The sequence below is a fragment of the Pyrus communis genome, chromosome 7 (genome assembly GCF_041283825.1).
Source record: "Pyrus communis isolate YQ-2024b chromosome 7, ASM4128382v1, whole genome shotgun sequence".
NCBI classification, from domain to species: domain Eukaryota; kingdom Viridiplantae; phylum Streptophyta; class Magnoliopsida; order Rosales; family Rosaceae; genus Pyrus; species Pyrus communis.
The window spans coordinates 9,721,112-9,793,200 of NC_142571.1; the positions used below are offsets into that span (position 1 = coordinate 9,721,112).

Genomic DNA, 72,089 nt, shown 5'->3' on the forward strand with positions numbered 1-72,089 from the left:
TCCAAACAAAGTTTTATCGAGGTAACTATCATTAACGATGGACATAACTTCATTAGTGCACAATCATCCAGAAAAGAGCGTTGTGAATATTTACGTTCATGAGCTTCTCCTCCAAGTTACACGTATTCTATACAAAGGAGTGTAATAATAATGGAAGACACTTATTTTTTCCTCCTAATCTCTGGATTGTATGTTTCTGTTCACTATTACTTTATCTTTTATTTCCCAACCCACGTGGGCCCACCAGAAGGTAGCACCAGTCGAATGAAAAATAACCCGCAGGTGATCGTACCACTATATTAATCCGCACTCAGATTTCAGATCAGACGCCACCAAACCAACAAGTCTCACCCTCTCTCTCGACTCTCTCGCTTCTCTCTCCTGTCGACCATTTCTCCGAATTCACCAAACTGCCCTTCTTCTTCGTAATCTTCTCTCTCTGAGCAAACCCTAGCTTCCGTCTTCGCGATGCTCAATTTTACGCCGACCACCGCCAGCCAGATTCGCTTCCTACTCCAGAGCCTCAACGATGCCACCTCCGACTCCGTTCTCCGAGAGCTCTCTCAGGTACTCCCCCTCTGTTTTCCCATTTGGGTTTGATTCGCCTTGTTTGCGTGCTAAATTCGAAGCCGATTTTTCTGTAATTTTTTGGGGGTTTTGGTGAATTAAGACGAACTTCAATTGCATTTCTAGGAGTAGAAAAGTAGGAAAACATGATTGAAATTTGTCTCTTTTTGTTTAATTTTGGATCACTTAGTGAAGTGTTTGATATTATTGAAGGCCCGTAGGTTTGGTCTCTGTATTATGGTTGAATGCAGTGTGGAAACTGAAGCAACCCATGTGTTGTTTTTTCTCCGTCTTGTAAATTTGCGCAAAATTTGGTTTACAAATTGATGGGGCAGCTGGTGTTTCTCAGTGCCACTTAGCTGTCCCCTCGGTTTGTGCTAGAAAATTTATACTACTCATTGCAACTCCGGCTGTAAATTTTGTGTAGAAGTGTGTTTATTGAGTGGGTATTCGGTACCATGACGAATTGAATTAGAAGTGGTTTCCGGACCATGACGAATTAGAAGTGGGGAAGGTTAACAAAAGGGGAACATGCGAAAGTTGATATCTTTTTTTGTTTTCTATTTGTAAAATAATTGCGGATTGGATTTACATGACAAATTATTGTACCCATTCATTTCTCGACCATGTATTGGGTTGTGGACGGCAATTTTAAGGCAATATCTTCAGCTAACAGCTTTAATATATGAAACTTGAACATTGTTTTTTCTTGGTAGAAGATATTTATTTTTGTGGTTAAGCGAATGGTTGAAAGCACACAGTAGATTAGTAATTACTAGTTACGCTTGAGATCTCTTTGCTTTATTTTTGAAGTAGCCTGCAGGATCTGTTGCTCGTACACTTGGCCACTATAAAGTTAGTGTATTTTTAGAGTAAATTGTAACAGTGGTCCCTTAACTTTAATCAAATTGGAGCAATGGTCCCTCAACTCATTAGAATGTGTAGCTATGGTCATTTTTGTCAAAATGAGTTATGATGGAAGGACCATTGCTACAAGTGGAGTCCCTCAACTTGTCAAAACGTGTAGCTATGGTCATTTTCGTCTACTTCTTCAGAATTTTGTCAAAATGAGTTATGTTGGAAGGACCATTGTTACAATTGGGTTAAAGTTGAGGGACCATTGCTCCAATTGGGTTAAAGTTGAGGGACCATTTCTCCACTTAAATTAAAGTTGGGGGACCAATGGTAATGGGTTTTTAGTTAAGGGACCATAGCTGCACGTTTTGATGAGTTGAGGGACTAATGGTAATGGATTTTTACTTGAGGGACCATTGCTCCAATTGAGTTAAAGTTAAGGGATCATTGCTACAATTTAATCTTATTTTTAAGCTGGGTGCGAAGGTTAAAAATTTGAGTAAACGCTGAAATCCTGAGTTATTCACTAGATCTATTTCTAGGTTTCAATATTTCTAATGTTGCTGATAAACAAGTAGGCTGGAATGACAGTTTCTTACAGTTTATCAATCATGAGTCCTCACTGGATCTCCTGCTGATATAGTCTGTGATTTCGTGGCAGTTTACTGAATATGGACTTGAGGGAAGCATTTTGCTGCTACAGACCTGTCTGGATCATCTCACTAATTACAGAACAGACTTAAAGAACGCAGCATTGGAACGAGTTCTTGCCTCAATTTTCAAATATCTCCTTGACAGACCTAATTTCAGTACAGTGTTTTGTGAGTGCCTAAGAAATACAGAGATTAATGAAGGAATTCTTGAGAATTTCTCTAATGCATTACACCTATCTGTATCGGAGAAAATTAGCATTGCTCTTGCGCTGTCAGATTCTGAAAACCTAGACACCAGGATATGTGGTAAGTCTTGGATGAACGATGTACTGTATGATTTATAATATATTTTTTCTGTACAAATTTCTGTTCCACTGCCAGTATCTTTTCATTTGCTGCCTATTTCAACACAGAGCTGATTACTTTTTGATTTCAGGCAAGAACTTCTGTATGGATCAGATCCAGAAATTGTGTGAAAGTCCTATTGCTATGAATTCGTCTGAGCAAATTCAGAACATTGTTATATTCCTCCAGCGGTCTGAGGGCCTTTCCAAGCATGTGGATTCCTTTATGCAGATGTTATCTTTACTGCAACTGAAAGATGACAGTTTTTCTGTTTTAACTCCATTGCTTTCAGATGAGCTCCGTGATGCCAATTTTTTGAGGTGCAGTGATTTTTCTGATTGTCTTTCTGTTACTTTTTTTTTTTCTATCCGTTTGTCATGCCAGATGCATCCTGTACTCAGTAGCATTAATACTCTCTGCAGCAATGTGGGTTTGTTGCATGAAAGCGGAGAAAATGATTTTGATGCTATTTTAGCTGAAATGGCGAAGGAAATCAGCATGGGAGATGTAATGAAGGAATTAGGTTATGGATGCACAGTTGATTCATCTCAGTGCAAAGAGATTTTATCTCTTTTCTTACCACTCACTGAGATTACTATTTCAAAAATACTTGGCATGATTGCCTCTACTCATGTTGGTCTCGAGGACAATCAGAATGCATTTTCAACATTCCGGTTGGCGGTTGGTAACAGCACTTTATCTGATCTGCCTATGTTGAACACCTGGAATATTGATGTCCTTGTAGATACAATCAAGCAACTTGTAAGTTTACTTCTTCTATTCTTACAGTTAGTGTGTTTTTTCTTTTCCTTTTCATTTTTGGGTTTGAGTCTTGTGACCTAGTTACCTAGTGAAGGAAGCTGCAACCCTTTTCTATTCTAATATAGTATAGTATGCTTATTACAGGCTCCCGGTACTAACTGGATACAAGTTATTGAAAATTTGGATCATGAGGGATTCTTCATTCCTAATCAGGAGGCATTCTCTTTTTTCATGTCTGTATATCAGCATGTCTGTCAGGTATGGGTGCGTTCTTGAATATTTTAAGATCAGTAATTTGCAAATTGTGATGTTTCTGTCTATTAATCTGTGGTCACCGGACTTGAGCTGTGCAGGAGCTGTTCCCCCTCCATGTTATCTGCGGGTCTGTTTGGAAGAACACCGAGGGTCAGCTATCCTTCCTTAAACATGCTGTGTCAGCACCACCTGAAGTGTTTACCTTTGCCCACTCTGTTAGGCAGCTGGTATGAACCAATAGTTATCCAGCATATACATTTTCTCTGTTCCCTTATGTTATATTTGTTTGACCTTTATGAATTATCTATCATACTTTCAGGCCTATATTGATGCAGTGCATGGCCATAAGCTTCAACTTGGACATGCAAATCATGCATGGTTGAGTCTTGACCTTTTGGATGTACTGTGTCTACTAGCTGAGAGGGGTCATGCTCTTGCTGTCCGATCAATGCTTGAGTATCCTCTTAAACACTGTCCTGAAGTCCTGCTTCTTGGGATGGCGCATACAAATGTACCACTCTGAATTTTTTTCGTGCTTTGTTGTTCTAAACCACTGGTTTCTCCTAGAGCTTTTGTCTTATTAATTTACATTTGAAATTGCAGACTGCTTATAACCTGCTGCAATATGAAGTGTCTTATACTGTTTTCCCCATGATGGTAAAAAATGCCATGGGCATTGGCATGATTAACCACCTCTGGCATATTAACACCTCATTGGTGTTGAGGGGATTTGTGGATGCTCACAATTGTGATCCAGATAGCATAGCTAGAATTTTGGATATCTGTCAAGAGCTAAAGGTAAGCTGCTTGTGGACTCCTCACCAGTTGTCTGTTGCACTTGTGTTCGCGTTATTGAGAAGTAATATAGTTATGTAGTGTCTATTGGGGTCCGTTTTGCCTAATTTTAGTGGAATTGCTATTTATTCTGGTATGTCTTATTTGCTTTGTAGATTCTGTCATCTGTCCTGGAGATGATCCCTTCCTCTTTAAGTATCAGATTGGCAGCCCTTGCTTCTAAAAAAGAGCTTGTAGACCTTGAGAAGTGGTTGAGTAATAATTTGAATTTGTATAAGGATACTTTCTTTGAGGTAATGTGGCCTTACTATAAGTTTAGAAACAAGAATATCAGAATCATGAATATAACCGCCTTATAATCATAATGCAAATTTTCAGGAGTGCATAAAGTTCTTGAAGGAGATTCAATTTGGTGGTTCACAGGATTTTTCCACCAGACCTTTCCAGCATTCTGGTGCCGTGTCTAATATTTATGTGGACACTGCTACTATCTTCACGCAGGTTTTACAACTTGGCATGTGATTTTCTAGGATGTTAAGCTTCATCATCTATCATGCAGAATTTCATTCTCTGTATTTTATTTTAGGTTCTTAAAGCTCATGTTGGTTTGGTTGCCTCTAGCCAACTTACTGAGGAGATGGAAAGGTTGTCTGTAACAATTATGGATTCGATTCCAAGGCTCCCGAATGGTGGCACGACAGAGTCTTCAACTGATGGATATGCAGATGATATTGAAGCTGAAGCAAACTCTTACTTCCATCAAATGTTTTCTGGTCAATTGACAATTGATTCAATGGTCCAAATGCTTGCCCGATTCAAGGAATCTTCTGTAAAAAGGTATGTCTGTTAAAGCTTTTTCATCTAGTAACTTTAATAATATTTCTTACACGTTCTCTCATCTTTTTAAACGTTTACCATTATGGTATCGGTCAAAGTCAGGATGTACTTTGAAAAGAATCTGAATATGTATCTTAGTTTCTACTTTTTTTACTGTGTTTCAAGACTCTCAACCGCTTCCAACTCAAACCTTTTGCTCACATTTGAGAGGCCAAATTGCTTTCTAATAATTTCATTTTATTACATGCTATATGGATGTACTATTATGTAAGTGAACTCAAACTTTTGACATGATGTAAAAGGTTATAAAAGGATTGCTTTTAGAAGGGGTAGGTTTTATTTTGGCACTTGATATTCTCCTGTCTGTTAAGGGAAGGGGCATAGACTCCATATTGGAATTTGCTGAGGCTACTTTACACTACTTTTTGAATTGAGAGTTAATTAACATGCCTGTGCTGAGTTAATTGACAGGGAACAGTCAATTTTTGAGTGTATGATTGCAAATCTGTTTGAAGAGTATAGATTCTTCCCCAAGTATCCTGAAAGACAGCTCAAACTTGCTGCAGTTCTGTTTGGTGAGTTTCGTTCTAAGTTTTGCTGTTAACGATACGCAGGTCCAAAACATATATCTAGCTTTGCCTTAGAACTATTGTTTGTCTTTTGTAAAGAATAATCTAAAACAGAGTTCAGTATAATAATTCTGGTTGAGATGAAGGATTATTTTTTAGGTAGGTAGAGGAGCCACATATATCTTCTTTATGTATATTCTTTTGGTACGTGTAGCAAGGAGGATGTATGAGAAGCAGTAAGAATAATCTATATATTTTATTTTTGTATGTTATATTTTTATATTTTGTGGTCTTGATGGGCATTATATTGCATGTCTAGTGAATGCACTTTCATCCAAACAAACAAATACACAGAGAATGCACTTGTTAATAAATTAGCTAGATGTGCTTTTGGTTATTTTATGCATTCTTTTGTGTATATGTGGAGGAACTCGTAAGATTTGAGTTTGTTTATAATCTAATGTTCTTTTTCGCTGTGGATTCCCTTAGGTTTTTATAAATTTGTTCTGAATATGCTTCTTCTGTAAACCTTTTCTTTTATTTTTATTTAATTATGTGTTTTAATATGCTATTATTTGTACTAGGGATGCCTCTTTCTTTTTTTTTAAAATTTTTTTATTGTTTACTTTACATCAACTGTCAATGTTTGTAAGCAATGTTGTTTCATAATCATGTTTCAGGCTCTGTCATCAAGCACCAGCTCGTAACTCATCTGACTCTTGGGATTGCTCTGCGTGGTGTTTTAGATGCATTGCGCAAACCTGCGGATTCAAAAGTTTGTACTTTTTCTCATTGAATTCTCTCATAAGGTTTTCCTATTATGATATTGCTGATGGTCTCTCTACTTGCAGATGTTTGTGTTCGGAACAAAGGCCTTGGAGCAGTTTGTGGATCGTCTGATTGAGTGGCCGCAGTATTGCAATCATATTCTTCAAATATCCCATCTGCGGAGTACTCATTCAGAGCTTGTGGCTTTCATTGAACAGGCTCTTGCCAGAATTTCTTCAAGCCATTCAGACTCGGATGGAAGTAACCATGCTTCTGCTGCTCATCACCATGGTCCCAGTCAAGCTACCCCAGGAAATGTGGAGGTAGGTGGTGTAGTCAGATTGGTAGAGCTACTCTATTGTTGTCTATGTTTTCTTATATGCTGAAACATTATTGCAGTTAAATGGTTCTACCATCTTACATAATGGGCAACAACATTCTTCTCCACTCCAGCTTCAACAGAGACATGAAAGTTCTCTTGATGACCGTCATAAAGCCTCGAATTCATCAAACGACATAAAGCCACCTTTATCTTCTGCTGTGCAACCTCCGGTTGGTCCTGTAGGCGATACTCCTCGTATTCAGAAGGCATGCTTGTTTTATTTTTTAAAAGGGGGGTTGGGACTAGATGCTATCAGCTCATTGTATCATGGAATTTTGATTTCCTACATTTTTTACTGAAAACTTGCAGTCACAAAGTGCACTCAGTGCTCCGGCAATGTTGTCTTCTCCTTCCCCTGGTTTCGTTCGTCCTACGCGAGGAGTTACTTCTACCAGTAATTTTCAACTTTATCTCCAAGCCATTGCTTTTTCATTAAATGTTTATTATCTTGATGTATGTTAACTTACATTAACTATGCAATATCAATGCAGGGTTTGGCTCTGCTTTGAATATTGAAACATTAGTTGCTGCTGCCGAGAAAAGAGATACTCTTATTGAGGTATTGTGTTCCATCTATTGGCACCTCCCTGGCATGGATATGCACATTGCAGTCAGATTTTGAAAACTTATGTGGAACGCAGCCTCACTTGGTCAAATTGGTTTTTTAGCTTCTATACCAGTATCTGTCTCACAAAGCTTATTCCCGTACTTGGTTACCATATTTGGATTAGTGGACTTTTAACACGAGTATTCATATCAGCTCTTATGGACTGATTGGCCTATGTGGGACCAGAGTGGGATGATTTTTTTTTTCCCTACTGCAAATATCCAATCTTAATATTGCAAATGGTTTTCTTTTCTCTTGTTCTCCTGTGAATTTTCTTAATATTAGCTCTCATGGGATGATTGGCCTATGTGTGCTTGATGTGAGTGGTATCTCTATTTGGCAATGGATCTGATTTGTGGGTCCAGTGTATCCTTTAACAACGTCGTTTCAGTAATCACTGAATAAGTCTGTATGTGATTTCTGGTCCAAAAAATTTGACTTCCTCTTTATTAACAAGGTGCTTCGCTTCTTCACCCACTTTTCCCATGCATAAGTATATGTGCTTTGATCATCTTGACTTCGATGGAGGAACATCAAAGATGGCTACTCTCTATAATCATTTATATCTTTTGTTTATGACTTGGGGGCTGTAGCACATAGAGAGAGGATTTCTTTGTTTTTCGTTTCTCATATTTATTCTGTGTGCTTTTGAGAAGTTCTTAATTGTCTGAACTTGATGTTATGTTAGAGTTTTGCAGTTTGTGGGTGAAGTATTTGAGCTCTCCATGTTATAAGATTCTGAGTTTAATGCTTACAGGTGTTTTTTCTTTCATACAGGCTCCAGCATCAGAGATTCAGGACAAGATATCATTTATAATTAATAATATTTCAGTTGCCAATGTTGAAGCTAAGTCAAAGGAGTTTGCTGAAATAATCAAAGAGCAGTACTATCCTTGGTTTGCACAGTATATGGTTATGAAAAGGTAAGACACTTTCTTGTATCTGAGATATATAAAGATAATTTTAGATTTTATTTTCTTTGTTTATTTTTTTATATATTTTTTGTATTTAGATTAGCTCACTTTCCTTTGATGATTGTCCTAACTTGTGCATCAACATAACCTCTTGGCAGGGCAAGCATTGAGCCGAATTTTCATGATTTGTACCTGAAATTTCTGGACAAAGTTAATTCCAAGGGTTTGAATAAGGAGATTGTTCAAGCCACTTATGAGAACTGCAAGGTTTTTTGTCTTTTCTTATTATGTCTTTTCCTTTTGTGGTTGGGTTCAAGGTTTCTTGTTTTACGTGTGAGGTATTTGCACATTAGAGTATGATTATATGGCAGTATTATTTAATGCCTGCACATCCTCTCAGGTTCTTCTTGGATCTGAGCTTATAAAGTCAAGCGCAGAAGAGCGTTCGTTGCTAAAAAATTTAGGTAGCTGGCTTGGGAAGCTTACAATTGGAAGGAATCAAGTCTTAAGGGCTCGGGAAATAGATCCCAAATCTTTGATTATAGAGGTAATAGTTTGATCAATGTTGTCTTTCTTGCCCTGTGGCATAGACTTGTGCTACTTATTAAATGGTTATCATTTGGTTTATGCTAATGTACCCTCCTTTCTCTCCCTCACTCTGCAGGCATATGAGAAAGGGTTGATGATTGCAGTTATACCCTTTACTTCAAAGGTATTGTTGTGGTTGTTTTGCTTTCTTTTTCTCTGGCCTAGGATGTATGAAGATCTTATGCTTTTGCTGCAGATTCTGGAGCCATGCCAAAGTAGCTTGGCATATCAGCCACCAAATCCTTGGACAATGGGTATTCTTGGATTACTTGCTGAGATATATTCAATGCCAAACTTGAAAATGAACCTGAAGTTTGACATCGAGGTATCGCATGTTTTATTTTTTTTGGTTTGCTACTAAGGAGCTTGACTTCTATAGTATTGTAACTATTGTTATAATATTTATTTGTATTTATACCTTACTATTTTGGAATTGCAGGTTCTATTTAAGAACCTTGGTGTGGATTTGAAGGAGATTACCCCAAGTTCTCTACTCAAGGACCGGAACAGAGAAGTTGAAGGGAATCCTGATTTCTCTAACAAAGATATTGGAGCATCCCAACCACAGATGGTTGCCGAAGTGAAACTAAATCAAGTTGAACTACCAGTTGATGTTGGTCCATCTAATTCTGCAAGCCATACACATATATCTCAGGTTTGTTTCCAATTGTTGAGGAATTCAGATCATTTGGGTGATCAGTTGTGACACATTTTCAGATCTTTTGGGTGATCAGATGTATGACACATCTTTTCTTATTAGCTTGACATTTTGTTGTATTTTCTATTTAGTATGCGACCCCTGTTCATGTTTCACCGGGAACCTTAATCGAGGATGAAAAGGTGTTTCCTGATCAGATTCCTGCTCAAGGACTGTTACCAGCTACTCCATCCCAGTCACCATTCTCTGTTAGTCAGATGCACTTTAATGTTTTGTTTTTGTATGAGATGTTTTTGTGTATGTGATCTATTAGGAATTAATTGCCTTCTATTTAGTTTTCATTCCCTGATCCTCTTCTTGGCTGGATCTCTGGTCTTTTGCAGCTTCCCACACCAATATCTAATATTGCAACTCACGTGGTTATCAACCCGAAACTCAGTGCTTTGGGATTGCACTTGCATTTTCAGAGGTTCTTTGATAGTCCTTCCTTACATATTTGTGTTAGCCAGTTCTTTGGTAGAATTGCTCATTTTTCTTTCCTCATATTGCAGGGTGGTTCCAATTGCAATGGACAGAGCTATCAAAGAGATAGTAACTGGTATCGTTCAGCGCAGTGTTTCTATAGCTACTCAGACAACTAAAGAGCTTGTCTTAAAGGTAAGTTAACTCATATTTTGAGGTATTAATTCTCGTTACTAGTGGCCATTTTTTTATCTTTAATGCTGTGTTCTCTGTTAAATATTGTCATCTTCATGTAATATTTCTTGTCCCTGATTGCTGTTTGATTGCACCAACTTTTTGCCCCTATTTTGTATGCTACAGCTTCTATGACATCCCTTCCTCGTCTAGTCAATCTTGTTATGCGTGCTTACTCGTATTTGATATCTGTGTTGTGGTAGCACTTTTATCTTTGTATATGCCAAATTTTGAGTACCAAGTGTATGTTTCTGTTCTGTAAAGAATAGCGGACCTAGTTCAGTGATTTTCTTCTATCTTTATATGTACAATGTCAGGAAACATTTCTGCACTTTGGGTTTAGCATTGGGACTAATACTGCATTTCCATCTGCAATTGGCTTGTTGGTGGAGTTCAAGATAATGTTTGTGATTACTATTTCATTTCTAATTAGCATTGCAATATTTTGTACATTGCTGTGCTTCTCTTGTTTTAGTCTGTATTAATGGGGTTGAGGTCAGTACAATCAAGAGTTGACATTGAAGTTCATTTGCCACTCCAATATGTCTCATACACCCATCAGGTTGAATAGAACATTTATAGGTGTTTTTATTTCTTTCTAACTAATGACCTAGGGCTGTGATTCTTCTGTATCACATTAATATTTGTCACTAGATTTTTTTTCTTTATTGTTAAGATTAGTGTAGAACCGAGCGCAATGGTGTTCTAGGATTCATATAGCCGATCCCACTTAGTGGGAAAAGGCTTTGTTGTTGTTTTATTGTTAAGATTAGTGTCACATTTCCCACATTAAAATTTCAACAAAGTAACCATTTGGGAAAAGCTTACCTCACCTCTGTTTTCATATCATGTGAGGCACCGAGTTGCAAGAATATTTATGCTGTAAAAATTCTTTATACATTGGATGTCAAAAGTAAGAATCGTAATGTAGATCTGATTCATCTCTCTTACTGTGCTCTATTTTCATTCCTTACATTGTTGCTATGGGTTGTGTTGGGGATTACATTTCAGTAGTAAGATTCATGGTAAGGCTTGGTTTGGGTGCATGGCTAAAAGTTTTACAGAAAAAAAACTATTTCATCCAACATCTCCTCATTACTTGTGGTGGCAGGATTATGCCATGGAATCCGATGAGACAAGAATATTACTGGCAGCTCACTTGATGGTTGCAAGTTTGGCAGGAAGTCTAGCTCATGTAACTTGCAAGGTATTTCCACTGACAGTAAATTTCTTGGGATTCTTTTGGCAAAAATCATTGATAGCCTACCTGTTTTATAGGTTTTTACACATGTTATAGTTTGGGCACATTTGAAACACCTATTCGCATGCCACATGATGTATCTGATACAAAGAAAAATTGCAGTGTTCCTATTATTCTTCTGATGATGTATTCTTCCCTGCTGTAAACTTCTTTGGTGGCCCCTTTTCTTGGTGACCGACCGTTTATGTCCTGATGTTCATCTTCTGTTTGTATTTTCTTGAAGCAGGAACCCTTGCGTAGTTCAATATCAACCCAGCTGCGGAATTCCCTTCAGGGATTAAATATTCCAAATGATCATCTGGAACATGCTGTACAACTTGTTACTAATGACAATCTGGATCTTGGCTGTGCAATCATTGAACAGTCTGCTACTGATAAGGTCTGGTTCGATGGATGAATGCTTTATATAATACGTATATATGCTTTGGAATTTGATGTTATTGTTTGTTTGGTGTTAGTTCTTTTTGTGATGATTACTATGGTGGCAAGATGTCACACAACCATTGAAATATTTTTTGTTGCTCAATAGTGGGTTAAAGTCAGTATGCTGGAACCTGGGTTTGAAAACCTTTCATACCATTTTCTGGGTAAATGGGTCAGGGAGAAATATTTTTAAGGATTATATGTTAATGGAAGTTTTCTTTGGGAATGATTAAAAAGTCAGTTTAGATAAACAAATAGTAACTAATAATTTAATAATTAAACAAAATTGTTCATATTTAGAGAGAAAAATGGAAATGGAAATATTCTGTTCTTTAACTACTCTCTAATTGTTTGCAGGCAGTACAAACAATTGATGGAGAAATAGCTCAACAACTTTCATTAAGAAGGAAGAGGGAAGGTGCAGGTACAACGTTTTTTGATGCTAACATGTATACACAAGGAGGCAGTGTGCCCGAGTCCCTTCGCCCAAAACCTGGTCATTTGTCCATTTCTCAACAACGAGTTTATGAGGTATTTGCTATTTTGGCGAGTATAGTCTGGTGCTTATATGAATGATTAGTAATTTTGTTTCTTCTTGCACCCCCTCTATCATATAGGACTTTGTGCGGCTTCCCTGGCAAAACCAGTCTAGCCAGAATTCGCATGTTCTTCCTGCTAGTACTGCAGCTACATCTGCAAGTACAGGTCTAAATAGCACATTTGGTTCAGCCTCGGCTCAAATTAACACAGGCTTCTCAGCAGGCCCCGGAAGCAAATTTGATGCAGTTTCTCGTCCACTGGATGAGGCGATTGAATCCAATCCGGCTCTGCATCCAAGGTTTCTTTTTATTAGATTTAGAGTTAGTTAGTTCTTTTGTTCATATACTTGAAGTATTAATTGCTTGAATGTTTGTAATTTTATGTGATGCTTCAGTGCATCCTCTATTAATGTTGGAGCGGGTGATGGTGTTTCCCAGCATGGTTCTGAGAATGATTCTGTCATTGGTTCATTTCCTCCTGCTGCTTCTGCCCTAGAGCTGCAATCAGTAGAGTCATCTGATACTATACAGGTTGAAATTTTTACATGATTGATAATGCGTAAGTTGCAATTTTTGTTATTTTCTCATAATTGCATTTGGATTCTAGGAGTCTGGAACTTCTTCACAGCCACAACCGTCACCTACTGTAACTGAACGTCTGGCAAGCAACATATCAGAACCTTCTCTCAATACGAGGGATGCAGTGGATAAATACCAGATTGTTTCACAGAAGGTTGAAAATCACACCTATGTGGCTCCTTTCTTTCTCATATGCCTTTTCTTCTGAGACCTGGACTTTCTGATATTTGTCTTCTTCTTATCTATGTTGGGGATGAATTCGTGATATATTCTTTATGGATGTCCTTTTTGGTTTATTATTAATTTTTAGTGTTAATGAATTAATGAAAATGTAACTTTTCTTAGCTTGACATATGTTCTGTTTATATTTCAGCTTGAAGCTTTGGTAACCAACGATGCTAGAGAGTTAGAAATTCAGGTATCACATATGTTCTTCCTTGTGGTATATACTGCCTCCAGATTGTGAACTTGAAAGATATTCTCGATATGCATCATCTAAATTTGAACTAGATTGATAGTATTTTCATTTCTGTACTCATAAATACATTATACATATTTACATGTACAACGCGCATACATTGGCGTACATATTTCACACGAGTTGAATGTTCTTTGACCTTATGTCTATCCAGGGAGTAATTGGTGAAGTTCCTGAGATTATACTCAGGTGTGTTAGTCGAGATGAGGCTGCCTTGGCTGTGGCTCAAAAGGTCAGTGCTACCCTTCATGTGAAGCTTTTATTTATTTGTTTGACCAGTTAATTACTGCAGTTGACAAGATCCCTGGGAAGAAAATTTATATCTCCGATACCCGATGCACCAATGCTTGTTTTCATTGTGATACAGGTTTTCAAGGGTTTATACGAAAATGCATCGAACCATACTCATGTCAGTGCTCATATTGCAATGCTGACAGCTATTCGCGATGTTTGCAAGCTTGTTGTTAAGGAGCTCACTAGTTGGGTATGCGCTTTTGTACTTGTATTCGGAGATAACTATTGTTAACTGGAAAGCCTTTATCTTCTTTTTCAAACTGAACTACTTATTATTTGGGGTCATATTGGGCCACCAAATTTTCTTCGTAAATTTGTTTGCCTTGGTGATCTTCACATATTTGCTCACATTTTATCTTTTATAGTTGAGCAAAACTTTTAAATTTCTGAGTTTTATTTTGTAGGTACTAATGGCTATATAATGATGTCACCTTCATATTAGTTAGAAACTTACAAAACCAATATAGATATTGTTCCAAGGCTTCTGGCCTTCACTTTTTCCCATTAGAATATGTTGGTTTGCAACTTCTTGCAGGTTATTTATTCGGATGAGGAGCGGAAGTTTAACAAGGATATTACTGTTGGCCTCATTCACAGTGAATTGCTAAATCTTGCAGAGTACAATGTTCAAATGGCAAAACTTATTGATGGGGGCAGAAATAGTAAGTAAAATAGCTGTGTTGTATACTGAATCATTGATTAATACTACTAGAGTTGTTGTAACTTATCAAATTCTTAAAATATGCAGAGCCTGCAACTGAGTTTTCAATTTCCCTTCTCCAATCTTTGGTGATTGAAGAATCTAAAGTTATATCAGAACTTCATAATCTTGTTGACGCATTGGCAAAGGTTTGTGTAAAAGAAAAAAAAAATGTTCTTGTGTTTATTGTAAGTACATTCCATTTACCTGTTCTGTGACACAGCTCGCTGCAAAGCCTGGATCTCCTGAGTCGCTACAGCAGCTGGTTGAAATGGTAAAGAATCCTGCTTATATTCTTGGTGCGCCGTCTGCTATTAATGTAGGAAAAGAGGACAAAGCCAGAATATCTAAAGATAAAAAGGTCGGTGTAGATGTCTTCAGTATCTTTGTGTATTTATTTTCGGCGCTAACTAATATTTTGCTTTGGTTGTAACAGGCTTCTGTTCACTCTCCGGTGAGCAGGGAAGACTTTAGTAATGTGGAGTCTGTTGAACCAGATCCTGCTGGATTCCGTGAGCAGGTATCTTTAGACATTAATTATATTCGTAAACCTCACATTGTTAGATGGTAAGGATATTAAACAGAAATATTAGTTGCAATGAATATTTAAACAGAAGAATGCCTGTTTGCCTGTTTCTTTTTATTATTATTTTAATTTTTTCATTGGGGGAGTGGGAATCCTGTTGTCCTGTTGCTTTTTTCCTTGTACATTGTCTGTCACATTATTGCTTGATACATATTATTGGGAGACGGAGCACTTGAAAAGAGTGGACCTTTTTTTAGGTGAATAAAAAGGGTGAGATCTTAGATAATTTATTAGAGTACAAAAGGAAATCTTTCTAGGTACATACAAAGATTCTCTAAAGTGGTTCGACTTCTGTGGGTATCCTGTAGGTGTCTATGCTGTTTGCAGAGTGGTACCGGATTTGCGAACTTCCTGGTGCAAACGATGCAGCTTGTGCCCATTTTATCTTGCAGTTGCATCAAAATGGTCTGCTGAAGGGGGATGATATGACAGACCGGTTTTTCCGTGTCCTCACAGTGAGTTCTCAATTCCTAAATTGGTTTGCTTTCAGAATGATACTTAGTGCTATAAAGCATATTTTCTGTTACTCATTTTCAGGAGCTATCTGTTGCACATTGCCTATCTTCTGAGATGACAATTCCAAGCTCACTGCAAACGCCTCAACAAGTGCAGAATCTCTCCTTCCTTGCTATTGATATTTATGCTAAACTTGTCTTCTTAATTTTGAAGGTAATTATTCCTTTGTATGTATGTTTTATGCTCTTTATGATTCCTGGACCTAATTTAACTATGGATTATCTGTTGGAGCAGGGATCAAGTAAACTATTTCTCTTGTCTAAGGTGAGTACAAATACAAAGTAATTTTTCGTTTGATTGAATCTTATTTTTATTGCTTATTCAATAATTCGTGTCGCTGATTTTCTCAAAAAGAAATATTCATTTGGCTGATTGTTTGACACTCGGCAGATATTGTTAGTCACAGTGAGATTCATTCAAAAGGATGCAGAGGAGAAGAAAACATCTTTCAATCCAAGACCGTATTTTAGATTGTTTGTCAACTGGCTTCTAGACCTTGGTTCTTTGGATCCTGTGATTGATGGTGCTAACTTTCAGGTCTGGACTTCTGGGGTCCCTTGCTCCTTTGGTTTGTCATTTTTGCCTCTTTCACTAATGTTGGTTATCTATGTTGCAGATATTGACAGCATTTGCAAATGCATTTCATGCTTTGCAGCCCCTTAAGGTTCCTACGTTCAGGTTAGTGTCATAGTCATACTTCATACTATTCCGTCGTTGGTAGGAAATGAAAAGAGTTGTTATAGGAAATTGTAGCTTGTACAGTTGCAGTGGTATGTTATATGTTCTTTTTGTTATGTGATTATGAACTGCTACCCTGTTACTAATTTTGACTGGACGACACTTTTGGAAATTTGTTTAATGTTTATTTGGTTCTGTGATTATGAACTTCTAGGTTGTTACTATTTTTTATTGGACAACACTTTTGGAATTTTATTTAATTGAGGATTGGCTTTGAGTTAAGTTTGGACTGTCCCTTGTAACTACTCCATGGGTGTTTCTTCTTGATCCATATTTTTGAAATCGCAAAACTTTGTTACTTACTCTTTGTCCCTCAATTTTGCCTCTTGCTTATCACTTTTTCTTTTCTCTCTGTTCTTTCCTCAGTTGCTTGTGTATTCACATTCTTGTATGTAAATATTTTAGTTTAGTCTCGGTGTACATAAGTTAGATATGATGATATGTGAAAGAATAGACTTTGATCTTAATATTCCTTGGAACTGTGCATTCCGTTTCTGAGAAAATTCTTTATCAGCTTTGCATGGCTTGAGTTGGTGAGTCATAGGAGTTTCATGCCAAAAATGCTTGTTGGAAATGGTCAGAAGGGTTGGCCCTATGTCCAACGTTTGCTGGTACATTTGTTTCAATTTATGGAGCCATTTTTGAGGAATGCTGAACTTGGAGTTCCGGTCTGCCTCTTTTCTCTTCTGGATTTCATTGTTTGCAGCAGTATTTCTTTATATGCTCTCTGTCTCACAGAGTTTTCTGGTATTTTTATCCATGTAGGTTCATTTCATGTATAAAGGCACACTCAGGGTGCTTCTAGTGCTACTTCATGATTTTCCGGAGTTCCTTTGTGATTATCATTTTACTTTCTGTGATGTAATCCCTCCAAGCTGCATTCAAATGCGAAATATCATCCTCAGTGCATTTCCCCGTAATATGAGGCTACCAGATCCATCTACTCCCAACTTAAAGGTGGCTGATGATCTTGCATATCTATTTTGTATTTGTAACATTGTTAGGTTATGAAAACTGATCTGGTGGGGACTGGTTTGTCCCCTGTATATATGCAGATTGATTTGCTTGCAGAAATCAGTCAGTCTCCACGTATTCTTTCCGAGGTTGATGCAGCTTTAAAAGCGAAGCAGATGAAAGCTGATGTGGATGAGTATCTCAAGGTACGCGGACTTTTTGGCCAGTAATCTTTTACTACTTCATTCGTTATCAGCTAATTTGTTTTGACGTTAAATAATCTTGTACTATTTCGCTCTGACTTTCTATTGTCTAACATATATTTTTTTAATCTTTTATAAATTACACATTGGATTCCCATCGTGGTTTTCTTCTTGTAATATTTTATCATGCTTAAACATTGTTTCAAAATACTTTACAGACAAGGCAACAGGGTTCTTCATTTCTGACTGAACTGAAGCAAAAGTTGCTCCTTTTACCAAGCGAAGCTGCCTCAGCTGGTACTCGTTACAATGTACCCCTGATCAACTCCCTTGTGCTTTATGTTGGGATGCAGGTACTTGTTCTTATGCTGGATTGTGCTACGAGATCCAACTGTTACAATGCGTTTTTGTTTAACATCAGTCCTTGTTATGTAGTATTGAAACTTACATGTAATCCAGCAGCTTCAGTCGGGTGCTTATATTTTGGGTTGATTTTACAGGCTATCCAGCAGCTTCAGGCTAGAACACCTCATGCGCAATCTACCCAAACTGTTCCATTGACTGTCTATTTGGTGGGTGCTGCTTTGGATATTTTTCAGACTCTGATAGTGGACCTAGATACTGAAGGGCGCTACCTTTTCCTAAATGCGATCGCAAACCAACTGCGTTATCCAAACACCCATACCCATTACTTTTCTTTCATTGTTTTGTACTTGTTTGCTGAATCAAACCAGGTGAGACAACTTAGATGCTTCATATATGCTCTATCATAGTCGTCTGTTGTTTTTGTTGAAAAATTTATGGGGACGTCCCCGAATGCATGTTCTTAGATTGTTTTCATATCAATTACGATTGAGCTGCATCTTCTAACTGTAGAAGTTATTTCTTTTACTTCAGCATGAAATTATCCAGGAGCAAATCACAAGGGTATTGTTGGAACGTCTGATTGTCAACCGGCCTCATCCATGGGGTCTTCTAATTACCTTCATCGAGCTTATCAAGGTAACTTCCCGTCCTTCCAAAATGAAAGATCGAAAGAAACACGAACTTCGCAATCTGAAAAATTCGAAATTGCTGTTTTTAAAATTTTCAGAATCCGAGATACCAGTTCTGGAACCGAGCTTTCATCAGATGTGCGCCAGAGATTGAAAAACTCTTTGAATCTGTCTCAAGGTCTTGCGGGGGACCAAAACCAGTGGACGAAAGTATGGTCTCAGGTTGGGTATCGGAGAGCGCCCACTAATTATTTGTATGGCCAAAAAACATGATTTGTAATTTTTGTGACACTAATCGGCAGCAAGTTGCATCTCCTGTCTTTTAGGTGTTCCAACTTCATTCCCCATGCTACTGTATGTATTTATTTTGTATTTTAGATCTCTTGTAATTAAATATTTACCTAAATTGTAAATTGTTTAATGCACTTATTTCAATCAAGGTTAAGTCTGACACTTGATAACCAAGTAACTTGGTTCGAGAAGCACCTCCTGAGTACTCTCTTATATTCTTTTTGAGAATCGCAGTGATATATATGTTGCCTGGTGCGTGGCGTTCTTTTTCTCTTGGTCTAGGTTGAAATTGTCGGCAAGGTTTTTATTGAGGCCCCTGATTTGCACCATATCCTTACCTTTGTACTTTTTCAATCGTTCATCAATAAAGTATTTCATCTCAAAAAAACTAAAAAAAAGGCTCGCCTCTTTCTTTCATTAATTGATAGCCATAGATCAACATCATGGATCAGAACTTAATTGACCAAAAAGGAAAAAAAATCAGCACTTAATAGCAACTGTCATAGCAAAGCTGGATTTAAACCATGGAACTTCCATGTGAAAACAACGAAGTTGTTAGACTTTCAGATTATCTTAAAGACTGTCCATTGTGTTAGAGGGGCAAGAGTCGACTTGTCCTTGGACCCCGGCCTCGTTCAAAGAGTAGGTTATTCATGGGCAACGCCGCTTTCCGGGCCAAATGCAGCAGCACCGGAAAAGCCAAGCACAAAATGAGATACATCACAGGTCCCCAGGAACGGGGGTGGTGGAAAAGCAGAAGCCACAAAAGTGAAGCAACTGAGACTGAACCAAACCCCATCATGGCCGTGCGGCACCAACAAATTGTAAGATCATATGTGCTGGTGCTGCTAGTAGCGGTGTCCCTGCTCGTAAATAGTAGCAGCAGCTCGAGTAAGGTAAATGCAAAGCAATAAGCAAGAACGCTCGACATGGTGATCATCGTGAGTGTGGGGTTTGTTTGGAAGAGATCTTGTTGCGGATAACTCATTTGGACCAACGTCAGGATTGTCGAAATGGCAAACGCAAGAATGTTGTTACGGTGTGCGTCTCGGTGGTTGGTCAGTGGTGCTGCAACGTTGACATAGACGACCAGCTGCTGCTGATTATTGGAGAAATACGTGACATTATAAATTGCCATCCTCCTAGCGAATAGCTCTATACCAAGTGTATTTAGTGTTTCAGAATTGAGAGACCCAGCCATTCTAATGCTCTATATAAAGTGTCTGGTGTTTCGGAATTGGCGAAAATGCCCCTTAATTTTCAAAATTGTTTCAGAATTCAGAATTAGCAGTCGGCTTGTGGGTTGGAGGGGAATTGGCGAAAATGCCCACAGTTCTAAATTCTAGAATTCAGAATTTGCAGTTGACTTATAATCTTTATTAAAGTTGGAGGGGAATTGGAGAAAATGCCCCTTGATTTCACCTTATTTGCAAGAATGGGTTGGAGGGTTATGAAAAGATAGGAGGGTAATTTTGTCCGTGGGATTTGGACGGCCAGCCATACACTGGGTTGGGAGGGTAATTCTCAAAAGTTCAGAGGGTGATTTTGGTTTAGCATGGAAACACCGGATTCCAGTCCCTGTCATTTTGGTTTATCGTGTTGCATGGCTCCAGTCCCTGTCAGAGTTGAGAGGGTGATTTTGGTTTAGCATGGAAACACCGGATTCCAGTCCCTGTCATTTTGGTTTATCGTGTTGCATGGCTCCAGTCCCTGTCAGAGTTGAGAGGGTGATTTTGGTTTATCGTGTTGCATGGCTCCAGTCCCTGTCAGAGGGTGATTTTGGTTGATCGTGTTGCATGGAAACACCGGATTCCAGTCCCTGTCAGAAAAGTTCAGAGGGTAATTTTGTCCGTTTGGTTTAGCACGAATTACTGGGCCACACGCGTCCGTTTGGCTTCTCTCTTAATTTCCTTTCTGTTTTGTTTGAATTTCTTTTTTGTGACTTTGGATTTACAAATGGATTTTGTGTTCAAATTTCCTTTTTGTTATTTTGGGGATTTTGTTTGTGTTCGCTGTTATGCAGCTCAGACCATCACGATTCACCATTGTCACCCCATCACTGCCGTCGTGACCACTGCGGCCACATCACCGCCGTCGAAAGCACTACCATACCAACATCCTGCAAAAGATTAGGTAATTTCTAAATTAGGGTTTTTTTATTATGTGAAATTCTACCTCGATATGTTCATAAGGTCGAAGGTGGTCTTCCTTTATAGATTTAGTTCATCCTCTATGTTATTTATTTGAGTCACTAACAAATGGGTTTATGTTGTCTGTGAAGAGGGAGAGAAAATATAACCATACCTGTGTCGTTGCTCTTCAAATTGGTGCATTATCAACGAATGGATCACGTCAGGTTGTGTTTTCAGTTTATAACCATAAATATTATCCATGTAATTTAAGCTTTGTTGTCAGATAGAAATTGATGTTTATAGCTGTAGTAAAAGAAATATTGTTTTTGGTCATGTTGGGTGACCTCCTCTCCTCGAGATAATTAGAAAACTCTTTCGAACATGGCTCTTTTAATTTTTGTGTGTAAAGTTCCAATTTTCTTCTCATTTTCATGTAATGAATCATATTAATGAATCTTATTTTGTTCCTACCATAATTAACACGGTTTCTTTGATTACAATTCAGGTGTCAAACTTAGTGATGCTTCAAAAAAATTGGGGAAAAAGTTTGCTACCGGAGCCTCTGTTGTTAAGGTATGATGGATATTACATTGTTTTGTCTGTATGCGATGATAAGAAATTTCCTCAACCAATCTTCACTGGAATTTTCTCCATCATCCTATATATTGCAGCATTAATACATTTGATAAGAAATTTTCAGTCTGGTCACTTAAGATGGGAGGAAAATGGACACAATAAATTATCCACGGTCTTTATCATGCTAGCTGAGAATTGGAAAGTGCCTGAAGTTATTAGTTATTTAACTCTTCCTTTTTGTTTGAAATGCGGGTGGTGTTGGACAAATGGGATAAAAGAAATGGTTGTTGCCCTGTGTTTTACTTTGTTGGTTGGCAAGAAGCATGTTCAGTTGATTCAATTTATTCTTTTACTTTCTATGACAAAGCAATCCTTTGCAGTCCTTTGGTATCAAGGGTTTTTTTTTTTTTTTTTGAATCTGGCGCGCTATGTGCAACTACATATGTCTGAGAGACTTTTTAAATTAGACGCACTAAGTGCTTCTTACGGATTTTATAATGTCAGATTCTCATTCGGTTGCTGTTTTAAATTTGGGTTTTCATTTGGTTGAGCGTCCTTCTCTCCTAAAGGTAACATTGTTTCTAATGCCTAATCAAATTTTGATTTCTTAGGTCATTACAATTTATGTAGTTTTGCAAAGAGAAATTGTTTACAAGCGCAAACAACTGCCAGATTTTATTTGAAGTGTGAATATGCCTTTAGAACCATATAATTATGGTGACGTTAAGGCTGCTCTCATTGATAGCAATTGGGACATTGGTCAGAACCCCTTTCTTCCCATTTTTGTTTATGCTAATTTGAATCGGTTATGTGTGTGTATATATATATTTTTTGAATCCTTATCAAAGTTGGTTTCTTTAATGAAATGCAGAGGCTGCTCAGAAGGAATTGAGGAGGAGAGGGAAGGTTTTGGCGTCGAAAAAGTCATCTCGGATGGCTGCTGAGGGCTTGCTGGCTCTAGCTCAGAATGAGAACAAGGCTGCTATTATTGAACTCAACTGTGAGACTGACTTTGTTGCTCGATATCTTTCAATACTTTGTAAGTGTGACTGATATGATTCCTCCATATTTTTTTAGTTCTATTTGACTAGTTGCTATTATAAGTATATGGTTGCGTACTTAATTTCAGTTGTCCTTTTTTCCCCTTATTTCTTCTTCCTCTGCTTCGCTTTTGCTGCTTCTTCTTCCCCCTTTTGGTTCCTCCTCTCTTGCTTTATTTCTTCTGATATTTTCTCTCTCTTGCTCCCTTCCAAATCCCACAAGAGTCTTTGGAGTTGGAGGCTTTTGCTCTGTTGGGTTTTTTTCCAATAACTCAAAGGGCCGAAAGGTATTCCCTTCATATTCTTCTCTCCCAATTTCTTTAGGGTTAATTTCAATTTTCTTATGCTATTTGCAGTGGTTCTTTTTAGGGTTTAACTATTTGATTTCACAGGTTCATTAGACACAGTAAATAGGTACATTTTAAATTTTTTATTTCATAACTTGGTTGCTTGATTCTACTGCCACTGTTCATCAGCTTCTCCTACGAGACAGCAGGGTTATGCAGAGATCATAATAGATGGGGTTTTTAAATTTTTAATTTTTTTTAAATATCTTTTACATAATGCTCTTAAATTTCAACATCTTATTTATAACAATGTTGCCAAAATGCATAAAAGAGCATCTTTTTATATATATATATATATATATATATATATATATATTTTTTTTTTTTTTTTAAACAGAGAATTTCAAGCTCTCTCTCGTTCTCCATGGTTGCTGACAGAAACAGATGCTAAAGGGAATCAGGACATCAAAACTTGATTGATAATCTGCAAATCCACAAGGTGGGTTGTTTCGAATTTTCAAATCTTATTAGTTTGAACTTTTGGTGTTTTGAGGAAATTTTTGTGACTATTTGGTTGTGAAATTTAGGATTTTGGCAACATGGGTCGGTCCAAATCCGATTAGGGAGGGCTCTCTTATCAGAAGGGAGCTGTTTTTCTGTACATTTGAGAGAACCCAGAAGGTAGGATTTGATTATTGTGGACAAGTTAATATGCGTTGCAGCTGCTTTGGTGCTTTGGTTGCTGAGAGGAAAAGGAAATCTGGTTCTGGTTGATTTGGTCATGATCTTGATGGTACGGACATGGTTAAATGTTCCCACTTTCTGGTTTTGTTATTTTTTTTACCTCCGTACTGTGGTTTTTTTGTTCATGTGATTCTGTTGGATCATCATTGTTATTGTTATGCTTCTTTTGTGTGTTTTCAGGTTCTAAGGGCTTAGGGAGCAAGAAAGTGCATTTTGAGGCTATTTGGAGCATTTTTGGGCATGGATTGGATAGCTTATCCATGGAGCCAAAGTTTGGACGAATTTGAAGGTCTTATTTTCACTTTGGACATAAAACAAAGGGCCTAGCCCATTCTCTCTTAAACCAACCCCAAGGCCATGCATTTCCTTCCAATTCCAAAACCCACAATCACTTCAAAGGCCATGCAAATCCATATTCAACACCTTAAACTACAACCATGCATCATTACACCACCTTCTCCATCTTTATTCCACATATAATTCACCTTAGCTATCACATTCACACACATGCAATTACAAAACATCATCATAACCTACCTACAACCCACCTACAATCCACCTAATTCACAAAGCTTTTCCCAACAAACAATTTCACCAAACACATGCACCCAAAACCTTCAATGCCGTGGGGTCCCAATTGCAGCCACATTCTCACCCACTCTCTCCCTATATAAACCACACACACTTCATTCATTTGTCATTCATTCATTCCCCATTCAATTAGCATCTCATTTCATACACAACACACCACAAACACATCCCTTTCTCTCTTAGCCGTGAGTCTCCCTTAGAATCCAAAAAACCATCTTTCAATTTCCATCACTCCTCACTCCATTCCACACTTCCATTCCCCCAAACCAATTATCCTTAGACCTTGTGCTACAAGAACGAGGAAGAGAAGAGTGCCTAAACGTTCATACAATTCAAGTTTGAGTTGTTGGAATGTTTAGGTGTTTCTTTGATTTCAATGTTTAATTTCAATTCTCTTTGTTTGTACGTATGAGGAATGGAAGAGAAGAGTGCCTAAACGTTCATACAATTCAAGTTTGAGTTGTTGGAATGTTTAGGTGTTTCTTTGATTTCAAAGTTATAATAAACTAAACCCCCTTTAGCTAGGAGGTGATTCGAAATATATGTTTATGCTTGCATTTTGATTTGATTACTTCTAATTGCGTTTCATAAGTTGTGGTTCAATTTGTTTAACCGTTTGATTGATAACATATTTATGTATGTTTATTGAGAGTGTACACTTAATTTTCATGCATGAATATGACGGTAGAATATAAGTGAGGTTCACCTAATAGTTACGAACTTATATTCACAAGTAATGGAGGTTGCTTATAAACAATCGCGTTAAATGAATTCTTGGCATAAGTTTCATGCGTATTCCATAGTAACGAATGCCTCGTCAACATTTAAAGTTTTCATGATGCTTAATGATCTTTGATTGTATCTTTATTGTGCTTTTCACGTAAAGGACTTTTGGAGAATGTTGTGAATTGCGTTGCGCTAACCCATCCAATTCATTAACTTAAGGAAAACTTGACGGTTAATTTAAGCGGACCTAATTGACCCGGGGCGTTGAGAATTAATGATTTGTTGAAATGCAATTGGAAATCGTTTTATTATGCAAGTATAACATATATGGAGATGAACCCCGTAGCTAACTTTCCATCCATTCAATTCCATCCATTTGTTCTTTCTTTTCTTGTTTCTGTTTTCATGTTTAATTTAACTTGTTATTCAATTATGTTAAACATGTGAAACTAATTTCTTTTTAGTTAGAGGCGAATTTAAAGCCATGGACATATGTTGGTTATGATTTGATTTACTCCAGTTATGAATTCATGAACTTTAGATGTGGGTTACTTTTCTGTTTTGATTAAGAACTTGTTTATGTATGTGGGTTGAGGGTCGACACTTAATTTGCATGCCTAAAACTTGATGCTAGGATATAAGGGAATTTCACCTAATCGTTATGAACTTATATTCATGAGTAGTAAAAATCGCTAGTCACGATTGTGTTTAGTAAACCCTAGGCTGGATTAACATGCGTATCCCATAGTTATGAATGCCTAGTCGATGTTTATGATTTCCGTTGAACTTAATGATCTTTGTTGAATGTCTCTATCATGCGTATTCCATGTGAGAGACTTTGATTAGGAATAATTTGGTTGTAATGCGTATCCCATTCAATCCAATAAATCTAGGGAAATCTGAAAGTTAGTTTAAGCGAACCTAATTAACTTGGAGTATTGTCATTCATCGTTTGTTGAAGTCATAACTGGGAGTCAAATTATATGCTTATGTTCATGTGTGGATAAGGAACCCTCTAACTAGTTTTTCATCATTCTATTTTATCAATTTCGTTTTTGTAATCTGTTTTAATTAGAATCTGTGCATTTAGTTTAAATTCATCCAAAACCAATCCCCCATTTATTTTAAAGTGTTAGATTAGTTAGAAATACATTTAGCTTATGCTTATAAGTGTTTTGATTCATTTATTGTTTTAAAGTTTAGTTTTGCAATGTTTGAGTCTAGTATAGTATTTTATTTTGTGTTTTTACGTTTTTGAGTCAAATCCAAGTGATTAACAATCCCTCCTAATCCCCAGTCCAGAACGATCCCTACTTATACATATACTACAATTTGACGAAAAGAGGGTTTAATTTGTGTGCGTATAATTTTCGCACCAACAAGGTACTCAAGATTATGCATTTGTCTTTATTATTTATATAGGGAAGTTTGCACCAATTATAGAGAATTCATGATATCTGTGGTTCGAAAGATGTCGTTGTTTCATTTCCAAATTTGCTGCAATGACTAATGAATTGGCAGCCTCAAAACATCAAGCATTGGGTTTCCATTTTAAGAACACTTCAAGTTCTATCCTTATGTTTTTTAACACATAGATGCAATGTTTGGTCGGGTACAAAGTATAATAAAGCATTTATAAGAGGATGATTACCCTTTTTTTTTTACATTTTTTAAGATCTTATAAATCTTTTCCTACATCTATGCATTTGTTTTTCTCAGTTCACAATTTAGCAGAATGAGAGTATATTTCTGTTTACTATAAGATGTGAATTCTAACCTTTATTCATACCTGCAGGCTAAGAATTGTGGTAAAAGAGTTTATTGTGGTTAGCTTAGAGGAAAATGTGAGATTAGCAATTTGAAGAGTACTTTCTCCTCATTTGTTTGCTTTAACATGTGTAAGTTGTAATTATTATTTTTCTCTTCATGGCGTACTTAAATTTGGAGATCAGCATCTATTTGTTTTTGACATTTCTTATTAAATGTATTTGAAAACTAACTGAAGAAAGTATCCAATTTTTTAGCAATTAAAAAAAATCACCTCAATAATTACAGTTTTATTCCAATTTCTAAGCAAGGGGAAAAAACCTCTGAAGTTTCAATGAAGAGAGTCGGAAGTTCTGAATAGTATATTTGTGTAAATAGGATTGTAAATATGAATGTACATATGTAAGTAAATAGAGATGTAAACATTGTTGTTAGTATGTCTAAACAGAATTGTAAACCCGCAGCAATGCGCGGGCTCTTTTGCTAGTATACTACAAAATTGTTTCAGAATTTGCAGTGACTTGTGGGTTGTTTCCTAAGGTCTTATTGACGTTTTAATTCACCACTACAAAATCGTCACGAAACCCACTTTTTTTGGATCAGGATCCTCTCCTGAGCTAAGGGTGAGGATCCTCCTGACCAAGCACATCGGGCCGTTGAAATTTTATCCAATGGTTACAATTATTATAACTTTTAGAGGGGTCCCTGTTTGTAGCCGTTGGATAAAATTTCAACGGCCCAATGTGCTTGGTCAGGAGGATCCTCACCCTTAGCTCAGGAGAGGATCCTGATCTTTTTTGTGTTTGGACACAAGACTAGCAGTTTTGGTCGGGTGCTGGTGCTTATATTTTGGGTTGATTTTACAGGCTATCCAGCAGCTTCAGGCCAATCTACCCAAACTGTTCCATTGACTGTCTATTTGGTGGGTGCTGCTTTGGATATTTTTCAGACTCTGATAGTGGACCTAGATACTGAAGGGCGCTACCTTTTCCTAAATGCGATTGCGAACCAACTGCGTTATCCAAACACGCATACCCATTACTTTTCCTTCATTGCTTTCTACTTGTTTGCTGAATCAAACCAGGTGAGACAACTTAGATGCTTCATATTTGCTCTGTGATAGTCGTCATTCTTTTTGTTGAAAAATTTATGGGGGATTGTTTTCATATCAATTACGATTGAGCTGCATCTTCTAACTGTTGACGTTATTTTTTACTTCAGCATGAAATTATCCAGGAGCAAATCACAAGGGTATTGTTGAAATTTTTTCAGAATCCGAGATACCATTTCTGGAACCGAGCTTTCATCAGATGTGCGCCGGAGATTGAAAAACTATTTGAATCTGTCTCAAGGTCTTGCGGGGGACCAAAACCAGTGGACGAAAGTATGGTCTCAGGCTGGGTGTCGGAGAGTGGCCACTAATTATTTGCATGGCCAAAAGACATGATATGTAATTTTTGTTACACTAATCAGCAGCTAATTGCATCTCCAGTGTTTTAGGTGTCCCAACTTCGATCGTCACGCAATTGTATGTATCTATCTTGTACTTTAGATGTTTTGTAATTAAATGTTTACCTAAATTGTAAATTGTTTAATGCACTTATTTCAATCTCTTTTCTCCAACTTGCCTCTTTCTTTCATTAATTGATGGTCATAGATCAGCGGCATAGATCAGAACTTAATTGACAAAAAAATAAAAAATCAGCACTTGAAGTAACTTTCAGAGCAAAGCTGGGTTTACACCAAATAACTTCCATGTCAAAACAACAAAGTTGTTCGACGTTCTGATTATCCTAAAGACAAATCCATTGTGGTGAGGGGCCAAAGAGCGGGTTACGCATCGGCAGCACCGCTTTTCGGGCCAAATGCTGCACCACCGGAAAAGCCAAGCACAAAATTAGATACACCACAGGTCCCCAGGAACGGGGGTGGTGGAAAAGCAAAAGCCACAAAAGTGAAGCAATTGAGACTGAACCAAACATCATGGCCCGTGCGGCACAAACTAATTGCAAGATCATATGTGGTAGTACTACTAGTAGCGGTGTCCCTGCTCGTAAACAGTAGTAGCAGCTCGAGTAAGGTAAATGCAAAGCAATAATCGTGAGTGTGGGGTTTGTTTGGAACAGATCCTGTTGCGGATATCTCATTTGGATCAACGTCAGGATTGTCGAAATGGCAAATGCTAGAATGTTGTTACGGTTAGCGTGACGGTGGTTGGTCAGTGATGCTGCAACGTTAACATTGACCAACAGCTACTGCTGATTGTTGTAGAAATACATGACATTATAAATTGCTATCTTCCAAGGCACCTAGCGAATACCTCTATATAAATTGTATTTGTTGTTTCAGATCTCAGAGCGAATATTGAGGATAAACCAGCTCTACTAGCCTCCGCTATATATAAGATGCTACTCCTTGGTTTACGACAAATAACTTTCCAGATTGGCACATTCTCATTGGCCTGCAAGACTAGAATCTTAACGTCGGAAAAAGAAGGAGAAAGTAAGAGACTCTCATGTATAAAAGGAGACCATTCTCATACAATTAGGGGATAATGTCACTACTGTACTTAAACTCATCATCAGAAGCTACTAATGATGATTATACTTGAACCTATGTATTGTGTAAACTCTTCGCTATTAATGAGAACTCCTCTATTCCGTGGATGTAGCCAAACTTAGGGTGAATCAAGTACATCTTGTGTTTGCTTCCTTATCTCTATCTCTTTACTTATTACTAGCTTCTCTGCACGTGCAAGAGACATATTTTATTGCATCATATTGTTCACAGCATATAATTCCACTTTTTATTGCATCAAGGATTTTGACCTTGTTTTTGTGAGCAGTTATACGTTAGCTTTGTGTATGAAGTGAGGACATTTTTGGCATAACGGAATGATTTCACCTTTTTGTCCTTTTCGCATTATATATATAGACTATCACCAAATGACCGGAGCAACCTCGCGAAGGTCACAAACTTGACACTTTACGTTGTTCCAAAGTCTCATTGATTTTGTGCATCAACAAATGTCATTTTTGAAACGGCAAGATTCTTGCCTTGGCTGTAAGAAAGTTATCACTCTCTACGCTGACTAGGCTTGGCAAACGGGTCGTGTCTGTCGTGTTCGTGTCGTTTTTGTGTAACACCTGTTATCTTAACGGGTCGTGTCGTGTTACATCCGTTATCTTAGCAGGTCCTTAACAGGTTGAGTCATTTTACCTAACGGGTAAAGTGACCCGACCCGTTAAGAAAAATATTTTTTTTTTCTTAAATTTGCACATACCACACATTGCCACATAAATATTACTTCAAAACATTAAAACACATTTGTCACCAGGTAAGAGAGGGATATGGTGATCATGAATCCTGGAGGGAGGTGGATGGGGTGGTATCACAAAAAGGTCATTAAATTCTCCAAGAAGAGATTGTAATTCTTGCAGTTGCTTGGGAGTTACGTCACTGAAAGGTACCCCTTGAGTTTCTAGTGAACAGAGGAAGAATCCCAAATTAGAGTTGCAAATCTTCTTATTGAGATGTTGTAGGGCTTCATCCTGGATTAGAAGCCTTGGAGATGGTGAATTTGTCAGTTTGTAATGCTTTGGGTGCTGTGTGAATTCCATAATCAGCTTTTGGAAATCCCATAAGGCCGGACTAATTGTAGAAAGCCATTGGACTCCAAGAACTAAATCACAACCACAAAGAGGTAAACAGATCAACAATGCAATCATACCCTCCCAAAGACAATGCATTAGATTTACAACAACCAGAACTTGGGACCTTCCCACCATCAGCAACCATCACTTCAAATGCTTTAGTGGGATGTACCTGTTGGCCCCATTGTTTAGCAACCTAGAATCTACAAAGTTGTGAGTGCTGCCAGAATCCAATGAGATCCGAACAGAATGACCATTCACAGAACCATGTGCTTTCATAGTTTGAGCAGTTGGGTGTGAAGTGGTACCATAAAAGGCACATTCACTAAGTTGCATTTGTTTGAATTCAAGAGTGGCTTCAATAGTAGTCTCACCAACATCAATAATTGTTTCAACCCACACTTGAGGCCCTTAACCCATTTATCATTACAAAACCAACACCCTCCATTCTCCCTTTTCAACTGAATTTCAGCAGGTGAAAGTTTCTTAATAGGGTAATTATGTAGCCTAGGAACATAAGGTGTAGTCACTGTGGTGTTTGGCAACTGAATTTTTGGCAGTGTAGGGTTTGCTGGTTTGTAGGATCCCTCCTTAAGTTCTTGAAATTTGAAGTCTAATTGAATATCTGTAGCAATAGCTTCACAAACAGTTTTGGGTTTCAGTAGTTTCACATCAAATTTCAATTCTCTCTTAAGACCACCAACATAACAACTCTTCAATAAAATAGGACCAACTTCACTAATATACTCACGAAGAGTACCTGTTTGGGGAAGTTTGAAGAGTGCTTCAACACCGTCTTCAAACTCAGAGAGCCCGAATTCTCTGCACAATGCTCGAGTGAAGTCCTCGCAGCATGAGACTATTGAAGGATCTCACCATCTAGATGCGAGGAGACCACGCCGATCGTGGGGAATGAGCTCCAGTTGAGCTGTGAGGGCTACGGGGCGCCTGGATCTGATCGATTTCACGAGAAACTTGGTTATCGGCGTGGTGCTAAGCCGATGAAGCATCGCCCCCTCTACGAACACTTTGCTCCCGCCAGAATTGCTCGAAATACATTGGTATTCGAGTTTCGAAGGCATGGTCGATAGCTTCGGCGAAGAGAGTGGGAAGATTAGCAGGGGTGGATTCAATGGCAGACATGCGAGATTCCATAACGGAGATGCGAGTGTTTGGATTGGGTCAAGGCATAAAACGGAAGGGATACCAAGATGGTGGGAGATACCCGTAATAGGACTCAGCCAAGGATCGGTTCAACCTTGACCGATGATTGTGATGGCTATGGCGGTGCAAGGAGGAAGACAATGAACAGTAAAAGGAAAAATACTTTTCTATTTCTCTTAGAGCTAATAAAGGGATCATTCTCATCAATCATTTGACCGTTCTATTTTTATCCAACAGCTATAATCATTATAACTTTAAAAGGATTCCTCTGTTTGTAGCTGTTAAATAAAAATCGAACGGCTCATGATGATTGATGAGAAGAATTTTTCCATTAACTCATAATCATTATAACTTTAAAAGGATTCCTCTGTTTGTAGCTGTTAAATAAAAATCGAACGGCTCATGATGATTGATGAGAAGAATTTTTCCATTAACTCAGGAGAGGATCCAAATCCCCACACCATAGTGTGTGAATGCCAGATGGCAACAACAACTACTTCTTTAAAATAAATCCATAAAACTAAATGCTATTACAATTTGGTCCCCAAGCCTTACAATTTAACCCACACCATATCGATCAAGCAAATTCTTCAATCTATAACACTCACCATTTTTCTAACTTTCCGAGTGTTCCCTTCTGCAATTTTTCCTATTTTACAGACAGCGGAGAGAAATAATTGATAAATAGATATGGCACCGAGAACTGCTGGTGTGGAAGTACCATCGTCGACCGCCACCGTGAATCCTGGAGAAAGCAGCGGATGCACGGACGCTGCCACAAAGTGTGGAGCTTAACCAGTGACCTCTTGCTTGATATGTTAGTTATTAATTTTAATTTTATTTACATTTGTGACCATTATTAAATTTTAATGATTTTTTTATAATTTATTTTTCATTTATTGAAATTTGAATCAAAACCATAAAATCTTCATCCTGTAGAACCCACTCGCTTTTAGATTTTCTGAGTCCTACGATTTTGTAATAATCTTCCATAGTGAATGACTTTTGTTTGTCTTGGTTTCGTTTGATGTGCCTAATATGAGCTTCAAATTGAGATAATTTTAATTTTTACTTAATGCGTTAATACTTTTAATTTCCGATATTTTGGGTGAGTCTCAATTGCTCAATGCGTATGGTTTGCTTCAATTTTCATCTTCTTCCGGGTTTCCGTGCAATTTTTTTGAAGCCCAAATTATTCAAATTCAATTTCATTTATAAATTGATAAGTGTGGGTGTCAACACCCAATTAGTTGCAAGCCTTCAGCTTCTTAAAAGGCTAAAGCATCTTTCTTTTTTAGTGCTACTAGACTTATCCCGTTGTCCTATTTCTTCATCCACATTTTAATTCTACCCACCTTTAAAAGTTAAAAAATTAAAACGTTATTTTCACACCCACTATTATTCTTAAAATAACCTCTAATTAACAACTTGTCATAAAGCCTACGTATACCTCCCATTCTGAGCACACCCCACAATCATGTTGATCCATGAAACAATATTCCTCTCTGGCATCTCATAAAAAATTCTTTGCGCACCATCAACATCCAAACACCATACATAGCATTCAAGCAGCGAATTCCAGACACCATAGATAGCCAGCAAGTAGCGAATTCCAACTCACAACACTCCTCTCAATCATACCATCAAACACCCGGCGTGCATACTCAACACCACCCATGAACCCACTTACTAGAACCCTCATGTGCACCTGTAATACCCTAAAAATTTAAATATATGAATATGTGGAGAAAAATCGAAAATAAATCGATTTATGGTTATGTAAAAGTTTTGTTTCTGGAAATTATTATAATTTACATAGTAAAATTTATCGTTAAGTGGAAAAGATGAAAATAACCCTTGTTGGTTTTACTTAATTATATGAGGATGTATTCTATACTCATACATATGAAATTATCTCTTGTTAAATTTGGGTAGAGCTCGGTCATACGAGCGCATAGGCGTAAACTGTTCGTGAAGCGAAGTTATTACAAAGGAGTTATTAACATTTAAAGTTAGGTACATTTTGGTAATTTTACTTCATTTTAGAAGGCTCCAGAAAATCTGGAGCACTAAGTTGTGCCACGTGTCATGTGTATGGCTAGGATGAGAGGAAAAGAAGAGAAAAGAGAGAGAGAGAGAGAGATGGATGGCTGAGATGGAAAGGAGAGAAGAGAAAGGAGAGAAAATGGTGGAGAAAGTCCCAATCAAAGGGGGAGGAAGGAGAGAAAGGAGGGAGAAGGAAAAGTAACATGGACCCTTTTCGATCCGCTGACCCGACCAGACTCCATTTGTCTATTCCAGCCACTGTTGATGACGGGGACGGTGTCAAATTACTCCTCACTTCGAACCTAGTCATTACCTCTCCCATTTACACTCGAAAAACTAAAGAAATTGATTTGATTTTAGGAGAAACCGCACGGTGGGTGCGACGGGTTTGGCTTCGATTCGTCAAAACCTGAAAAATCCTTCAATTACCACTAGCTTTGGACTTTTGTTGAGGCCTAGAACAAAGCCCATGCATTGGTTGGGATGTCGGAGTTGTTTTGGAGTTGAATCAAGAACACTAAAATCAATGGTTTTCGGTGGTTCGAGGGCGATTTGAAGTGTTTCTTGGCTGAATTGGACTTCGGCCTAGGAATGAAAGTTGTTTCTGTAAAATTTGGTAATTTTTAGAGTTGGTTAGAATTTGGGGTTTCCCTTTGCTGGAAACTGCCACCCACGGCGGAGCATGGCCAGTGGGCCGATGCTGCCATTTTGTTCAAATTTGGATATTCTAAATACGAATTTGTTATCCATTGGATGTGTTTCAATCATTATAACTAATGTTGGATATTTTGTTTATTTGGAATATAATCGGAAATGGATTAGGATTGAATTGTGAACTACGAAAGGCTTGATCTCGTTCAAGGGTACGTAGGCAGTCTAACAGGAGTTAGATGCAGCCTTAATTAATCGAGACAAATCTTTTGTTGAGAAATTGAACTGAGAAAAGGAATTTGGTGAATAATTTGAGATTTAACCTTATGTTTTGGTAAATAAATGTTGGTCATAAATTTTTGTGAGGGATTAAGAAATTGAAGTAGAGAATTGTGATTAATGGTAGTTAACTAAACAAGAGTTTAGTTTGGGCCTATCACCAATATTGTTTTCTGAAATAAATATTTCGGGGCGAGGCGTTATAGCACCTATTCCCCTTCTATCACCAACCCCGAGCACTAAAAACATACGAATAGGAAAACCCATCGCCTCTGCCTCTAAACCCACCAGCCATTTATACAATTCAACAAATTCTGTGTGAAGTTTTGCTCCGAGCATAGCCTTTGATCAAATGGTTCCCCATAGTAATACCTATGTCTTCAACATTTTTGAAAAATTTGAGGGAGTGATTGAGACACCCAAAAGCAATGTAGACTGAAAAAATCCAAACAAGAATTTAGGGTGTGCTTGCAAATCACTGGAAGCAACTTGTTTTTTACCTTGTCCTTATATGTCATTTTACAAGAGGTTAAAATTGACATAAAATATTGAAAGATGGGTGAAAAAAAAAAAGACAGTGGGTAGGTTTATCAGCACTCTTATTTTTTACTATTCAATGGCTTATTTTCACCAAATTTACAATTTCTTCTCTCTCTCTATATCTCTCATTAATTAGCTGCATCTATTGAAATGTCCCACATTGACCGTATTAACGAGAAAAAAAAAGTTTAAATATCCTAGCTCCACTCCAACTAACACTGAGGCCTTTTATGATAAAACCTCATACCTGACAAATTGTGTAGGTGGTAATTACTAAGTTGATGACAATATCGTCGTTGTTGGAAGTGGGTCTTGGCTCGTCTCTCTGATAATTCTACAACATCGATGACAAGAAGAAGTACAGAGGGATGCATTGGTTCCCACTTTTGAGGTTCCTTCCATGAGTAGGCACCTTTAATAGAGAATGAAAAGTTTCCTGATCAGATCCCTACTCAAGGACTGTTACCAGCTACTCCATCCCAGTCACCATTCTCTTCTTAGTTGTATGCGATGTTTGTGTGTGTGTGTGTGTGTGTGTGTGTGCGTTTTATTAGGAATTAATTACCTTCTAGTTAATTTTCGTCCCCTGATCCTCTTCTTGCTGGATCTCTGGTCTTTTGCAGCTTCCTACACCAATATCTAATATTGCAACTCAAGTGGTTATGAACCCGTAACTCAATGCTTTGGGATTGCACATGCATTTTTAGAGGTTCTTTGATAGTCCTTCCTTGTAAATAGATCTACTTGAGAGGTCTTAGCTAGTTTTGCTAGATGGTGGATTTCTTATCCAATATTTTGTAATGGGTTATTATACAAAATGGTCCCTGAGATTTGCATGATCAATATAAATGGTCCTTGAGATTGAAAATCAATATAAATAGTCCTTGAGATTGTCCACCATCCATGATTTTGGTCCTTCCGTTAAAAACGATTTTGGGCAATTTTCAAAGCTTCGTAACTTAATCATTTCTTAACCAAATTCGACCCATAATATATCAAAATGAAGATAGGAAAGTGTAGAATAAGATTATACCTATTTGGAAGCCAATGGTGTTGGCATGAGTCAACCATTTAGTTTAGGAATGTAATCCTATAATTTATTCCTTGTATAATTGGAATTCTTATTTCTTGTTATGTGGGATATTGTACAACTATATATTTACCTCCTAGAGAGAGGAATAAACATACAATTCAAACCCTAAATACTTTTATCTTGGTACCAGAGTAGGTTCGAACCTAACTCTCTTTCTCCTTACCGCTGCTGCATCTGAAAACCAAAAGAAACAATTTTTCCAGCCACATCTCTAAAACCCAAAAGAAATTATTTTTTTCTTCCAACAATTGTCTCGAAGCAAAAGACATTGTTGCTTATCTCACTGAAAGAAGAAAGGATTACTAAACAACAAAACCTAGGAAAACCAAAGCCCAATGTCTTGAAGCAAAAGACGCTAGACTCTAAGTGCCAACAGTCTCTTCCATGGCTGATTATCAAGCGCAAACCCAAGTCGGGCAATTGGCAAAACATGTTGTCACACATGCTGGACCATACGTTGACCTACAAGCGGGGCCAGTTTTTGAAGTCAGGAACACCAGTGTAGGAATTATGTGTATGTCAAGAACAATCTGATGATCCAAGTAAAATTGGCACTGCATTCACGACATCCAGTAAACGAGATCCTGGTTGGATAATTGATTCCGGGGCTACGGATCATATGACATATGATGAATTCTTGTTTCATCACTTAATTGTGCCACCCAAGGAGAATGTTATCACAGCAAACAATGAAATTGCTCCAGTTACAAGAGTAGGTTCCATTGCACTTACTCCCTCTCTATCTCTGCATAACACTCTTCTTGTTCCTTCATTGTCGAACCATTTACTTTCTGTTGGTCAAGTTACGGAACAATTAGATAGTGTTGTACTCATGTTTCCCACTTTTTGCCTACTACAAGATATCCAGACACGGGTGATCATTGGGCGTGGTACAAAAAGGAAAGGGTTATATTATGTGGATGATGTGGTACTGGGACGAGTCAACCAAGTGAGCAGTGGTCATAACAACAAGGTTAAGAAAATCTGGTTATAGCATCGTCGACTAGGACATGCATCTTTTGGTTATTTAAGAAAATTACTTATGTCTTTATTTAATGGCATTTCAGACTCTAATTTTTAGTGTCAAGATTGCATTCTTGCAAAAAGTCATCGTAGTAGTTACCACTTGAGTCTCAATAAAAGATCATTGCCCTTTGAGTTAATTCACTCTGATGTATGGGGTCCTTCACCAATAGCAACGCGCCACGGTATTCGGTGGTTTGTTACCTTTATAAATGATTGCACCAGAATGACTTGGCTCTATACCATTAAACAGAACAGTCACGTTGGGCAAATTTTCCAACAGTTTTATCGAATGATTGAAAATCAATTTTCTCTTCCTATCAAAGTCCTAAGATTCGATAATGGTGGAGAATATCTTAATTCTGAACTATCACAATATTTGGCAGAGCACGGCATACTTCACGAGACTACTTGTCCTCAAACTCCTCAACAAAATGGTGTGGCAGAACGTAAGAACAAACATATCTTAAAAACTATACATGCTCTTCTAATTAGGGCTTATGCTCCTCATACCTATTGGGCGGATGTAGTTACGTATTCCGTTTATCTTTTTAATCAAATGCCCTCTCGAATTCACAACTTCCGAACTCCCATGGAAGCCTTGACGGATTATGTCACTCTACCATCTTCTCTTCAATTATCACCTCACATATTTGGATGTGTGGCTTATGTGCATCTTCACAAGAATCAACGGAGTAAATTGGATCTGTGTGATGTTCGTTGTGTATTTATGGGATTTAATAGCCAACATAAGGGATATCAATGTTACCATCCACCTACTAAGCATTTCTATGTCACCCTGGATGTCACATTTTCTGAAACTGAGATGTTTCTCATCTCTGATCAAACCCACGGTACTCTTCAGGGGAAGTTGAATAGTAAAGAAGAAGACTACAGTTGGTTTGATGTTCCACATGAATGAGACAGTTAGCATGCTCCTAGTGGTACGTGAGAGACCGAGACTGAATACTTAGGTATTATGAGCAATCCACCTGACTGTGCTTTACCAGAGGGTCGCGACACAGCAAGCCAAAGCCCAATGGATCTTGACCATGAAATCCTTGACCGATAGATAACTCATGCATCGTCGAATAGTAGGCCTACACCATTCATGGATTCAATAGAAGGTTGTGGGTCCACGAGTGATACTGAGACTGTGCAAATAGAAAATAACCCTTATTCTCCTTCACTAGTATATACTCATGTCCCCATGGATATCCAAGAGGTACGTTCTCATACTCCAGATATTGTTGAAAATTCTTATATTTTACCTTCTAGGCAAAACCGTGGGAAACCACCTGACAGGTTATCTTTGGAAGGAAAAGTGAGATATGCAATTGCATAATATGTGTCCACTCATCGACTACCACCCAAGTACCAAGCCATGGTGAATAGATGGCTAGGATTAAAATTCCAACAAAAGTGCAAGAGGCTTTACGATATCCCCGTTGGGTAGAAGCCATGGGAGTAGAGATGGAAGCCTTACAAAGGAATGGAACGTGGAATGTAGTGTCACTACCACAAGGGAAGAGACCAGTGGGATGTAAATGGGTGTTCACCATAAAGCACAAGGCGGATGGATCCATTGATAGATACAAGGTAAGATTGGTAGCTAAAGGGTACACACAGACATTTGGAGTTGACTACCAAGAAACATTTGCTCCGGTCGCAAAAATGAATACCACTCGAGTCCTTTTATCTTTAGCAGCTAACATGGACTAGCCTTTGAAATAGTTCTTTGTGAAGAATATTTTCTTGCATGGAGATTTGGAAGAAGAAGTATACATAGGAAATTATGTAGACTCCGAAAGGCTCTTTACGAACTCAAACAATCACCCAGAGCATGGTTTGGAAGGTTCACTGAAGCAATGAAAAAGTATGGCTATAAACAGGGAAATGTGGACCACACCCTGTTCATCAAATGCATGGAAGGTAAAGTTACTTTATTGATTATCTATGTGGATGATATGGTAGTTACTGGTGATGACACAGAAGAAATAAAAAGGCTGCAGAGGTATCTTTCATCAAAATTTGAGATGAATGATCTAAGAGGCTTGAAATACTTTTTAGGCATTGAAGTTGCTCGTTCTCGTGATGGTATTTACTTGTCTCAGCGGAAGTATGTTCTTGATCTTCTCTCTAAAACTGGAATGTTGGCTTGTAAGCCAGTTCAAAATCCCATTGTACAGAATCATCACCTGGCGATATACTAGGATCAAGTTCCTACCAATAAAGAAAGATATTAGAGATTGGTAGGACGGTTGATTTACCTATCACTTACATGTCCAGATATTGCGTATGCAGTTAGTGTTGTAAGTCAATTTATGCATGTTCCTAGTGAGGATCACATGGCAGCAGTGATGTGTATACTGAGTTATCTGAAAGGTGCACTAGGTAGAGGACTGATCTTCAGGAAGCATGGACATATGGAGGTAAATGGGTATACTGATGCTGGTTGGGCGGGAAACATTACTGATCATCGCTCCACATGAGGCTACTTCACATTTGTAGCAGGAAATCTAGTAACTTGGAAAAGCAAGAAGCAAAATGTAGTGGCTACATCCACGAATGAGGCAGAGTACAGAGGAATGGCACATGGAATTTGTGAATTGTTATGGCTCAGGATTCTTCTCACTGAGATTGGGTTCAAGCCTCAAGGATTTATGTTATTATCATGCGACAATCAAGCTGCGAGAGAAATAGCCAATAATCCCGTTCAACATGATCGTACAAAGCATATGGAGGTAGATAGACACTTCATCAAAGAGAAGTTAGATATCAAATTGATTGATATTCCATACGTGAGGTCTAAAGAACAATTAGCAGATGTGTTAACTCATGCGGTCAGCAAGGGTGTTTCAAGACTCACTTGACAAGTTGGGCTTAGGAGATATCTATACACCAACTTGAGGAGGAGTGTTGGCGTGAGTCAACCATTTAGTTTAGGAATGTAATCCTATAATTTATTCCTTGTATAATTGGGATTCTTATTTCTTGTTATGTGCGATATTGTACAACTATATATTTACCTCCTAGAGAGAAGAATAAACATACAATTCAAATCCTAAACACTTTTATCCAATGGTTGCCAGAGATGGCCGGAAAATAGCCTGAAAGGTGACTAGTCCGCGGGAAAACTAGAAAACTCGCCAGAAACTGGGTAAACTTTAAACGTTCATAACTTCTTCAATATTCAACCAAATTGAGTGATTCAAAAATGAAAATAATACTTCTTGATGAGATGAAGAGAATGGTACCTTTTTCGAAGGCTAACTCACCGTGGTTTGGTCGGACAACGGCTCGAAATTGGCTTACCATTTTCGAGTTAGCCACTTTCAAACAGTTTTCTTGCCAAACCACGGTGAGTTAGTAGTAAATAAAGATACCATTATCTTTGTCTCGTCAAGAAGTATGATTTTCGTTTTGAATCACTCAATTTTGTTGAGTATTGAAGAAGTTATGACGTTTAAAGTTTACCCAGTTTCTGGCGAGTTTTCTAGTTTTCCCGCGGACCAGTCACATTTTAGGCTATTTTCCGGTCATCTTCGGCAATCATTGGGCTTCCAAATAGGTATAATCTTGTTCTACACTTTCTTATTTTCATTTTGATGTATTATGGGTCGAATTTGGTTAAAAATTGATTGAGTTACGAAGCTTTGAAAATTGCCCAAAGAGTTTTTAATGGAAGGACCAAAATCATGGATGATGGACAATCTTAGGGACCATTTTTATTGATTTTCAATCTCAGAGACCATTTCTATTGATTATGCAAATATCAGGGGCCATTTTATATAATAACCCTTTTGTAATTCATGTTTTTATTTGAATAAATTGTTATTGTTTCTTCTTTAAAAAAAAAAAAAAAAATTGTACAACATCAGGAAACATTTCTGCACCTTGGGTTTAACATTAGGACTAACATTTCCATCTGTAATTGGCTTCCTGGTAGAATTCAAGATAATGTTTGTGATTGCTATTTCATTTCTAATTCACATTGCAATATTTTATACATTGCTTTGCTTCTATGTTTTCATGTCATGTGAGGCACCAAGTTGCGAGAATATTTATGGTGCAAAAGATTTTTTATACGTTGTTTGTCAAAAGTAGGAATCGGAATGGAGATCTGATTCATCTCTTTTACCGTGCTCTCTTTTCATTACTTACATTGTTGCTATTGGTTTTGTTGGGGGTTATATATCTGTAATGAGAATCATGGTCAGGCTTGGTTGGGGTTCATAACTAAAAGTTTTACAGAATAGAAACTATTTCATCCAACATCTCCTCATTACTTGTGGTGGCATGGAACCCGACGAGACAAGAATATTATTGACAGCCCACTTGATGTTTGCAAGTTTGGCAACAAGTCTAGCTCATGTAACTTGCAAGGTATTTCCTCTTACAGTAAATTTCTTGGGATTCCTCTGGTAAAATTCATTGTATAGCCTACCTGTTTTATAGGTTTTTATAGATGTCTCACAACTATTGAAATATTTTTTGTTGCTTCATAGTGGGTTAAATTCAGTATGCTGGAATCTGTGTTTGAAAACATTTCACACCATTTTCTGGGTAAACGGGTGCGAGAAAAATATTTTTAAGGATTATATGTTAATGGAGTTTTTCTTTGGTAATGATTAAAAAGTCAGTTTAGATAAGCAAATAGTAACTAATAATTTTATAATTAAACAAAATCGTTCATATTTAGAGAGCAAAATGGAAATCGAAATATTCTGTTGTTAAGTACTCTATAATTGTTTGCAGGCAGTACAAACAATTGATGGAGAAATAGCTCAACAACTTTCATTAAGAAGGAAGAGGGAAGGTGCGGGTACAACGTTTTTTTTATGCTAACATGTATACACAAGGAGGCAGGCTTGCCTTGGCTGTGGCTCAAAAGGTCAGTGCTACCCTTCATGTGAAGCTTTTATTTATGTTTGAGCAGTTAATCACTGTAGTTGACTTGGATGCTCTTGGAGTTTTCTCTGCTGATGTCAAGAAATTGCCTTGATTAACCCTGGGAAGAAAATTTCTAGGGGGATATAGACGCCTCGTTTTCAAATGTCATAAACTAAATATTTATTCCTTTTACAAATTTGATTAAACATTTTCCTTACAATTTTGGTACTTTAATTTTATTTCATTAGAAGTCTATTCACATTCGCATTCCCTTTTTTTCCTTCTATTTTTATGCATCTCTTATTATGATGATTTAAGATTTTTTTTATTTTTTATTAAAATATTTATTCTAGTAAATTAAATAGAATGTACAAAATTCGTTGTTAGGTACGTTTGGTTATATTGGTACATTTGATTGTAATGGTACATTTAGTTACTTGGTTCATTTTAATTTTTGGTACATTTGAATTTTTGATATATTTAGTTTTTGGTACATTTTAATTTTTGGTATGTTTGTTTTCAAAACATAAGTTTTATTACTTTTTGTCCTAATAATGAGGAATTACTTCAATTAATTTTTTTTTTATATAGGAATTACTTTTTGTCCTAATAATGAGGAATTACTTTTTGTCCTAATATGGTTGTAGTGGTATATTATATGTTCTTTTTGTTCTGTGATTATGAACTTCTAACCTGTTACTAATTTTGACTGGACGAACTTTTGGAATTTTATTTAATTCTTGTTTGGTTTTGTGATTATGAACTTCTAGGCTGTTACTATTTTTGACTGGATGACACTTTTGGAATTTTATTTAATTGGGGATTGGCTTCGGGTTAATTTTGGACTGTCCCTTGTAACTAGTCCATGGGTGTCTCTTCTTGAGCTTATCAAGGTAACTTCCCGTCCTTCCAAAATGAAAAATCGAAAGAAACCCAAACTTTGCAATCTGAAGACATTCTAAATCGCTATTTGAAAATTTTTCAGAATCCGAGATACCAGTTCTGGAACCGAGCTTTCATCAGATGTGCGCCGGAGATTGAAAAACTATTTGAATCTGTCTCAAGGTCTTGCGGAGGACCAAAACCAGTGGACCAAAGTATGGTCTCAGGTTGGGTTTCGGACAGTGTCCACTAATTATTTGCATGGCCAAAAGACATGATTTGTAATTTTTGTTAACACTAATCAGCAGCAAGTTGCATCTCCAGTGTTTTAGGTGTTCCAACTTCAATCCCCATATTGTATGTATTTATCTTGTTCCTTAGATGTTCTGTAATTAAATGTTTACCTAAATTGTAAATTGTTCAATGCACTTATTTCACTCTCTTTTCTCCAATTTGCCTCTTTCTTTCAATAATTGACAAAAATAAATAAATAGGGTAAAGTACAAAAAAGTACCACAACTATTGATGTCACGACACTTTCATACCTCATCTTTTAAAGATGAGATATGACATTATCAATTTTAAAAGATAAGGTATGAAAGTGTCGTGACATCAATAGTTGAGGTATGTATTTTACCCAAATAAATAATACAACAATAACAACAAAACTTTTTTTCCACTAAATGGGGTCGGCTATAAAAAAAAATATATATATAAAAATCAGCACTTAAAAAATGACTTTCAGAGCAAAGCTGGATTTATTTTACACCAAATTACGTCCATGTCAAAACACGATCGTAATTCAAAAGACTTGTACTTCTGAAGGGGCAAGAGACCTGTACTTCTGATCATCCAAAAGACAAATCCATTGTGGTAAGGGGCAAGAGACTTGTACTTCGACCCCGGCCTTGCTCAGAGAGTAGGTTACGCATCGGCAGCACTGCTTTCCGGGCCAAATGCACCACTACCGGAAAAGCCAAGCACAAAATCATATACATCACAGGCTCCCATGAACGGGGGCTGTGGAAAAGCAGAAGCCATAAAAGTGAAGCAACTGAGACTGAACCAAACACCATCATGGCCGTGCGGCACAAACAAGTTGCAATGTCGTATGTGCTAGTACTATAAGTAGCGGTGTCCCTGCTCGTAAATAGTAGTAGCAGCTCCAGTAAGGAATATGCAAAGCAATACGCAAGAACGCTCCACATGGAAATCATCGTGAGTGTGGGGTTTGTTTGGAACAGATTCTGTTGAGGGTATCTCATTTGGACCAGCGTCAGTATTGTCGGAATGAGAAAAGCTAGAATATTGTTGCGGTGTGCGTGACGGCGGTTAGCCTGTGGTGCTGCAACGTTAACATTAACGAACAAATGATTGTTGGAGAAATACCAGACATTAACAATTGGCATCCTCCCAAGTATTGGCATCCTCCAAGCAAGTAGATACTCTGAATTCTGAGAGAATATTTGGGAAAAACTCTTATGCCGAGTTGGTCTATATAAACTACTAGTATGGTTATCCCAGCTATCCTTGGGTAGCTGCTAAATGGCACTTAAATGGCCCTATTTGGTCGACTCGTTGAACTCTGATTTGGACCCACGAATATGCAAAAGCAATACGCAGTGACGCTCCACGTGGAAATCATCGTGAGCACTTAAATGGCACTGTTGACCGCACGATGAATAATAGACGTACCGGATTCAAGATCCCCTTCCCTAAATGGCACCATCACGTAGGACTCTCTGACATTCAACAACCAGGAAAATCTACTGTCTCTGTCTCTTTCACCCTGGAAAATCCACTGTCTCTGTCTCTTTCACCCTGGTGGAAAATCCACTGTCTCTGTCTCTTTCAGCTGGAAAATCCACTGTCTCTGTCTCTTTCAGCTGTCTCTTTCACCCTGGAAAATCCACTGTCTCTGTCTCTTTCAGCACGGAAAACCACTGTCCTCTTTCAGCACGAAACCCAATTCTCTTGCAACATTTTTTTTTTTTTTTTTTTTTTTTGAGTCGAGGGATAGCTTTAGTAGTTAAATGTTAGATTAGCTATTGACGGGATTCGAACCCACGCCGTTATACAAGAACACAACACTTTTCTACCACCGCAATAAAGGACCACTTGCTATTATCATATAGTTTTATATCTTTGTTTGCAAGTAACTTCCTCTTGGTGTCATGTTATTTGTCCATGAGTTCTGTATTTATCATTTTATGAGCAAAATATGTCGTCTCCGTACAGAAAAAACAGCAATACTGCAAGGCCAAAGTTATTTTTTTTATTTCCGCATTTATACATGGGCCTTGTTTAACTCTATTGGTGTCCCTGATTATTAATACCCATTTACCCATTTACCATTTTTAATCCGTTTATTCTTTTTTTTATTTTATTTTATTTTTTTACCATTACCTCTTTTTCACCCATCTACATGTTTTTTAACAACTTGAAAACTAAAAAAAAATAATTTTTTTTTTTTGACAATTAAACACCGTGATAGGTAACATTCATCATACATTTCCGTATTTTAATTTTTTAAGTCCTTATACCATTCTAAGAATTGAAATAATAGTTTACGGACGATATTTTTAATTGTTACCAATGAAGGTAATATAATATTTGCTAAGTATTCTTGGGTTACGAAAACTCTTTAGAAGATGGTATTCTTGGGTTATTTTACCCATAATGTAAAGTATTAACATAATATATATAATGAGCGACATTATATTATAATTAGCTATATAAACCATGCACTATAGTCAATAACACTGATTTAAGTTTTGTCCGATAAAGAACATGGTTAGGAGAAGGATTACACTTGTTGACCGTGAATCATGTCTTTTCGGCAACAATCAAAAGATGCAACATTCAAATTGAAGAGATGTGATTGTTGGGTTAATAACACAAGTTCCCATCCCCCGTCAAACAGTCGCGCATATATATATATATATAATTTTATTTTTAAAATATTCAACATTACGTATATAAAATAAATGGGTAAACGGTTATCTGTTTATAACCGTGGTTAATACCCATAACCAGCCATTTAAATTTCATGGGTAAACGGTTATACCCATAACCATTTATTTATCTAAATGGTTACCCATAACCGTAACCGTAAAATTTAAATGGGCAGGTAACTGCGGTTACCCATAACCGTGGGTATTTTGCCCATCCCTAACTGCACCGACATATGTTCTTATAATGGAAAATAAAAATATTGGAGACCCAATATAGGCCACTAATCAGCTATGCGTATTAATCAATAGCGGCTGCACTTACACAATCCATTAGCTCATAAACCCTAAAAACTATGGCATATTAAAACTTAAGGGTTCACTCTATCATTCTATTTGGACCTAAAATTATTGGCTTAGGCCGAGTATGGAATTTTTCTCGGCCCAGAAGCTTTGCTCGAGGATTTCTACAAACCAGCCGGTTCATGGGCCACCTAACTGAAGTCGGCCAAGCTCTGTTTGGAAAAAAATATTCCAGATGAATAGGAAGTAGGTGGGCCCTATTGTGAAGCGGATGAATAAAGTGGTTAAGTCCTGATGCAGTATGAATTCTCGGTCAGATAAGGATACCAGAAAATGGAAGTGAATATGGCCTAATAAGAGGTTGAATTCAAAATCCTAATAGAAGTAGGATTGGCCGAGGTAAGATGGATTGGGGTAAGGAGTCCTAGTTTGAGTATGGTTAGGATTTGTTCTTGCTACTATAAATAGAGAACCAAGTGTGCAATTCAAGGCCTCTCCAATTCAACACACAATTGCCATGCGCAAACCTCTCAAACAACTTGAGATTTTTCGTTTTCTTTTTCCGCCAGCACACCTTTAGTTTGGATAAACAGCACTGTGGAGGCAACCGGTGAACATATTCAGTTTGGATAAACAACACTGTTGCCGTAGGATCAATTGACCAAGGAGCACCTTCAGTTTGGATAAACAGCACTGCGTCGAGGCCGACTGGTTACCTATCTAAGTCTCGGTCGAGAAGGGTTTTCGAATCCTTATTGGTAGAGGTCATCTTATTAGTCTTCTCGACGAAGTAAGGTGTTACGAGTTACGACATTCGGCACATTGAACGCTGAGTGATTTTGTGATTAGATACTCACAAGTGAGTTTCAGAGTTTGGCATTCTGACGGCCGAACCACACTCACCATCAAGACATACATCACCTTTGAATACTTGTGTCCATATAGTCTGGTGTCAATTCGACGTGCTTATACTCTCACGAATATAATCACTGCGACCGAATCCGGCACCGACGAATTGTGAACTTCGCAAAACTAGCAGCTTTGTCTTCAAGCTCGAGAATCCAAAGGTCGAGATTTGTTCCTTCCTCGGCTGAAGTCGCAAGATAAAGAAGTCAGAAACGAGCTCAATGCAACATCAACAAATTTTACTCCTCGGTCGAAAGACGTAGTTAGCTTATTAGTTACTCGGCATGTGCACCACATAGGCTTTGTCAATTTTAGGGTCAACATTTTGGCATGCCCGGTGGGACTTTGTGCTAGACCTTCGGAGTTCATAACCATTGAGACACGGTCCGTAAAGAAGAAAACAATCATGGGAAAGTCAATAATCGACTTGCCAGTACAAAGCCCTGGACAAGATTTGTCTTAGGTACAAAATCCCCTCATTGTTATACCACCCGAGGCTACAAGTGCAACACGCCAAGAGAAGGAAATTTGTCTCGGCGGACAGCCTCGCAACCCAGAAATTCCCAACCAAACGGCAGGCATTTTCGTTGAAGGAATAGTGGAAGATTACGACGAAGATGGTGGGGAAGGTTCTGACCCGCCAACTAGGTCGTTTCTTCGAAGATGACTTGATGAACAATCTCGGCAGGTTGAGCAGTCGATTGGCCGGAAAATGAATAATTTGCTTGATGCAATACGAAGCAATAGTGATACACAGACCATGATGCTTCAACTATTAGTCAGTAAAGCCTTCGAAGATGGCCATGTCGGCCAACCTCGACAGCCTCCCTTTAGGAATATTCCATTACAAGCTGAGAAAGGATCCGCTCGGCTACAACCAATTGACTTGGAAAAAAAAGGCGGATCAAGCAGTAGATCTGATGGGCTTGACCAGGGAGTAGAAGCAGCATCCGTCAATATGACCGAGGTCCAAAGAATGATCGACTTGGCCTTAAAAAAAGGGCTGAAGTTCCCAAAGTTCATCCATCCGTACCCGGCTTATGTAGAAAAGTTCGAATACCCTAAAGGCTTCAAGATTGCCGACTTTAGTCTTTTCGCTGGAGAATCGTCCTTATCTTTGTTAGAACATATAGTTCGATTCACTGCGCAATGTAGAGACGTTAATAGCGACTTCCATAAACTATGACTATTCAACTTTTCACTAATAGGTTCAGCCTTTGCTTGGTACATCAATCTTCCACCGAACTCCGTCCAGAGTTGGGAGGAATTGGTCGAGAAATTCCATGAACAATTCTATCGACCAGGGATGGAAATGTCCGTTTCATCGTTGGCTAGGATGACTTAAACTTCAGACGAATCACCAATGGAATACTTAACAAGGTTCAAGTCGGCCAGGAATTGGTGCCGAGTACCTCTTCCTAAAGTTGAAATCGTCAGAATTGCCGTAAACGGCCTGGACGTAGAATACAAAAAGAAATTCCTGGGGGAAAATATCCGAGATATGTACGAACTTGCTCAGCACGTTGAGCAGTATGATTATTTGCTTTGAGAGGAAAAAATATCAAAGTCCACATCCCCAGGAACGATATACAAGAATCCCACGGTTAGCTACACATTGGCCGAAATCGAGGATCCCCAATACGCCAGTGTGGATGCAGCTGAAATAGTGATAGATAAACCATACGTTTGCAAGGCATTAGCTCAAATTAGTCTCAAAGATGCCAAAACCTGTTCGGCCTCTAAAGAGATGATTAAAACATCAAAGGTTTACACTTTTGATATCACCAAGGTCGATGCAATTTTCGACCACTTGTTGGTAGCAAAGATCATAAAACTTCGGCCAGGACACAACATTCCTAAGGCTGAGGAATTGAAAGGAAAAACATATTGCAAGTACCATAATTCAAACAAGCATGCTACCAATAATTGCGTCGTGTTCCGTGATGCGATTCAAAGTTGGATTGAGAAGGGTAAGTTAAAATTCCCTGAGAAACAGATGGCTGTTGACTTCAATCTTTTCCCTTCGACGACAATTGGTATGGTGGATGCTCATCTCCCTAAAAACAAAGGAAAAGGGAATGCCGAATTCATCCCGGTACAACATGTCCGTAAGCAGGGTGGTCAGCCGAGACTTAAGATTGATTTATTTTCAAATGCACCACCTACGGAGTCTTCAGGGCCGGCCATCGTTGAACCCATGTTAGGTTCTAGTTCTGAATAAACTAATGAATCAATGGTTTTGTGTGACCACTGTAAAACACGGATTGAACCTAAAAAGAAAACATCTTTGGCTCCAACTTCATGTCCGTTGTCCACAGCCCTAGCAAAACCACTGAAAGAACTCAGTGCCGGCCAACGACAGCAAATGTTTGAGAAACTCGACCCACAAGTACAAGCAAAAGACCCAACCCGAGTCAGACGACGTCTTAACTTTGACACACCATTATATAATGAGGATTATTACTCGCGTAACTCCAGCAGTTCGAGTTCATCGGTAGGTCAAAAAACCTTCAAGCCATGTGACTAACGTTGGTACAGTTACAATTCTCCAACTGGCCTATATACGGTGGCAGCCAAAAGAGGAAGTAGGAAGTGGCGACGACCGACCTACGCCGACCATTATGGCCGAATTACTTCAAGAGAAAAAGGCAATCGATTGCGACTTTGAAACCATCATTGCAGAGTCCAAGAAACGCATCAAGCTCCCTCTTCGACCCGTAGAGATGAAAGATCGTCTTGAGCATTTCAGACAAAAAGCTAAAAGTAAGCTTCCCTCGTTACCACCGCAGGAACCGTTAATAAAAGTACGGCACAATCTACACCCTCCATTCCTTGGTGAATCCTTGGAATACATGCGGGAATTTCATAAAAAATATTCCGCCAATGACTTGTACGAACTGCCTATGGCATGTCAGGAAGCCCTCGACCTAGCACTAACTTGCCCTGATGCTGAACAAATTATTCAGAAAACCATCGATCCGGCAATAAAAGCTAGGTTCCAGTATATACGTGAGGCTCGAGTCCTCGGTTTTAAGGTCGACCCATACACAAATATAGACACCGCCGAGCTACCTTTTTCACTCGAAGACCTTCAGCACCTGCGATATCATTTCAAAGTCTTCTCGGTCATGTCTTTTTTCGGCCTTACGGCCGATAAGGAAAATCATATGGTGTGCTTAGATGCATACCTGGACATAAGGAATGCCCGAATCGCCTACGAAGAACGAGCCCGTCAAGCACTACAAAAAACAAAATCACTCTTCGGCAATAAACAGGCTCGAGGACGATGACTAGAATGAAATAGGTTTAGTCAACGCGCCCCAAGAGTAGGTACATACTGAGGCGTTAAAAAATCCTTTCGAAGACAGTCCAAAGACTGATACCACATGTGCTAATTTGGAAGTCAACGACCAAGACCCGATGGGTCATTCGGTCCTCGAGCATATGGAAATCAGTATGGTCCATGTCCTACCGACTGAATTTCAATTGAGAACCCACCAGTCAAATTTTTTAGATGGGGATGTGGTTCCTGAAGAAGCAACACAAGTGGATTTTATCGCTACTGAGGAAGATGGGGAAATCAGTAAAGGCGACAAACTTAAGGCAGCCCTGGCCGAGTTGTTTCCTCACTCTCCTTCTGTTAACCTCCAACATCTAAAGCCGTTATACTTCACGGCTTATATTGAAGGATACCCCATTTCCAAGGTGTTTGTCGACTGTGGAGCCACAATCAACATCATACCAATTTCCATCATGAAGGCATTACGCCGCTCCAATAACGAGCTTATACCATTAGGGATTACGATGAGTAGCTTCATCGGCGACAGGTCTCAAACCAAAGGAATGCTCCTGTTAGAAGTCAGCGTTGCAGGTCGCAACCACATGACTGCATTCTTTATAATTAACTCAAAGACTGACTATAATGCATTGCTCGGCCATGATTGGATCCATCAAACAAGTTGCATTTCTTCATCACTATACCAAGTTTTCATCTTTTGGGATGGCAAATTGGTCATAGTCCATCCAGCCATTTGAAACCAACATGATTCAGGCTCGCTATTACGACGATCACGTCAGCTACATCACCCTACAAGGTTTTAACGAGAACGGAAAGCCGACTCGAATTTCAGTTCAAAAAGCCATCAAGGTTGACACCGAGACTGTACAACAGGATTCGGCATGACTCGGCTTGGCAGATCTAATTACTAACACCGATTACTGACGCAGCCAAACAAGAAAGGCGTCGGGCAGCGGTTTCATCCACCATAGAACGTATTCTGGCTCATTGGTATGCCATTGCCAAGCAACCGCACTCGGGCATAAACTTAATCAAATTTTTTGCCGAAGCGGATAACGACCCAGTTTTATCGCTAGACAAAGTTTAGGCCGCACCAGCCGAGCTTGAAGACAATCGGCCCCAAGTCAAAGACCCATTAGAAGAAATAAATGTTGGCACAGTCGATGAGCCTTGACTTTTGTTTATTAGTGCGTTGTTGCCGCCTCTCATGAAGTTCGTGCTTAGTAAATTACTCATCGAGTTTAAAGATTGTTTCGCGTGGAATTATCACGAGATGCCAGGCCTCGATTGAAACCTTGTCAAACATTAGTTACGCATCAAAGTTGGTTGTAAGCCTGTCCGACAACCACCCCACCGATTCTCGATCGAAGTACAGCTCAACATAAAGGACGAATTAGTTCGGCTTTTGAAAGCCGGGTTTATTCAGACCACTCGGTACGTCGAATGGTTGGCTAATATCGTCTCGGTGCTAAAGAAAAATGGGGCCCTACGCATCTGCATCGATTTCCCTAATTTGAATCTGGCAATTCCCAAGGATGAATGCACGATGCCGATCTCAGATTTATTAATTGATGCCGCAACCAATCATGAAATGTTGTCTTTCATGGACGGCCATGTTGGCTACAACCAGATCTTTATCGCTGAGACTGATGTTCACAAGACCGCATTCCGTTGCCCGGGGGCACTTGGCACATACGAATGGGTCGTCATGCCATTCGGCCTCAAGAACGTCGGCGCCATATACCAACGAGCTATGAATACGATATTTTATGATTTGATTGGAACGGTCATAGAAGTCTATATCGATGATGTGGTTGTAAAATTGAAAAGCGGCCGAACGCATCTAGATGATCTTCAGCAAGCATTCATTTGTATGTGTTAGCATAATCTAAAAATGAACCCGGCCAAATGCGCTTTCGGTGTATCGGCCAGTAATTTCTTGGGTTTTCTTGTGCACCATCGTGGCATCGAGGTCGATGAAAATAAAGCTCGCGTAATTATTAGTGCTCTACCCCCGACGACCAAGAAGCAACTCTAGTCATTACTCGGGAAGATAAATTTTCTTCGCCGTTTCATAGCTAATTCGGTAGGCAAAATGAAAGCATTCTCTACACTTCTGAAACTTAAGGACTTCGATAAGTTTAAGTGGCGCGAAGAACATCAAGCGGTTTTCACGCAAATCAAGGTCTCTCTTACCACGCCACCAGTACTAGTACCGCTTCACCGCAGTATGTTGGAAGTATGCCCACAAAGCCACTCATTTGATGTAATAGCTTTTTGGAATACTTATTGTGTTAAACTTTTATATGTTTAATAGAGGGCAAAGCTTATTGTTAATCACTATTTATAGTATCTTGTGTTTAAGCAATAAGGGAATCCAAGGAATGTATTTGATCTAAGAGACAAGTGATTTAAGTTAGTTAAATTAACGAGACCTTTCTCTTATGTTCATTCCTAAAACGTTCCTAGCCATAGGATTGCCAATTGGGCATTGACAATCCGCTAAGGTTAGTATGTGTTATGTCGACTCAAGCGTGAGTATGAACTAGTCTCAAGTCATTTGGTGTTGGACACTAAGGCAAACACATAGGTTCTCCAACCACTTCTACTTAGCTTGGGTAACCATGACATGCTGGTAGGCGTCACCCATGGTTTGTGGAAGCCCTAAAGATTAGCAAACACTAATTTTAAGGGAGAATTGAAATGTGGTTTCAATTCACAATCGATCGTTAAGAGTAACATCGCCCACTACCTCGCTAATTGGAACCTAATGGATCGTACACCGAGTAAGGATATAAGTGAAGAAATTATATGAAATGGATAAGCAATTAAATGGTTTAATTGAAGAATGGTCAAGATTAATTAAATAGTTAATTAATTATACGAAACGTTCGTATTGGGCGTTTAAGTTAGTTTTGGGCTTCGGGGCACAAAAACGTTTTGGTCCACAAGGCCCATTATGTTTAAGTTGTATGACAACTAAAACAAAATGGGCAATTAAGCCCAATAACAAATGGAGGCCGGCCATATCAAGGGTAGTGGGAATTTTTGCTTAATTGCAAGTTTGCCACTAACCTAAGAGATGAAGTATAAAGTCATCTTTATAGCTTTGTTTCTAATAAGGGTTTTCTATTTGAATTTGGGTGAAACATATTCTCTCATTTTCTACATAGAGGCCGGCCACATAGGGGAGGAACATCTAGCAATCTTCTTCTTCCCTAAGTCATCCATTTCATCTTCACACTACATCTTTGGTGTGGAGACTTAGAGACACCAAACCTTTGGTGTTTTTGGAGAACAAATCCTTAAATCCTCAAAGAAGAAAAGGAGCACTAAAAGGGAGGAAATCACAAGGAAGATCCAAGGAGCAAGGAGGTGACTTGAAGGCCCTCCATTTGGGTGAATCCCACGTGTAATCAAGGATGAGCTTCAAGGGTAAAGAATCTCTAAATTCTTATTCTCTTTAATATTGTTAAAGAGTCTTATGGTTCACCATATACTAGGCTTTGAAAGTCATGGGTTTTTGAATTGTTTTTGAATGCATGCCTACTTTAAAGTGTTATTAGTATGCCTATGTATTCAAATGTTCTTACATGTTCTTAGCTAGGACAAAATTTTTCCTTCACAGTAAGCCTCTCAAACTGTACATCTCGGTAGCCGACGAGTTCATCGACCTTCACATCATCCACGACTTACGAGTAACCCGTGTTGTCATCCTTGGTGATTCCGAACTCGTGATTAACCAACTAAACGTGGTTGCCACCTATTTGGCCTAGTTATTTGCGCAGATTACGTTTAAGCACATTTCGTGTGTTCGAAACATTGACGCAGATCGTCCAAATAGCCTCTGGAGCACAACTCACGGGATGCAAGTTAGGCCGGGTAACACCCACAGAATTGCGATCTTACACATCCTTCATTAATCAGCAAGTCCTCCAGCGCAATCATGTGATACGCACGAGAGTGATGTCTTTACCATCGTTACTAAAGCGAGGAGATCCCATAAAAGTATGTGCTGTCGAGACATTACAGGACGATTGGAGAAAATCGATTTTACGATATCTCGATAACCCCAATGATAAACACGACCGGAGGATGAGGGTCCACGCCATGAATTACGTGTCGTACTAGAATGAATTATATCAAAAGGGTGAGGATAGATTACTATTATTGTGCCTCGGCCCACAGGAGGTTGCCCAATCGATGGACGAGGTACACGAAGGGATCTGTGGAGCTCACCAATTCGGGCGTAAGATGCGTTGGCTGCTTCGTCGACACAACTAATTGTGGCCAAGTATATTGAAGGATTGCATTGAATACTCCCGAGGATGCATACAGTGTCAGATTCATAGGCCTACACAGAAAGTCCTAGCCGAATTACTCCATTCAGTTACCAAACCATGATAGTTCAGAGGATGGGCAATGAACGTAATTAGAAAAATCACGCCGTCTTCTGGAGCAGCAAAACACGGATGGATATTAGTGGCAACCGATTACTTCACAAAGTGGGTCAAAGCAAGATCATACGCGAATTAACATGCAAAGAAGTCTGCAGTTTTGTAGAAGAAAATATTATGACTCGATTCGACGTACCAGAAACGATCATAACTGACAATGGCATAATCTTTACGGCCGATAGGTTTAAAGAGTATACAGTGAACCTAAAAATTTGACTCGAGCAATCTACGCCGTATTACCCCCAAGCGAATGGGTAGGCCGAAGCAAGCAATAACGTATTGATCGACATTCTTGAAAAAGCTGTAAGAGAAATGCCTGGGAAGTGGCATTTAAAGTTAAGTGATGCATTATGGGCCTACTGAACTTTGCCCCGATTCGTCACCGAAACAACTCTTTACGCGCTAACTTACGGACACGACACTATGTTACCAGTCCAGCTAAGTATAAACTCATTACGAGTGATCGAGCAAAGTAGTTTGTTCAATGCCTAATACAGTTAAGCCATGAGACAAGAGTTAGAATACTTGGATTCGGCTTGATGCGTGTAATTTATTAGTAGCACATAAGAAAATTGCCGAACGATCTTATAATCAGCTCGTAAGACAAAAAAATGTTCGGCGAGGGAGAGTTGGTTTAGCAAACTGTGTTGCCCGTAGGGATTAAAGACCCCAGGTTCGGAAAATGGTCGCCGAATTGGGAAAGACCGTTTATCGTCCATAAAGTTCTTGGCAATGGGGCATACCACCTTAAAGACCGAACTGGTTTAGTTCACAAACTACCAATCAATGGAAAATTTTTAAAGAAATACTATCCAGTCACGTGGGAGATGCGAGAATGAATATCAATGTATTGAATTCATAAAAGGACGTACATATACATTTATAGAAGGCTCTTACAAATTCTAAGGGGACAAGGGGAGAAAGATTTCAAGAGCAGCCTTCTACTCCAGCTTCCTTACTTCGTTCAGTATGATCTCAGCTTGCCTCGTCTTTTTATTAAGTTAAAGCTGTTGGATCTGCTTTATGCCGGCTACAAAAGTCGTCAATCGAGCCTTGTTCACCTCGAAATCCCTCTTGAGCTCTGAAGCAACGACCGACTTTTGTTGTTGAAGCTCGGCGATTTGACGCTGAAGCTCAGAAATTTGGCGACCAAAACCGGTTAGTTGTGCTTTCTTCGTTTTTATTACCTTGACCTCTGACCGGTTGGCTTCATGCACAGTCTTCGCTGTCTTCAGGTCATCCTAAGCCCAAAGAGCTTATTCAAAAGTGGTAAAATGTTGCCGAGTCCACTCCAGAATATCAGACAAATAGGCGACATTCTCCATGCTCAAGAAACCACAATTTGCGAGGTCGTTCAAGTACTCCCCTACAGAGTTGAGGCCTCTGCACCGAAGGACCTGAGATGCAGAAAGGGATAGCAGTTCCTGCAGCTTGGCAAAAGGTTGGGACTCGGCCACGGTCTTCGCTGGTTTGGCCGGGGCAGCAGACGAGCCAGCCGAGCCAGTAGTACTCTGAAGAAGAACATCAAGCTCGACCTCTCATAAAGGCTGCACAGAAAAAGAAATTTTTTAAGCAAAAGGAAAATTGTATGGGATGCATAAAGGAATTGGCTTTAAACCTGTCGAGAGAAGACTTTGGCCATGTCCTATGGTTCGTTGCTCGAACCTAGAGAGCTCAATGGTTGAGCCTAGTATTTAAGGTTGCTCTTCAATTCACGTTGCCGATGGAGGTTATCCACGTTCAACGGCCACTGAGGTGGCCAGGAAATATAGATAACACCCTTCAGCACATAGAACTGTCGATGAAATGAATGGTCGGGCACCTGAAATTTAATATTTTCCTGGGTTCAGACGAGTTATAGTAAAATTAATAAGAAAAAGGGATCGAGCCTTACAAAAGCTGAGGTTTAGATCTTATAGATGAAGCAGTGTTTTTGCCGTTGCTTCAGGCTCGACTAGGGGTCTTTTCCCACAATTGACTGTGGGAGGATCCAGTTGAATAGCTACTTCGACCACGGGGGGAGGATTAGCAGAAGGAAGTTTGGTTGGTCGATGGCGACTCACCATCGAAATTTCGTCACCCTCGTCACTCTCGTCATCCTAAAATTAAAAGTCGTTAGAACTTGTAAATCTAATAAAATGAAGACGATCGTTACAAACAACAGTCTTACCTCTTCCATGATGACCATTGATTGCTTTGGATTTTTGGGGAGATCTTTCTAAGTCAAAGGGGCCGTTTTCTCCAACAAAGGCATAACGACAGGCTCTTCGACCAATGGAACGGCAAGTGGTTCAACCGCGACTCCAGGGACGGGTCGAATTTGGACGGCTTGGCCAGCGGGAGTGGGCCGTTGTTCCGTAGAAGCTTGAACGATAGGCGCAAAAGGAGGGACACTAGGAGCAGTCACTCCGGTAGTCTCACTAGAGATAACATGAATCTCCCGTCCTCTTTTCTTTGCCAATTTCTTGGCACATTTTTTAGGTCAGGGAGCTTCACATGTTGTATCGGGTTCTTGGCGAAGTTGTTTGCTTTGCAAGGCTTGCGTAGCGATTTTCGCCTTCTTAATAGAGGCGATCGATTTTTTCCTTGCCGTAGCCGCAGTAATCACATCCGCCTTTTTTGACACTCGACCGCCTAAACGACTTCAGCTCTACAGCATAGAAGTCTTGTGTGTCATCCAAAACGACACTCAATCGATCCAAAACCACATCTTCAACCGAAGCACCAAAGAAGTCTCGCGTGTATTCTTCCCACAAGTCGTCGAAGGTGTCGATACCAAGAGATTTGGGAACAGCTGGCCTAAGGCGGAATTTCTAGCACCTTTCTTGGAATTCTTTCTCAGTATCCCGACACTCCCTCTTCAAAGAGCCAGAGAGGCACTATCGGCTTAAGAGAGAACGAGAAGTAAATAGAAGTACCGGGCAACCTTGAAGATAGCTGAGCTGTCGAGTAGTGAAGTGAGGATGGTAGACCTCCCCACTTGCTCGACGAGCATCATAGCCAAGGGGAAGGTTGCACATTAGCACGAACGAACCCGAGTTTCGATGGAGGCCAGCACCTTCAGCTTCGTCCCAGGCTGATATTAGAAGCTTGATGGAGGAAGGGTACTCTTGACGGTGGCATATCAAAAATTCGTCGTCGGAAAGGACGTCTAGACCAGAGAAGTATTTGAAGACTTTATTTCTTCACCCTGATGAAGAGACACCGATCGAGAAGCCAGCTGAAGGCCAAGTGCTTCAGTAGGTAGAAGACTGGAGATCTCTGGCCAAAGAGTGGCGAAGTAAACTTGCAACCAGACTTAGAAAACCCAAAGGGGTCCATTCTGGTGTGGGTCGATTTTGTGGATGGTCGCTTTGGCTAAGCAACGCAAGAGATTAACAAGCACGGTCGAGCTGAGCGACAGGGTATGACCGCTAGCCAAGGCTTCGGCTACCGGTATGTTCTCGACCAGGCATTTGTTTGACTTGATACAACATATAAACTTGTTGTACCAATAAAATTGGAAGGCTTCGTGTTCTCCCTTCCGTAGACTTGCCTCCCCTTGGCCAGCAAAATGAAGAATGAGAGTGTTGTAGTTGAAGAAGTTCTTATGTAACTTCTGAACTTCTTCTCTTGAAGGCTCTTGGCCGTCTTGACTTAGCGTCTCGACGGTTCATTCGTCGAATAATGACTTGAAATCCAGATTTGACGTACATCCAAGAAGGGCGGCATCTACTGGGATGCCAGAGGAGGAAGTGTCGAGGATAGTAGAGACATCGAGGATGGTAGCACTAAGAGGGCCGAAAGGAAGGATCATGGTGTTGGTGGCCGGGCACCAGAGGCTTAGTGTTGCCATAATGAGTTCCCTATCCATGGTGATCTCCACAGTCGAGAGTCTGATAATGTCATGTATGCCAAGAGCTTTCCATTCTTGGTGGAAGAATTTTTCCATCCGGTTAACCCAGGCCACCTAGTTTGCATTGGTCGTGGGCCATGCTCCCTAAGGTTTTGTCAGGTCTCATTTTGACTAGTCAAATCCTTGCAGTAAAGGGGCCAGGCAGTGAGCCTTGAAGAGCACGGTGATGGACGATGGTATTGCGTCCTTGAAAAGTGGCCCCAGGATTTGGTGAGTGGTGCTCAAATCACTCTCAAAGCGTAGGGTTTTGATAGAGCTCCAATAAAGGAAGCCATCGGTGAAGGTTTGAGTATTTTGGGGTTTGAAGGAATAACTTCTAGTTTAAAAGTTTGAGTTTCCTGGGATTTTGAAAGCAGAATAACAAGAAGATTTAGGGGTTTTGGAAGCGTAATGTACAAATGGGAAGGTTTCAGGTATTTATAGGCGTTTTAAGAGGAAGGCTAAGCATTTGATCTTCAAAAGCATTTGATTTTCAAAATTTAGAGGAAAATCAACCGGGAAATCGCCAATCATTTCGGATATCTTAGAAATCTCCAAAGATAGGATCGAGGTTTTTGAGGATGCACGATTGCGTGTGGCAGCAGATTTAATGCATTGATGAGGAAGATACGTTTCGGCAGGCGCACATTTTTAAGGGCCATGATTAAAGGCTGTTAGGTTTATCGAATAATCGACACGTGGCAGAACATTGGGAAAAACAAAGATCGTGCAACCATATTTCATAAATGCGCATAGTGGTGGTTATCGAGACTGTTAAGTCTAATGGCAAATGACGTTTTTGCTTCTTCAAGGTCGAGGATTAGCGGTCGATGACCTCAGAAGCGAGGGGGCAATGTTTGGACCTAAAATTATTGGGTTGGGCTGAGTATGTTGTTCTCAACCCAGAAACTTTGCTCGAGGATTTCTACAAACCAGCCGGTTCATGGGCCACCTAATTGAAGTCGGCTAAGCCCTATTTGGAAAAAATATTCCAGATGAATAAGAATAGGTGGGCCCTATTACGAAGCGGATGAATGAAGTGGTTAAGTCCTGATGCAGTAAGAATTCTCGGGCAGATAAGGATACCGGAAAGTGGAATTGAATATGTCCTAATAAGAGGTTGAATTCAAAATCCTAATAGAAGTAGGATTGGCCGAGGTAAGATGGATTGGGGTAAGGAGGCATAGTTCGAGTATGGTCAGGATTTGTTCTTGCAGCTATAAATAGAGAACGGAGTGTGCAATTCAAGGCTTATCTAATTCAACACACAATTGCGCAAACCTCTCAAACAACTTGAGATTTTTCGTTTTCTTTTTCCACCAACACATCTTCAGTTTGGATAAACAACACTGTGGAGGCAATCGACGAACATCTACAGTTTGGATAAACAACACTATTGCCGTATGATCAATCGACCAAGGAGCACGTTCAGTTTGGATAAACAGCACTGCGTTGAGGCCGATTGGTTACCTATCCAAGTCTCAACGAGAAGGGTTTCTGAATCCTTATTGGCAGAAGTCATCTTATTAGCCTTCTCGGCGAAGTAAGGTGTTATGAGTTACGACATTCGGCTCGTTGAACGCCGAGTGATTTTATGATTGGATACTCACAAGTGAGTTTCAGAGTTCGGCATTTTGACGGCCGAACCACATTCACCATTAAGACATACATCACCTTTGAATAATTGTGTCCACATAGTCTGGTGTCGATTCGATGTGCTTATACTCTCACGAATATAATCACTGCGACCAAATCCGACGCTGTCGAATCGTGAACTTCGCAGAACTAGCAGCCTTGTCTTCAGGCTCGAGAATCCAATGGCCAAGATTTGTTCCTTCCTCGGCCGTAGTTGGAAGATAAAGAAGTCAGAAACGCGCTCAATGCAACATCAACAAATTTTACTCCTCGGCCAAGCTCGGCCGACGAGTTGGCATGCCCCGTATTCAACCGAAGGACGTAGTTAGCTTATTAGCTACTAGACCTGCGCGCCACGTAGGCTTTGTCATTTTTAGGGTCAACACATTCCCAGTCAATTTAGTTCGAAACTAAATCCTCCACAATTAAGCAGTGGAATTACAAAATACAAAAATTTTATTATTTCGACCTCCGTAGCTACTTGCATTATAAGTCAAATTAAACCATGAAAAAACAAACAATACTCATATAATCACGTTTCTTAACAGAGTAGCATTCTTTCAAGATTGATTCAACTTCAATGGTGACGAGGGTCGGGTACTTTGGGACTTTGTTGCATGGTGTGGTAATGGCTTGGTGTTGCTGCTGCTACTATATCGTCCCTGGCGTAAAACCCTAACTTGTGCTTTTCCTTTGATTTTTGAAGCAATTTGCTCAGTAATGTGCTAGTTATATTCTTCTTCTTCGTCTCTAGGTAGGGGTCAAGGGACCGACTTTCTGTCCCAGTAATTATGAAGAAAACGAAGATGATGATAAAAAGGCATAGAAAAAAGTTCAGGCCTTCCATAACCTAGGGTTTGGGCTACAAACTCCACCACTATATCAAGCTATGGTGCAAGCTTATTTATATATATAGTCAAACTATATTCTTTCTTTTTTAAGGATGAAGTAAGACTACATCTTAATTCTTATAATGGAATCACATGATGCTCAATACTTACTATTCTACTTTGTCTTTTTTTAATGGTGCTTAACGTCTTGCAGGCACATTAAGAGCTCTAAATAGAAAAACAAAAATAGATAAATTTGTGTGTGTTCGTTGCACATAATCATATGATGTTACTTATTGTCGACGTGTTATAAAGTAGGTAAACAAGGAATTCATACTTGAGATCATAATATCAACAAAACAAAGATATGTATAAATTGAGAACAGGGGAGCAACAAATAATCCAAAAATTTAGGAGTGGTCACGTGATCTTTTACCAACGAAAGACGAGAATGCCCTTATTAAATTGGCAAGGCCCACATTTAGTCTACAATCTGTTCAATATCCCTTAAGGTGACACATGTCAGGGCAATACCCTACACATGTGCCATCCCTAACTCTATGAATACCCCATCTCCACCATGAAGCCTTGAATCTCTCTATTTTCAGAGAAATTGACTTAGGCATCGGAGATCCATTGGCCAAACTCCCCTTCACCCCACCTTATGGGCACGAGTGGCTTTGGCTTTTGATCAAAGATGTTTATTTGTTTTGTAGATACACATTCGTTAAGATTGAAGACGACAGATATTTGCTACCAAAAATTGGTGCTTTCATTTAGAGCCTAAGTTAATTCGAAGAAGGCTCTTGTAATCACTTTTAGAATTTTTTGTTATGTAGAATTTCTCATATGCTCCTAGTCATCGAACATTTATACAAGTTTGTTGATCAGTCACTGGAGAAAGGATACGATGGTGTGAAATTCTGAAACCACAATAAACAATGCCCTACATTCAAGGATATGAAAAACAACAGGTACGACAACAGCGGCAGCAGCCACTGCAATGGCCTAAACGGTTACAAAAGCAGCCAAAAACCAAGCTCAAGGAATAGCCACAAGTAGAGCCCAAAGCACAACCCCACGTGAAGCTCAGGATGCGGTTTAGGCCCCTGTTGCTGCAGCCAACACACATAAGGTGTTGACATTAGTCCACAACAGGCCAAAGTTCTGGCCTTTGGAGCCTAAGAACATGTACTAACTTAGTGGCACTATCTTTCCCAGACCTAGGTTTGAGCCCAATAAGCAGCAATGTTGGCCTAACCAGCAAGAAGATTGCATGCCTAATCTAGGCCAAGGCAACGTAGGCTGACTCAACTTGGATCTGCGCACTAACGCCCAACCCACTATGGTAGTCCAACCCTAGATAGATTCTAGAACGGTTCAGCAAAACCGGCTTAGGCATGATCGACGATTCAACCAAGGGTATTTCTGAAGTCTAGATTTATTTGTTTGGCTTTCCCTGTCAAAAATTGTAAATGATACCACACATGCTCTTAGATAGTCTTTGAATTTACAACTGTGTTATAAGTTTATCTTGCTGGATTTTGGGTCCAATGGCATTGGTTAAGGAGAATCATCATCACAAAAGGGTTGTTCATACATATGCATTTCATATCTCTATTTGTGTTGCATTCTGTCTAGTTTGATTGTCTAGTCAGTTTTGCGCACTGACTTCTAGCTATTTGGGCACACAACTTAAGACAGCCCATAAGGGCTGATTGACACCGTTTTGCTGGTGGTCTGTTTCTGGCCTTGATCTGCTCAGATTGTCTGCTGAGTTAGCAGGTGGTCTTTGTCCTTGTTAGATGTGCAAAAATCAAATTTGTCTTTATAACCTTGGCTAGGGTCTTCATCCTCTTCGTTTGAGGTAAACTAACTTTAGAGAGAGACATTGTTTTTCATCTCCATCTCAAAGCCTGTAAGAGTATCAAGCATTTTTCTGGGTAATGTTCTTCTTTGAATATTTATGAATCTATATGTTAAAATGCTTGTTCAAATATTCTTATATGCTCATTTGTTTTGGCTAGGAGTTTTACATTTTTAGAAAAGAGTTGATTGTAGCTTTGAGCTAGCCCTTGTGTTCTTCTTTGAAACCTTAGCCACAAAACCATGTTCATCCATCAAACACCCAATCTCTACATATTAGGGTAGCACTGTCTTCATGATTTTGTTTTAATTTTGTGGTCAAGTTCTTCAAGTTGCAAATCTTTAAACTGACCCATTTTGGATTCTCATTAGTTTCTTACTATAAGTATTTTTCTAGAGAAACTGATTGGTCATTGAATCCAAATGTTTTTATAACCATCATTGTCATATCATTTGCATTGGTTGTGTTGGTTCTCGGTGCCACAAGGTGATGAGCTCAGGAAAAGATACCACTTCATGAAGATCGAAGGAGTTCATCTTGTGTAAGGCAAGGTTGGACAAAGGTAAACCTGCTCCATAGATAGGGATCTAGGAATTAAGCTTGTGTGCTCTTTTTGTGAACCTTGTTTACACTAGTGGATTGGACTCAGTGGAGAGTCCCCGGTTTTTCAACCTAGAGGTGTTTTTCCAGCCAAAAACTTCTTGTTCTCCTTGTCTCTTAAACTTGTCCACATATCTTACTTGCATAAGTTTCATGCATCCTATAAGTTGTTCTTTGATATGTGTTAGCTACCAAGTTTACACTGCATATTATGAACAATGAACTGAATTGTTGTTGACTAGGATAACTTGTAGTGAACTAAGTTTGATTCGTAAATTTCCATTTGATTAACTGACGAATTTGTACTTAGTCGACTGGTGAGGTTGACTAGTCAATCCAGCATACTTTTTTTCATAATTTCTTTGTCATTGCTCTTTGCATAATGAACTAATATCTAAATGTCATCAAGTTTAGGAATTATTGTTATGAAACTAATCTGGGCAAACTCTGATTAATTGGACATATTGGTCAGTTAGGATTTGTTACTGCAATTACCCTTTACATCACTGATTGACTTGTAACCAGTTGACTAGCTCTGTCATGCTCCTATCCCAACATACGTCAAAGATTGACACATGACGTCACAAAATACTCGTATATCTCACATACCCCGTCTCCGGGATATGGCAAATCACAATTCGAGAATCAAATTGCAAAGTAATTTTTTGTTTACTTTATGACTACATCTAACCTCCTCGTTAGACTACCTACGTACCCTCAATAAAGATCACGCCATTCGTAGTTCACTTATCACAAAATCAGACGTTTATTCCACTAAGTTCATTTAAGAGCTGATGAAACACCAAAACCATTCGATAGCCGTATTAATTAATTAATTTGATCAAAGTAATAACAATCATTCCCATTTCTTCTAAATTCATACCTTATGAAATCATAATCGAATCATAGAAAATCCCGAAGGAGTCACTCAGACGTCCAACATCTTTTCTAACTCAATTCACAAGACTCTCGAAACCATTGACACAAATTTATATAAAACTAAGGCTAAAGTGACACAGTTAGGCCAAGCCTACTTCTCCAAATAATGGGATTTTAGGCTACTCCACGAAATTCAACAACCTCGGGTTACGGACCACTCAACGGAACCAAACCAAATATGATCGCCTATAAAATGTACCAACCAATCATTCATTACCTCTAGAATGCGTATGGTCCCCCATCGCGGATATACCAAGCAGAACCATAGGCATAATCTCATCGTGCAGGCAGTGATCACCCATCGCGCATGTACCACAACTACATGGTGCAATCTCATCATCACACATTAAACATAATTATACGCATACATGTTATCGATTCCACATATCAATCAGCATCTAGTCATATGGAGCACAACATAAGGAATTCCCCTAATTACTAATTCTACTCAAAATCTAATAAAGTACCTAACTCATCTCTTGCCTTCCATCTCCATGTCATGCTAGGTAGAATGCCAAGTTCAAATAGATATACAGTTGGTAGTCATATCCAAATAATTATCAAACAATATTTAAATCCCATAATTGTCATAACATTCATCATAATTATCAATCACATTATTAGAAAGATAATTAAACACATATATGTCACAAACATCATCAGTGCACAAGCCAAATCCTATTTAATAAGCATAGGTCTATGGCTAAATATATTAAAATAACATTTCAATAGAAATCATTTTCATAAGATCAATTCTTAATCACAATTGATACAAATAAAAGAAATTAAGATAATAATCATGTCTCATATATTCAAGTCACTATCTAACCAATATAGGTCCACTGGTCACGCGCCGTCACATGAGCTGCAGCAGGTGGCGGTCGGCTGTCCCGACTCACCGTAGTTGAAAATTCAACTATTTTTAAAAATTATTAAAAATTACAAAAATGAAGATCTCAAAGAGTAGAGCAAACTTTATACCTGTGGCCAAGTCCAATTTGGTCGGGAAACACCTCAATTTCACTCAAACCCGCCGAAACCCTAAAAAAATGTGTGCTTTGATTCGGCTTCCAATCGAACTCCGACGCCTCCAACACTGCTTGGGCTTTGTTCTTGGGGTTGAGGGGAGTCTTTTGGTGGTAGTCATGGACTGTGAAACTTACCGGAGCACCCGGAAAAGGGATAAAGCTGCCAGAACACCCATGGGTTTGTGGCTTCAAACTAGAAAAATGGGAAAGAATTTGGGAAATCTAATACTACAACGATGTAGGGCTCATCAAGGGATTTCCATGGACACCAAGATCACTCAAAATGGAGTTCGTATGAAGGAGGTATGAGCAGTTAAGTTGGCGGGTCGGGTGGAGAAATCGGGTTGGCCGGTTCTCTCCCTCTCCCTTTCGGAGTTCGTATGAAGGAGATATGAGCAGTCAAGTTGGCGGGTCGGGTGGAGAAATCGGGTTGGCCGGTTCTCTCCCTCTCCCTTTCCTCATTTCCCTCATTTTCTTTTCTTCTGATTGGTCTCCTTATCCCACATAAATATGATTGCCTCTTTCCCACAAGATGGGAGTTTAAAATAAATTTAAAATCTATAGTTTAGTAACACAACTTCAAATGTTCGTATCTATACCGTTATAATTCGAACTCGCAAACGGCTTTCGCCTATGCACTCATAGTTTCAAGATCTATTTGAATACGTTACTTGTGACCTCAAAAGGTCAACAAATTTTAAATAATTATCTTCCAAACTTCAAACTTCGTAACTAATTTAATTAAAATCTAAATCCAAATAAATTAATATAACTTCTCAAAAATAATATAAAATCTCAACAATACAAATATGTAGAATATAACAGTGAAATCCAGGAACGGGATTTCACATTCTTCCCCCCCTTAGAAATTTTCGTCCTCAAAATTTTCAGTACCAATCCTTTCAACCACTCACACAATTAATTACCGACAAGTTCAACAATTTCGAGTACCATTTCCCAAGTATAATTGCCGTAAACAAAGCGGCAACATTGTTAATATGCTTACAAGCACAACATCGTCATCCCAACACGACAACATCACTAGTCTTTGTACAAGCGGAGTGTTACTTCCATTAATAATTCAATCATTTGAACACAACCATTTCACAAACATCCATATCCATGATTTAAATGAAAAGCATTCTGACTACTATTTGAAGTAACAATGATGCATGTGAATTTCTCACCACATTTTCTAAGATTAAATAGAAATTAGCTGAACCACTTATTCAACGTACTATCAACATTCATCGCCAGAAACTCTGCTTTCGAATAAGTTAGTACAATTGATGAGCTCAACATATCAATACCAACCAATAGCAATGTCACATAAACAACACAAGCCTTCAAACCAACAAGATCAAACGATTAAGTAGCGTCCCGTCAGAATTACACATTACATTACCCCAAAAACCGTTGCAAGCCGATCAATGAATCTCACGTTTAGTCAAACCCTGTAACTCATATTAAATTCTTTCATCCTACCAGTACAAGAATATATCAACTTTAAATTTTGTTAGTCAATTTAATATCATGCCATCAATCACAAGAACTCAAAACCACTGGCTATCTAACAAAAAAAAAAAAACACAAAGTTGTAGAAACACTTCATGGAATTCAACAAGCGTGAATCATTAGATTTCAGGGCTACATAACAAACCACACAACATTCAAGATTCCCATTTCATCAATCAGATAAATCACTACGGTTCAACATGATACCTTAGTTCATAGCATGTAACATATCAAAGAACCAACGAAGCATAGTCTTATTCTCAAACCACATTGATCCACCAATCTATTCATAATAATAACAATCGCATCCAACATCATTCCACAATCACTCCAATTACTCATTTCCATGAATCAAAGATGCACAATATTAACGTCTAACTACATCAATCTATCAATGAAATAACATATCATTTCACAAATTTAATTAAAGAACTCTACATAAATCCCCACTTGGATTATAAGTAATAACATGGTGAATTTCATTTATATTCACAAGGTCTATTGTGGGTAATTCTCATTCACTCGAATCTAACCTTATGGGAATGAACGAGAGCAAGGATTTCGAACAACTCAACAAAATCCAAAATATCCAGTGGTTTCACATAATCTACCCAAATCTATCACATGTATAATCAGAGCCTACATCAAGAGAATGGTGCACTGGCTAACCAAAACTCGGATAACTGCGAAGCTTGGGCAAGTGACAATAATACAAGTATAAGATACCCAATAAAAACAGGTCATCGATCACAATCTATAAACATCAAATATAAAATCATGCTTTATGGAATCATAATCATGTCACTGCAAACTCCGAAGAAGTCACCTAGACATCCAACGGTTTTTCTAATTCAAACCTAAAGTTTCTCAAAACCATCATTCATATGTACATAAAAAAACTAAGGTTAGAGGGACGCAGTTCAGCTGAAGCCTACATAAGTAACCAAACAGGAAGTGGCCCCCCAAAACGAATTAACCAAGCAGAGCCACCCCTGAGAAAGTAACCAAGTAGGCAATGACCCCCAATGCAGATAAACCAAGCAGAGTCACTCCTACAATTGTTAAGAAGTGATCACCCAATGCGGATTAACCAAGCGTGATCACTCCTAAGCATACATGGTCATAAGGATCGCCTAACGCAGATTAACCAAACGCAATCCATATATAGTATGGTCTCCCAATGCAGATTAACCAAGCAGGGTCAAGATAATCAGGTAGGTAGTGACCCCCCAATGCGAATTAACCAAGCATGATCACCCTTAAGTATAAATGGCTATAAGGATCGCTCAACGCGGATTAACCAAGCGCGATCCATATATAGTATGGTCCCCCAATGCGGATTAACCGAGCAGGACCATTAATGACCCCCCAATGCGGATTAACCAAGCAGGGTCATAGTCCCCTACTAGCCCTCAATTTACAAAACATTTGAATATACAATTCGAATCACTTTTCCACAAATATTACCAATCCATGAATCAAGTCACATTTAATAAAAATAGATTGATGGCCAATTATGAAAGAATCATATTTTAATAGAAAACACATTTATAAAGTCATGTCATAATTACAAAGGATATTAATATAAAGAATCGAGTAATCACCACATCACATATTTTAAAGTCACTCACCGAGACAAGTCCGTAAAGCTTCACTGAGTCTCTAGTAATACTTAATAATTCAAATGGTTCAAGACCTGCTGACCAATGTAATACCAATGTAAATCATAATTCCCATATATATATATATATATATATATATATATATACACACACACACACACACGCGCGCACACATATATCACATATATGCATCTTTATGCATAAAAGTTGTGAAATCATGTAACCACTATGCATATCGTAATTCACACCAACAAGACTCGAGAAGGTTGCATATCATAGAGTATGATCATTTGCTCTGATACCACTAAAAGTTGTGACGCCCCGATCCCGACATACGTCTAAGATCGACACGTAACATCACCAAATACTCGTTTATCTCACATACCCCGTCTTTGGGATATGGCAAATCACAATTCGAGAATCAAATTGCAAAGTAATTTTTCATTTACTTTATGGCTACATTTAACCTTCTCGTTAGACTGCCCACGTACCCTCAATAGGGATCAAGCCATTCGTAGTTCACTTATCACAAAATCAAACGTTTATTCCACTAAGTTCAAGCAAAAAAGCATAGCATTCCTCAATCATTTATTATAACCTGACAACATGTAATTCCTGGACTCAGGCTACATAACCAATCCCCATGAAAACATGATTTCTCTCCCATCCAACATATAAATAATTATGTCTCATCATGATATTGCAATTCACAACACATATCATATTTAAGAGCTGACGAAACACCAAAACCATTCTCTAGCCGCATTAATTAATTAATTTGATCAAAGTAATAACAATCATTCCCATATCTTCTAAATTCATACCTTATGAAATCATAATCGAATCATAGAAAATCCCGAAGGAGTCACTTAGACATCCAACATCTTTTCTAATTCAATTCACAAGACTCTCGAAACCATTGACACAAATATATATAAAACTAAGGCTAAAGTGACACAATTAGGCCAAGCCTACTTCTCCAAATAATGGGATTTTAGGCTACTCCACGAAATTCAACAACCTCGGGTTTCGGACCACTTAGCGGAACCAAACCAAATATGATCGCCTATAAAATGTACCAAGTACAACCAATCATCATTACCTCTAGAATGCGTATGGTCCCCCATCGCAGATATACCAAGCAAAACCATATGCATAATCTCATCGTGCAGACAGTGATCACCCATCGTGAATATACCAAGCATGATCACCCTTGAATACATATGGTCCCCCATCGTGGATATACCAAGCAGGACCATCCATGTACCACAACCACGTGGTGCAATTTCATCATCACACATTAAACATAATTATACGCATACATGCTATCGATTCCACATATCAACCAACATCTAGTCATATAGAGCACAACACAAGGAATTCCCTTAATTACTAATTCTACTAAAAATATAATAAAGTACCAAACTCATCTCTTGCCTTCCATCTCCATCTCCTGCTAGGTAGAATGCCAAGTTCAAATAGATATACAGTTGGTAATCATATCCAAATAATTATCAAACAATATTTAAATCCCATAATTGTCATAACATTCATCATAATTATCAATTACATTATTAAAAAGATAATTAAACACATATATGTCACAAACATCATCAGTGCACAATTCAAATCCTATTTAATAAGTATAGGTCTGTGGCTAAATATATAAAAATCACATTTCAATAGAAATTATATTCATAAGACCAATTCTTAATCACAATTGATACCAATTTAAGAAATTAAGATAATAATCATGTCTCATATATTCAAATCACTATCTAACCAATATAGGTCCACTGGTCACGCGCCATCGCATGAGCCGCCGCGGGTGGCGGTCAGCCGTCCCGACTCGCCGAAAAATTCAACTATTTTTTAAAATTACCAAAAATTACCGAAATGAAGATCTCAAAGAGTAGAGCAAAAATTATACTTGTGATCAAGTCCAATTTGGCCGGGAAACACCTCAATTTCACTCAAACCCGCTGAAACCCTAAAAAAAGGTGTGCTTTGATTCGGCTTCCAATCGAACTCCGACGCCTCCAACACTGCTTGGGCTTTGTTCCTGGGGTTGAGGGGAGTCTTTTGGTGGTAGTCATGGATGATGAAACTTGCCAGAGCCCTCGGAAAAAAAGGATAAAGCCGCCGGAACACCCGTGGGTTTGTGGCTTCGAACTAGAAAAATGGGAAAGAATTTGGGAAATCTAACACTACAAAGATGTAGGGCTCATCAAGGGCTTTCCATGGATACCAAGATCACCCAAAACGGAGTTCGTATGAAGGAAATATGAGCAGTCAAGTTGGCGGGTCGGGTGGAGAAACCGGGTTAGCCGGTTCTCTCCCTCTCCCTCTCCTTCTTTCCCTCTTTTTCTTTTCTTCTGATTGATCTCCTTATCCCACATAAATATGATTGCCTCTTTCCCACAAGATGGGAGTTTAAATTAAATTTAAAATCTATAGTTTAGTAACACAACTTCAAATGTCTGTATCTATACCGTTATAATCCGAACTCGCAAATGGCTTTCGCCTATGCGCTCGTAGTTTCAAGATCTATTCGAATACGTTACTTGTGACCTCAAAAGGTCAACAAATTTTAAATAATTACCTTCCAAACTTCAAACTTCGTAACTAATTTAATTAAAATCTAAATCCAAATAAATTAATATAATTTCTCAAAAATAATATAAAATCTCAACAATACAAATATGTAGAATATAACAGTAAAATCCAGGAATGAGATTTCACAAACTCGTTTGACTAGTCTACTGTGCAAAGTTAAATTTTTATTTGCAGGTTATTTCGCTTAGTACCAATTTCAATATTTTTGCCCATTTTTATGCAGATTTGAAGAAACTAGCCACAAACCTACCATCATGGCAGTGTACACTTTTGTCTCAACCCCTAGGATAACGCGTCAAGAAGTGTTCATTCTCAACTCAACCTGCAAGCAAGTGTGCATTCACAATTGACCCCACACTCTGATAAGCATTTCGAACCCAATTCCAAGTTAAGCATTCACTCACAGTTTGGCCTAGAAAGAGTTCATTCTACCTCGCACCCGAGCAGGCAGCACATGGAATGTGAAGAAACAAAAGTACAATCCTGATGAAGTTCAGTTGGCAGCTCATGCCAAGTGTAACCATGAACAGCTCGCTTACCAACTAGAAACGAATGACGTGCATTGCAGAACAAAAGGGAAAGTAATGCATACCCTCAAGTCACCGCCAGAAGCAACCGGAAGTTTCGCTACCCTAGCAAAAAGAAGTAGAGAGGCTCTTATCTAAGCGATTGTATGACTTCTTGTAATGTAGAGACCATCGACGAGGCGCTCTAGAGGGAAGTAACAAACATGAGTAAGTCACCATTCACATA

At 38.7% G+C, this 72,089-nt stretch overlaps 2 protein-coding genes and 1 long non-coding RNA gene across 13 annotated transcripts; 2 read left to right on the forward strand and 1 right to left on the reverse strand.

Moving 5' to 3' along the window:
• Nucleotides 1-327: 327 nt before the first annotated feature.
• LOC137733734 (uncharacterized) lies at nt 328-18,982 on the forward strand. 4 transcript variants are annotated; one of them, XM_088698000.1, is made up of 51 exons: nt 328-567; nt 2,084-2,381; nt 2,512-2,740; nt 2,843-3,182; nt 3,327-3,440; nt 3,536-3,664; nt 3,757-3,948; nt 4,041-4,235; nt 4,388-4,525; nt 4,611-4,733; nt 4,819-5,069; nt 5,541-5,644; nt 6,319-6,413; nt 6,490-6,729; nt 6,806-6,994; nt 7,098-7,182; nt 7,280-7,347; nt 8,173-8,318; nt 8,468-8,576; nt 8,710-8,856; nt 8,974-9,021; nt 9,094-9,222; nt 9,337-9,552; nt 9,687-9,803; nt 9,939-10,024; nt 10,107-10,212; nt 11,363-11,458; nt 11,739-11,891; nt 12,293-12,466; nt 12,553-12,773; nt 12,870-13,005; nt 13,082-13,207; nt 13,427-13,471; nt 13,686-13,763; nt 13,899-14,015; nt 14,361-14,487; nt 14,574-14,674; nt 14,749-14,886; nt 14,962-15,045; nt 15,420-15,566; nt 15,649-15,780; nt 15,862-15,891; nt 16,018-16,164; nt 16,244-16,305; nt 16,880-17,033; nt 17,131-17,322; nt 17,421-17,525; nt 17,741-17,875; nt 18,023-18,256; nt 18,420-18,524; nt 18,616-18,982. In XM_088698000.1, the coding sequence occupies exons 1-51, from the start codon at nt 469-471 to the stop codon at nt 18,763-18,765; spliced, it is 7,182 nt and encodes a 2,393-aa protein (XP_088554126.1). In that variant the 5' UTR covers nt 328-468; the 3' UTR covers nt 18,766-18,982. The 4 variants fall into 4 exon arrangements, with proteins under 4 accessions (XP_088554126.1, XP_088554127.1, XP_088554123.1 ...); XM_088698001.1 differs by having other exon boundaries at nt 6,806-6,958; XM_088697997.1 differs by having other exon boundaries at nt 15,649-15,891.
• A 1,705-nt stretch (nt 18,983-20,687) lies between these two features.
• LOC137734256 (uncharacterized) lies at nt 20,688-28,294 on the forward strand. 8 transcript variants are annotated; one of them, XM_088698003.1, is made up of 13 exons: nt 20,691-20,941; nt 21,090-21,164; nt 21,446-21,513; nt 22,021-22,085; nt 22,189-22,275; nt 22,388-22,555; nt 22,782-22,843; nt 23,241-23,342; nt 23,431-23,636; nt 23,768-24,706; nt 26,700-26,802; nt 27,538-27,755; nt 27,893-28,294. In XM_088698003.1, exons 11-13 carry the CDS (start codon nt 26,799-26,801, stop codon nt 28,091-28,093), a joined length of 423 nt encoding a protein of 140 aa, XP_088554129.1. In that variant the 5' UTR covers nt 20,691-20,941; nt 21,090-21,164; nt 21,446-21,513; nt 22,021-22,085; nt 22,189-22,275; nt 22,388-22,555; nt 22,782-22,843; nt 23,241-23,342; nt 23,431-23,636; nt 23,768-24,706; nt 26,700-26,798; the 3' UTR covers nt 28,094-28,294. The 8 variants fall into 8 exon arrangements, with proteins under 8 accessions (XP_088554135.1, XP_088554129.1, XP_088554130.1 ...); XM_088698009.1 differs by lacking the exon at nt 22,021-22,085 and having other exon boundaries at nt 20,688-20,941; nt 22,128-22,275; nt 27,944-28,294; XM_088698004.1 differs by lacking the exon at nt 22,189-22,275.
• Nucleotides 28,295-29,951: 1,657 nt separating this feature from the next.
• LOC148695689 (uncharacterized) lies at nt 29,952-31,690 on the reverse strand. Its single transcript, XR_015964323.1, has 2 exons — nt 31,085-31,690; nt 29,952-30,353 (listed from the first exon to the last, which is right to left on the reverse strand). It is a non-coding gene; the product is annotated as an uncharacterized LOC148695689 (long non-coding RNA).
• Between the last annotated feature and the right edge of the window lie 40,399 nt (nt 31,691-72,089).

What these genes read in the sequence shown, in the direction of transcription:
- LOC137733734 (XM_088697997.1), top strand. Translation starts at nt 469, where the DNA reads ATGCTCAATTTTACGCCGACCACCGCCAGCCAGATTCGCTTCCTACTC. An exon ending in CCCACTCTGTTAGGCAGCTG is followed by an intron (nt 3,665 to 3,756) that starts GTATGAACCAAT and finishes TCATACTTTCAG; the next exon opens with GCCTATATTGATGCAGTGCA. An exon ending in ATGTGGATGAGTATCTCAAG is followed by an intron (nt 17,526 to 17,740) that starts GTACGCGGACTT and finishes AATACTTTACAG; the next exon opens with ACAAGGCAACAGGGTTCTTC.
- LOC137734256 (XM_088698003.1), top strand. An exon ending in TGTTTGCTGAATCAAACCAG is followed by an intron (nt 27,756 to 27,892) that starts GTGAGACAACTT and finishes TTTTTACTTCAG; the next exon opens with CATGAAATTATCCAGGAGCA.